We start from the raw sequence: 69,256 nt of genomic DNA on the forward strand, positions 1-69,256 counted from the left end.
GTTTCTTTTATAGAGAATATTATGCTGTACCTATCTCCTTTAAGAACAGTCTGGAGTACAGCTTGTAGGCATGTGCTGCAGAGCCAGCACAAGGGCATTCAGGAGATCAGCTGCTGATTGAGCAAGGAATCACGAGAAATCCAGACAAAATATGACTCCAACAGCAGGTGCACAACAGGTTTGTGTTTCCTAGACCACTTCAAATCCGTTTTCTTTCACACATGTGCCAAATGAATTATCACAGCACAACTATATGAATAGAGTCATCAGATAAACCTGTATAGTCAAGAAAAGGTACCAATTCCACATGCAATGGAATTATTGCTTAAAAGGATCATCAGGACTTCCGTGTTGATGGTGAAAACTGAACTTTTATACACATACCTGTGCAGGTGGCCATGTGAAGTATCTAACTCCAATAAATACTCACTTTCTATAGATGGGTATATTATATGAAAAGTATCCCTTGTGACAGGTAACTGTAAGCAAGCACTCATTAAGCCACAGAACAAAGTTTATTGGATCTCCTCAAATTCTGTATACAGTTGTGCTGCTAAATGGACACAAACACATTGGCATATTGCCTTTAATCTTTATTTCATTCATAAGTCCATCTTGAAAGAAGTGGTAACACATTTAATGGCATCTTTAATAAATAAAATAACAAAAAATCTAGTCCTTGCGAAGACACATTACAATCCACTCCAAATATTGCCAAAACGTTGTTGGGTGTTTTTCTAGAACTTGCTCCAGAGGTTTTTATTTTTTGTTTCAGCACTTAAATACACAGAAAAGTATATGATGAGAGAAAATGGATACTCTATTCTGAACAGAACTTGTAAAAAACAGTAACTTAAATCAAGAGTTAATTAAATCTCTCTAATTGGATTAAAGAATCCAGCTTGAAGTATTTTTTGAAAAGCCCTGATTCTAACCTTCATATTAAAACATGCAGTTTCGCTGGATCCTATCCATGTCAGCATACTTATACAGTAAGAATTAAATTCCAAGTTTTCTTTTCTTTTTAAAGGGGAAATTCATAAAGTGAGAGCATCAGCCTCCCACACTCACAAAAGCAGTCATGGTCCATATGTTCTGCAGTAGTAAACAGCTGTTTGTGGCCAGTCCATTGCCTGAACTCCTACCAGACTGGAAAAGCTACTGCAGTTTACACTTGTTTCTGTACTCATCTCTTCCCCAGGCCAGCAGCCTCAACAACCTCAGAGAGATGAGAATTCCTGAAAATACAAATCTGACTGCAGAATGAGGACCAACACATCTGATTCTAATGAAAAGCTATGCTTAATTTAAACCTTTTCCTAAATAAAGTCACAACTAAAGAAAAGCTGAACGTCAAGATTTCCAAATTGCAATTCTGCGTAATTAGCATGTCACAAACCAATTATAGCATCAGTTAATGTAGGAACAACCACTCTATTACTAAAATTAATTTAAACTCTCATCTTCAGGTCTTCAGTGGAAGCTTAGGGCATGCCAGGAATGCATGGTTGGGCCCCCCCAGACCTACGCATAGTATATAGGGGACAAAAAAGCTTAAACAAAAGACAAAATTGCACCACATCTGTGCAAACATTTCAACCAGTTTGTTTCAACCAGTTCCCTGCTCACCCCAGCTATTGCTGCTGACTGCACTTGGCTAATTCAAGAGAACATGGTGAAGCAGGACTCTGTTTAAGGGAATGGAACTTTTTTCTGCAGTTCTCTTCCCCTCAGCTCACCACATCATAACAAAAGTGCAATAACTTACAAACTTCTCAAACAAACAGCTATTAAAATTACACATTTTTAGGGAAACAAATTCACTAGTTTAACCATAAAAATATTTCCCCAGGTAACAAACCTTAAAGCATTTGGTAACACAGTATTTCAATAATAATAATAATAATAAAGAAAAATCCTTTCACTTGTTACAAAAGAACTGTTTGAAGATTTTCCTTACTGTACACTATTAAAGAGCTTTGCCATCTTGTGAAGACCATGCTGTAGTTAAGAACATAACTATCATTTAAGATAAATGAGTATTGAAATACTGAACTTTCTGAACCTTTTGCAAATGAAAACAAGGTGAAATCCAGGGCCGTGTCATCCAAGAACTTACAAGACAGTTTACATCCAGAGTCATAAGGAAGCACCACTTTCCATAAAGTACTTTGTTTGTCTATTCCTGAAAAGCATATTTAATAGTTTTTTGAGAACTGCTAAAACAGATTCTCATACTAACTGTAGCTTGACTTAGAGAACTCAGGTTTGGCGATATAAGGGAATTCTGGACAAAATTATGCTTTGGAAAAAAAAAAACAAACCAAAAACAACCTGCTAAATTTGGTCCAAGTATCCAAAAAACAAAGGGTACATGGGTCCTTCATTGCTTAATGCTGCTGTTTAGTTGATCCTTAAAAACAAAAAGTAGGTGTATGGCAATAAGAAAGAAGGACTGCCCATGACAGGCACAGAACTGTGGCAGAATAAACAGCTTCTTCAGAAAGATGTATTAACTGTGATTCTGCCATGTGAGTAACTGAACTTGCACTAATGGAGAACCCTGAAACTTGTATACTATAGCCACAAGAAATGATTTCCTATTTAAAAAACAGATCCATTTCTAATCAACTGCTTTTTCCAATCATCATTAGATATGTGAAAAAAAAATTTTAAAATCTTTTAAAATAATTACAAAGAGTGGACTGCAGTAGCAGCTATTCAAGCAAGATTCAAGCACAAGTTTAAATGAAGTTTCAAGTTGGGAATTAGCCTTCTTTGTCGAAAATTTGTACAACTTTTTCAAAAACCTAAAAAGATAAAGAAGAATTTTATGAAGCATTCAAACAGTTACTTTGAGTTAAACCAACATAAATACTATTTGAGAGTATTTTAAAAAATATATATGGGTGTTTTTAGAACATTCACAGTAATTCTTTAACAGTGAAATTGGCATCAATTCTGGGAAGCAGACAGAAGAGCAACACTACTTCAGAAGAGCAAAAGCTCATGAAAATGAAAAAGGCAAGACACTGTTAACACAGAAACACTGGAAATGTGTTTAGTTCAGCTCACACTCAAGCAGAACAAATCAATTTCCTAAAGTTATTCACATCTTACTCGGTCCTTCAAGAGTCAAATCAAGAGTTCCACAACGTCCCTCAGTTAACTAGCAGACTAACTACACAAACACACATCTCAGAAAAATGCCAAAAATATGACCCAGCCACTGTCATCCCCATGTCTTTTCAGCTCATGTACTTACTTCGTCAACAGATTTAGAGGCATCAACTTTTCTGACTTTTCCCATTCTCTCATACAAATCTATTATAGGCTTAGTAGATTGCAGATATGTATGAATTCTAAGAGAAAGCACAGGGAGAAAAAAAACACATTACACAGTAAAATATAAAGAGAAGGGAACTGAAAATTTTGAAGATAGTACCTCTTTTCCAGGCTCTCCCGATTATCATCACTCCTACCACTGCTCTTGCCTCTTTCAAGACAGCGACCAATACAGATCTACAAAAAAACATCAAACAGATGACTACAACCAGGAACACAAGCTGCCATCATCCTGAGAGCAGGAGCAAATAAAAATTCTGTACATCTAAATTGGCCTGGTATACAAAACACAGACCACATCTGGTGGATGTAAGCAGAACTCATACAGGAATTTAGATTCTTCCAGAGAAGAAGGATGATGATTTACTCTTCAGTTTATTAAAATGGGATTGGAGTCAGAGGAAGTAAAAGCAGCATCAAGCTCTGTGGTTTGACTGGATCTCCAACCTGAGACACTAAAAAAAAAAACCACCTGATTTTCAAGAATGTGTTCAAGCCTTCTGAAAAGCAGCATGTCAAATAAGACTATTAATATATGTCAACACTGAAAGAAAGTCACTGTATGTTCTCTCAAGTATTTTGTAAGGCAAACTGACAGTACTGAGTTATTGTCAGTTGAAATGTTCTTACCTAACATTGCTATAATGAAGACTTCAAAATCTAAGTAAAAAATTTAGAACTAACCATAGCTAGAAGTGTACCAATGAACTAACTTTTTTAAATCTCCAGTAAAATAAGCAAGTTGACACATGTACACTCCATGAATACATTTATCCTACTCATGCAAGAGGACAATGGTTACAAATTACTTCTTCCTACACAATACAAACATGGTATAGATCATTTAGGCATTGTTTATTTTTAGATCTAGTAAAAAATTTAAAATCCCAAAATTACCACCCCACCAAGTGAAAAAAATAATTTAGTCCTATTCAATGTTTTAACAGAAAAATAATAATCCCTCACGTGCTCTTTAAGATTACAAAATAATTGCAGATAATTTAAGAAGAAAAACAAAATCTCCAAAGTTGGGGAAAGGGGTAAAAGGAAATAAGTCAGCTTAAGTTGCTGGGGTACTCCTATGAGTTTTTATGCTCAAGGGCACTGACACATTAAAAAGACAGCACCTCATGGCACTTGCTAAATGAATGTAATGCATCACTGTCAAAATGCCCTTGTAATTTAATGACTTGCTAAATAAAATGTTGAATGCTGACTATCCCACAGCACAGCTTGTAACTTTGAAAATAAAGATTGCTGCTGCACTTTAGAATTAAAGCAGACATTATATCAAGTTCATTTTGGACTAAACAACAAATTACAAAGAGTAAATAGAGTAACAGTTTCTGAAAAGTAACCAAATAATTTTGTAAAATGTATTTAAAGTTTTGATAAGTTTTCTTTAAGAATTCAATTGCCTGGAGTACTTCCTCAATAGAATTTATTAACATATTATTTTACTAAGTGTCATTAGCTGTCTATTTTAATAAACATGCAGTTTTTCATTGGCTAAAACAAGTTGCCCAAAAATCCTTCAAACTCACAGGCCAAGTTTTCCTTCTACTCTTACAGGAGTCCATTCTACCTGTCAGAGTTTAATTGTTCTTCTTGAATGATTCCCACAATATTGCAAGAAAGGAAGTTACAGAATTACACATTTCATTACCTCATTGTCACAATCAAAAAAGAGAACAAAGGAAACATCCGCCTTTCCATCCATAGTCTTATTCCAGCCTTGAAGATTATCTTCATTCCTGGGAAATCCATCAATCAAAAACTTGTTCTTCTGGGAATTGGCAGCCATTGTTTGATCCATAGCCTGATAAAAGATAATTCAATTCACATTCTCCTGCACATACACTGATGTATCTACTTATTAATTTACCACCAAAATGTTGACATGGTAAGTTGAGAAGCACTTATCTTAGGATTATTGCAGATTTACAAAACGTGCTTTTGTTTCACTTTCAATGCATGCCGGTTAATTCACTGATGCACCAACATAGCTATTGTTCAAACTGAATTCATTATTTCAAAAAGCTCAAAATCTCATAACACAATTCCAGCTTAAAGCTGATTTTCTACAAGATACTGGGAAGTGTCTTTACACAGTAAGACATCAAAACATCCCTGATCTGGAGTTAATTCTAAGGGAAAAGCTCCAGATAAATTTAGTGCCATGAACTTTTTGTCTCAAAGGAGATACTCACTGTTTTCAAGGCCATCCAATAAGGATAAAGGCTGGAGCTTTTCCTTTCAGAAGAACATCAATAGGTGCTCTTCTCCTTCACCTGACTATCTATTTTAATAAAGCTTACAAATATTAGTGCATTTAAGGCCTCGACCCTCCAATCAAATATGACCAAGCGGACCAAGAGGTCCAAAAGCTAGTGCAGAGAAAGAAAAAACACAGTTTCATTGATTTTCCAAGAGCTACTAAAAAATCAAAGAAAATAAAAATAACCCATTCTCACAGATCCCCAGTATCAGAGACCATCAGCTCTCCAGCAGTCAGAAAGAAACACAAGTGATTGCTGAGAGAAGCACCTCAGTGTCTGCCCATTGCTACCTCTCCCACTGGAGGAAAGGCAGTTCTGTCAGAATACAGCCACTGCTTTGTTGCTTGGGCTGTAATAGTGACCCTGCAAGGAAATACCCCTTTCCTTACCCTCTTCAGCAAGCTGATTGTTATTTCAACTGGTACAATTTCCCCCTCCTTGATGTAGTTCTCAATGAGTTCTCCATACTGGGAGCCCGGCCTTTTCCGCTCATCCCGGAGGAGGTCACCAGCAGAAAGGTGTGTGTAGCCATACTTCTGCAACAGGCAAAACAAAAACAGGCTCCTTTCAATTACAGCACTTGTGCAAACTTCACATCAGTCAACAGTGTCAGCCCTATTTATCCTTGTATTGCAATAGAAAAGCACACTAGCATCTTGCTAGTGATGGATCTGTTCCATCCACAGTGTGCAATCTGACAATAGAGCACACCATTTACAGAGCACACACAGTAAGAATTACAGAGTCTTTAAGGATGGAAAAGACCTCCAAGATCACTGAGTCCAACACCTTTGGCCAAACACCATCATGACAACTAAACCAGAGCTCTAAGTGCCACATGCACTCGTTTCTTCAATGCTTCCAGGAATGGTGACTCCACCACCTCCCTGGGCAGCTTGTTCCAATGCCTGACAATCATTTCAGGGATGAAATTCTTCCTGATGTCCACCCTGAACCTCTACCTGCCCAACTTGAGGCCACTTCCTCTTATCCTGTTGCTGGTTGCCTGGGAGAGAAGGCTGACTGCTATCTTAGTACAAACTCCTGTCAGGGAGTTGCAGAGTGACAAGGTTTCCCCCATGCCTCCTTTTCTTCAGGCTAAACACCTCCAGCTCCCTCAGCTGCAGGACTTACAGGACTTACTCTCTAGACCCTTTCCCACCTCCATTACCCTTCTCTGGACACACTCCAGCATTATTCCAATGTCTTTTTGAAGTGAAGGGCCCAGAACTGGACATCCTTCTGAAAATGCTCAACAGGGCTTTTGTCAGGTATTTGTGTACAATTTTATTTGTGTACAGTTTTCAAAGGCATTTTTGTTACGTTTGGAAAGAAGACAAGACAAGAATTTTGTTTATTTACCTACTTAAAGAAAACACATTAGGTGATGGCAGGTCCTTTGGAGCTGGAGGAATGTCCCAAGCACAGGATAAGTCAGAAATCCCTCTGTTCATGTTGTGGTTCTGGCACCAACTTTCTCCCCTATCTTGGTGAATTGACCTATCACATGGCAGCTGCACAAACACTCCTCCTGTCCCTGCTATCTCCTTCCCTGGGATGACCATGACAAACTCAGAGCATCCCTTGGGAAAAACAGTGACTTCTCCTAAGGATGATGTGGCAGATGAAGGTAAATAGCTACACTGGTACCACCCTCTGTCACACCAAGTACAGCAGAGAGCAGAGAGATCTGATCTCAGAGAGATAGGTTCAGATCTATCAGTCTGATAGCAGCATGCAAGAAAACAGCACACACCATTGCTCTTCTCTATCATCTCAAACAGCCAAAACAGTCACTAGTAAAAAATACTGATGGGAAGTATTTATCGCATTTGAATTTCTCAGGCATTTATCATTGTAAATAGATACCTAATGCAAGCATACCAATACATACCTACCAAAGAGAAATGCGTTGTTACAAAGGAAATTTCACAGCACAAAATAATAATTTTCTCAGCTCATTTAACACCACAAGAAAACTAACAAAGTGTACCATGCTCCTCGACCAAATATAGTCCATAAAAACAGGCAATAAAGACATCTTCTTGGTGATTACCTAAACTAGCTATACACCCAAAACAGAGCACACATATATGTTCTCATCTGAGATTTTACACAAAACAAAAGTAGCAGCAAAAAACTTCAGGGTTATCAGTTTGGATGCAGCAACATCCAAAGCAAATTTCAAACAAGGTGTCTGAGAGGCATAATAAAGTGACTACACACTTTGTGAGGCTGTGAACTTAGGATTTAAAAACTTGGCTACTGAACTAAGTACAACAGAAATATTACACAACCCACTAAGTGACTTTAAAACATTTCAGTTGCTTTCCAATTTCACCCACAAAAGCATGGAAAGTTAGCTCTGCCATAGTCATAATTTAAGAAGGGATATAATTACCTAAATCTCCAAAACTGTACACAGTTGGCAAAAAACAGAAGCAAGATTTTGCTGCAAGTAACTGTGAAGGAAAAGCTCCACAGACATCCTCTGTAAGCTCAGAGCTTGTACCCTTGCTTTAATGTACATTGCATTTGGATATGCCTAACTAATTGCAAATCTAAATATTTATAACCTACGGTAGCCATAAACCAGAATAAATCGTTCCTTATATGCAAGAAACATTACTCTGCTGAATGCTAAATTAACACATCGTCCTTCTTGCTAAAGTTAAAGAATGATGATTTTTTTAACATCAGGTTTCTACAAAGGAGAAAACAGGAGGAAAATATAATCCCTTAGGTTTTAGAGGATTACCAAACCATTTAATTTTCCTTGGCATTTCCCTTTTCATGCATGAAAACAAAATTGAGTCAGACAATTTTTGGAATTCTCCATCTTTTGCAAGAGCAAACTAAAGTAGTTTTTAACGGCTGAACTGGAAAGTAAAAGACAGAAGTGTTTTAAAGTGCTGTTACACAAACAGACTTGTTTGAGATAATAATAAATTGTATTCAAGACTAACCCTCAGAATGGCTTAACCAGGCAATAAGAAAAACAAACCTCTCCTTCAGGGGCAAAACATCTATTTGTTAACTGTACTGAGCCAAGAGCCAAAGAAAACACGTCGGTTTAAACAATGCAAACAAGGGGGGAGAAGGGCTTGGCTGCTGTTCCACACACAGAAGGCTTCAGAGACGTGGTGCTCACGCTACCCTTGCCAGTTTTAATCAAGGCATTCAGGACACAAAGTTTTCTTTCATTTTAGGTGAGATGAACTCGCAGCAAGCACCCTGTGTTGGAGCAAATCATTGCAGGGCCAAGGGCTTGCAGAAGAGACTGTGATGTAACTGCACAAAACTGGGGTCAAAACACTCTCACGTCTTGACAAGGTCTGCCTTGTGCCAGCAGGACTTTCAGCAGTGCCAAGCACATCTTGATGCAATCCCCAGAATGTGACTCATTGCCACTCCTGCCTAATCCTTCTTCTCTGCAATCAAAAAGGGAGCAGGACTGTGATTGCCAAACTATGAAAAAGCGGTTCCCCCTGTTCTTGCTAGACACATAATGTCAGACTGAAAGGAAGAACTGAAATAGAAATTAGGTCAAAAAGAAATTTCCAAATACTTGGACGCCAGGCACCTAAAATCTGGAGAGGTTTTGAGATTTCAGAGAAGAAAAAAGAAAATACAGAATTAACTATTCTAAAATGTATTTCAGAGATAATGTTTTCTGCTATACTGTGAGACTGATGTGATCTAGAAGAAGAAAAAAAAAATTAAATCAGTAAGTTACTATTACACAAGTTCTCATTATTACACAAGGAGTGAAAGTTCTTGGCGCTGTGATGATTTGCTCCAATTCAGGACATTTGCTGAGGGTTTGTCTCACCTAAAGTGAAAGAAGATTCTGTGTCCTGATTGTCTTGATTAAAACTGCCAAGAGTAGTGTGAGCAGCACCACACCTACTTATTATACAAGCTCTCATTATCTTTAAAACTATTTTTTTGTATTATGGGTCTCCAAATAGCACTTATAAAAATCAATTGTGAATGAAAAATTGCTGTCTTCAGCACCACTCTAGACATCTTTCGCTTTAAAAAACCAAAAACATAAAAATAATTTAAAAATCCAAAACAAAACAAAACACAGTGAAATGGAAAGGCAAGCTCAAGTTTCCATCAACCCCAGGACAGCAGTAGTAGATAGAGCAGATCAGAACAGCACTTGCTGTTTGTCTCTCTCTGCCTGGTGGCTCAGTCCCCACGCAGCAGGACACACTGGGACACACAAGCTGTGTGCTCCACATCTCCAAATTCCAACCCGAGACTGCAGCCTCCCCGGGATGCCCTTCCCACCCCTGCCCTCCAGCCCTTCCAGCTTTCTTCTGTCAGCCAGGATTTGCAACTTTCACTCGGCAGACAGAACACGCTTTGTTTTCAGTAAATACAATAAACAGATGAATAGGACTGGAAATCCATGAGTCACATCTGTGTCACGCTCGAACCGGGCGGAGCTGCCCCAGCAATCTCGGGCAGTCAGGAGGGATCAGAAGTGTCAGCAAGGAGCAGTGGTGAGCAGCAGCTGCCGCTGGGACTCCTTCCACAGCCCCTTCCCAGGGGCACAGGGTTTATTTCTGATTCAGCCCTGGGTGGTCCAGCAACACATCTCCCCACTAAACACACAGCTTGAGACTTCCTTAAGGGAGCAGAAGCCAAGAAGCAGGAGAAACACAAATTACTGCTTTGACCTTGACTCCTATCTTGGCTTATCACTGTTAGTTTGAAAATGAAAGTCACAGGGCTTAAGATTTAAACAAATAAAATACAAACTTTTATTGCCCTAGTTCTGACCTGTCGTATCTTGGGCAACCTTAATAAACAACCAAAATTTGCTACATACACCATTCAAGAACTAGTTAAATAAAAATAGAACCATGTAAAGCCCTGCAGCCTTTGGGACTTTTTCAGCCTAGAAAGCTTTTGTTTGTCCCATTAGCACATGGAATTAAATCTTTGGGGTACAGACTATAATGCAGTAATAGACCTTCTGTCTGCTTATTCCAATTAAAAAAAAGGAAGAAATTTTCTTAGTTTGAAATATGTTTTTGTCTCTGGGAAAGAAAAACAAACAAAACCCCTGCATTAACAAACCAAAACACACAGTGGAGATCCCACTGACAGCGCCTTCAAGGGAGAGGGAGGCAAACAAAGCACCCGAGTGCTTCAGGAGCACTGACTCAATAATAGGCACCCTACAGTTCAGAAATATAAATTTGTATTCTGAAAATCAACTGTGAGAACTTAAGGCTAAGTAGAATACTTGACAAACGTTAAAAAGATTTCAGATTATGAGTCTAAAGCAAACAATTTAAACCCTGTTTTTATTTCAAGGAAGTTAATGCTGTCTCTCAGCAGACTTCTAGAAGACAATTAACACATGACAGCAAAACCTAAATCCTCTGCTGCTTCAGGAGGAGCATTTCTGATACAGTGAGTTCTTCTTTGCATTGTTTCCTTCACCCTAGGAAATCTCCTTATCATATATCCCAAAGCAACTTAACAGCTTCTTCCATTTGGATATTAACTTATGCTCTTATAAAAACAAGAAGGCTCAGCATCCCACCTTGTAGAAATAATTTTAGATTTAACCACAAACATACAGGACAGGGCTGTGGTGAAGGTGAATTATATTTTAGGTGTACAGAGAGTGATGTCTTCTATACCTCAAGTCTCTACAGATCACCTTGCCAAAACAAACAGACAAAAAAATACAACTCAAATCTTGCTTGGAATAGAGACAAATGATTTAGTTATTATTCTTCCCACCGACCAAAGAGCTTTGCATCTCAGGCAGAGGTTATAAGGATTTAAAATTTAAGCACAAAAAAAGCGTATTTTGTGCAGATTTGCCGAATGCCTTTTTTTCCTTGACTTTACTGTAATGATTTTACAAGCAAAGTTCAGAAGTCAGCACTAAAGCACATTTCATTATCTCACAGTCACAGAAGATACACTATGGAAAGCATGAAGGTTATTGCAAGAACCTGCATTCAAATGACATCATTCAACTATAGCTCAAATATTCTAACTCACATGACAGCTATGCAACAGTCCCAGATGATGGCAAGCTCCACCTAATAAAGCTGGGGAAGGTTTCAGGAGTTAATCTGCAGAGCTGGAAGGGAGAGGATAAGAACTTAAGAGGGAATTCTGCTTCATCCCTCTCTAAATAGGAGGAACTGCTCCAGAACAGCAGCAGTTCTGCTGTATTTGCATTTCCCTGGCAATTCTGTGTGTCTGTGGAACATACAGGAGTTGAGTCTTCCCTCCATATCGGAGAAAACCAGCCTGGTTCAGCTGTCTCATCCAACCTTATCTGTGGAGATAAAGAATCCTAATCATTTACCCACTGTTCCCTTTCTTACTGTGTCAATACCCATTTTCACTCATTAGGTCTTCTTCCCTCAAATCATTTCTCCATTTGTGTCCCAAATTTGGCTTGAATATATGCCTTCTCCACATTCAGGGACTTCAGCACACACTGAGCAGTTATAATTTAGACTAGTACTTAAATACATGTTTCACCTGCAACATGGGATACCCATCTCCCTTTTTTGGGAATGTAAAGCATAATCAGCAAAAAAATTACAACACTCCTTTGTGAAATCGCTCCTAGGTAGTAAGTACATAATATCCCTTTTACTCTACAAAACACAGACACACTTGGTTTTTAATAAAAATTGTTTGATGCTAAAATCATACAAGATCTCACCTCAGCCAAATGAGACTCCTTCCACATGTGATGTGCTCTGTCCCAAATCTCCAGTAGGAATAGCAACCAAGGCATATTTATAGCTCATACTGACTTTTTGTTCAGCATAACCTTCAGATTCACAGCAAGATACTGGGTCAGATTCATTCCAAATGCAAACTAATATTATTCAATCCTTTTACAACAAGGATGAATGAGGTTTATTATTACTCAGCTACAGCCCCCTTTTTTTCTGTGGCAAGCTGCCAACAGGGTTTAAAATACAAATAAAAATATACTTCCAACCTGAAGGCAGCATTGACTGCACACAGGCTGCTCACTTGCCTGCACCAGGGCTCTCTGGGGGCTGCCAGGGGCCAGGCCAAGGATTTGTGCTTAGAAAAGCTGCTGCTCTCCACTACCTCTGCTGTGTTTCACCCACACCTCTCTGTTCATGTGCCCTTTTTCTAAAGTTTTCCAGCACACTTGCATCAGTCCAACTGTTCTTTAAACTACTCCAGACCCTTTGCGCCCCTCAGTTCAGCCAGTGACTCTGGTGGAGGTGCCTGAGCCAGCAGGAAGGTTGTCCTTTGCAGTCAGCAGGTCTGAGTGCTCTACTGTCAGCCCACTGACTTCAATAAACTTCTTTCCATGTAGTCAACAGGATTAGCAGAATTAAAGCAAATTTGCATTTATTCGAAGTTGGATTTCCCTCTCCAGGCTTAGGGAAGAAAATAAATACAGCACAAGCAAGGTTTGTCTTCTTTTCTTTCTAGCTGGAAACACAATTTGAGTAGCAATGGCTCATTTGAACTCCTCCTAATAAAGTGGTCTTTATCCAATTATATCAGCCTATCCAGCCATGGGCATTTATCCTTCTAAACACAGGCCAGCAGCCACACAAGGTACTTCAGCCCTGAGGCTACACTAATGGTTTGGTGAAAGCCATTAATGACAGCCTACAAGGTTCCCCTATAGTTTAAGCTCATTTGTTTGTTACGTGCCAGGGGCTGAGTTTGACCTTACCAAAAAGGCTTTATGAGCACTGTGAACTTTCCATCCCACAATTTAATTTAATGAATATGCTGGTTTGAACGCAAGTCTGTAATTTGAGGTTTAAATCCTTCAGAACTAAAGTCATAACGGTATTTTTTAGTCTGGACCAAATTCACTTAACTAAGTTATACAACACTGAGGTCTGGGACATAACAGCAGCGTGGATAAACTGTAACAGCAGTCCCAGAGCAGCACAGAACAGAGGACACACACAGCGTGTCTGTTCCAGGAGTTTTGGGGTTCTTTCCCACCAATAGTTTCAGGAGCACGGGCATCACAATTCTTAGCCATTTCTTTTAGTGAGGGTATGGATAAACTTTGATGCTATATGGCTTTTAATAAGAAAAACACACACAATTGTTCAGGAAAAAAAAAAAGGAAAAAAAAGATAAAAGAACTGTTTCAAATCCAACATACACACATGTTTGAGAGCACTCAGCCTTAACTACTTCCGTAATTATCCACCTGGATAATTGTAATTACCCTTGTGGTTTTTGGTTTTTAAAAGGACAGTACTACACCATGTATCACTCACAGTGCTTTCTTAGATATTTGTTGTCTCAAGATGTTGGGAAAAATGTATTTGGAAAACTGAAAATTTGATAATATAACTGAAAGTTTAGTCAAATTATACTGTCAGTCTTAGGCTGTTTAAAAAGAAGGAACAAGACAAACCATCCATGGGATCAGGATATCCTTTGACTGCTATCATATTTTGTCACAGAAAAAAATTCATTCTATTTTTAACATTTTACTTCCACAACTTACTGACATGGCACAGGGTCAAAAAGCCAACGCCCTGCAATGTCTGCTGTACCAGCTGTAACATTCATGGGACAGACCTCAGAAGATATGGACCTTGATCCATTTCAAGTCCACGTATTCCCAATCGCTGTGAGACAACTCACCTCCTCTCCCAGGCCACAACCCCGGCTGCCTGAGCATCCGGGTGGCAACCCTGCAGCCACCTACGTGGCCGTGCAGACGTGTAAGGAGCCACCCACCGGGATGGGCGGCTGGACTGGCCTGACAAGACAGCACCGCCCGGGCGGCCGGGAACTAACTTCTCCAGGGCCGCTGTCCTTCCTGACCCCCCGCCAAACACAGCGGGCAGCCGGTGCTCGCGGCCCACACTGGGGCAGCCTGCAGAGCCCAGAGTGGATGCAAAAACCCCAGCGGTGTCCCCAGGGTGGGTGCCAAAGCAGGCAGACCCACCAGTGGAGTGTGATCCCGCGGGGCTGAGGGAAAAGGAAGGAGAAGGGAACAGGCTGGGCGGCCTGACAGGGTGAAGCTGGAGTGAGGGCTGCCCCACCACTTCACCCACTAACGGGGAGATGTGGGTCAGTTATTTTTATTTATTTCCTCGAAGGGGCGACGAACGGATGGAAGCTCGACAAGAAACCAGAGCGAAAGGCAGATGAGGGTCAGGCCACCCAGCGGAGCAGGACAAGATCCCCAAGCGACCACCCCAAAGAGGGTCACGGACCCCAAAGGGGGATCCTACAACTCCCAGGGCCCCCCGCGGCCGGGTCCCGCAGCTCGCCAGGCCGCGCAGCCCGCACCCCCTCCGCCTCACCTCCACGATGCGAGCGCACTGCGTCCCCTTGCCCGCCCCGGGCCCGCCGAGGACGAAGACGACGACGGGCTTCATGAGGAGAAGGAGGCGGCGGCGTTGCAGCAGCAGGACAGCGGCGGCGGGGCGGCGGCCGTGGGGCGGCCGGGGAGAGGCGGGAGCCGAGGCCGGGGCTGTGACCGGGACTGTGACTGTGGCACTGCCGCCGCCGCGCTGTCCCCGCGGAGGGAAAGTGCTTCCGGGTCCCGGGCGGGGCGGGGCGGGCACGTGGGCGCGGGGCTGGCAGTGGCGGCTCTGCCGGAGCTCACGGCCCCGGAGCCCGGCTGGGGAAGGCCCGGGCCGGCGCGGCGCTCCAAGGGGACCGGGCGTGTCGGTTTACTGTTCCACCCGCCGCAGCCCTTCCCGGCATGGCCTGGCCCGGCCCAGCGGCAGCGGCGGCGGCGGCGCCCCCGTTGCCACGGCAACGCCGCCGCATCGCCGCACTGCGCCTGCGCACTCCCCGCCCGCTGGCATTTTTAAACCCCCTGCGCGCGCGCTGGCGGTTGGTTTCCCCGGGGCGCGCTCTGATTGGCCGAGCGGGCCGTTCCTCGCCGCGCGCTGATTGGGCCGGGGCGGGCGGAGGGGGAGGGCTCTGCGCTCTGATTGGCCGGCGCGGAGCGGGGGCCGCCAGGGGCCGCAGAAGGCGCCGGGGCGGGCGGGACGCGGCGGGAGCGGCGGTGCAGTTCGAGTCTGCCGTGCCGCCGGTGCCGCTCCGCTCCTCCCTCACGGCCCCTGCCCGGGGGCTGCAGCGGGCGGGCCCCGCGCCAGGGAGCGGGAGAAGAGGAGGGGGCAGCGCTGCGGCCCTGCTCGGACGCCGTTCGGCCCGGATCTGAGGTACCCGCTGGTTACCGGGAGGCCGCGCATCGCCGCCAGCCCCGCCGGGAGCACCGCGCCCGCTGCCCTCGGCGAGTGCGGCTGTGGGTGTACAGAGCTTCGGGAGGCGGGGTGGAAACAGTGGAGCTTTAAAACAGTGGAGCTTTAAAAAAATTCCTTTTACAATCTTGAGATTTGCTTGGCTTTTAATGGGAATTAATTAACTGCCGCTGGAAACACGGGAGGTGGCTGAGTTCCTTGGAGGACTGCCTTAAAAACAAAGTTCTTTCCTGGCAGCTTGAAACGCAGAGGAAACACCTTTGCTTGGCAAAGTTTCATGCTTGAGATAACTACAAAGAGACTTCTTGCCTATTTGTTAAGAGGTAGTGAGATATTTGCCAAATGATATGGGCTGTTGGTTGTTTTGTATGTTAATTTGTTTAGGCAACTCAAAAAAATCTAATCCTGCTCGTGTAAATAAATTAATGTGATTACATGCTAATTTCTTCAGGGCTCTTTGAAGTCTGATAGCAAGTTTTGCACTATATTATTTGAGTTAAACCAAGACTGTTTCAGAAGTTTTCAAAGCTTAAGTGGTTTGAATGCTCACTTGAAATACAGAGACTGAAACAGGGCTTTGGAAAGCTGATCTAGTGTTAAATTTGCTAGATAATTTTTTGTGTGCCATGGGAATTTCTTATTAGGGATAACTCTTCTGTAAACTATATCCATCACAGCTTTTTCTTGAGTTTTATCTGCAAACTTGTATTTTGGCCTATACATCTTCCAAGGTTGCCCAAAGAAACTGTCAGGTGGAAAATAAAAGTTTTCTGTTAACTTTGTAACTCTGACAACTTCATAGGACAAACAAAGCAAAACTTTCTGCTTTGTTGATCTGGACTTGAAACAAAAAAAGTACCTACAGTTTATGCACCCTGTTTCTTGTTTTTGTTATGGTGTCATGCCTTTGTTCCTTCTTTTAAACATCATGATGTTTATACATCATTTTATAAAAATTTATAAAAAACATTTTATACATAATGATGTACCTTAATCCCTTTTTTTTTATCTCTGTGTTCCTCTTCCCAGATTTGCTCCTGGAAGGATGGTCCCTTTCAGTTTCCCCCTGTCCAAGTGTGCACTTTGGGATCCAATCCCCATGGGCGATGTCATTGGCGCACACATCACCTATTACAGGTATCAACAACCTTTGGGGGGAAGCTAAGCATTAAAATAAATTATGAATTGTGTGGTGCAAAGCCTCATTTTATCATTTGGTTCTATTGTATATGATAAGGTAAAAAGGAATAGGAAGCATATAGGGATTTTCATTGGAAAGATTTGAGATTCCCTTTCCATGCTGTAACACAGTCCAGTGGCTTGGGGTGACAGGAGCTAAAATTCCATTGACATTTTATACACTGTTAATTCTCACTTTTATCTTGTTTATGCCTTTGGCTTTTCTATATATATATTTTTTTTTAAGGATGGAGGGGAAAAAAACCCCATGAAATCTATTGCAGTATAACAAATACTTTTTTAAAACAAGCATTAAAAAGAATTTGTTAATAAACTTGCTTACTGTCTCTTCTTAGAAACCCCAAGTTATCTCTGATGGAGAAAACCTTGCGGCTTGCCTATCGCCATGCCAAGCAGAATGAAAAGAAATCATTTTCCTGTTTTTTGCTCGGGACCCTGGCAGTAAATGAAGGTAATTTTAAACATAAGGTAGACAGGCAATATTGGTTGGTTGAGTAAGATGTCATAAGGAGCCTCTGTTGTTGCTCTTGGACTCTAACTTTATTTATTTTTTTGAAGATGGGGAAGGCATAACGCTAACAATAGACCGCTTTGATCCTGGTCGAGAAGTTGCTGCTGGATCAGGCAAAATTCCAACTGCATCCCTTCCTGGAGACTTTCTGATTTCATGTACAGTTAATGCCTGGGGACCTTGTTCAGATAATATTATAGTGCACAGTGCTGAAGATATCAGCTTGGCTTTCAAGGTAGGCAGCTCTTAGCAACTTTTGGGTCTCTTATTAAAGTGTCTGCTAGGCAAGAGGCTGGACTATCCCCATGGCTTGATTCCCAACACAGCAAGGCTATGGCTGAAGCAGGACTACATATAGTTAATTGCGTGAAATGAGCTGCTTGAGTGTTGTTGAAAAGTGTATTGGAAACTGTTAAAATCAGTTACTCTTCACAGGTGTTTAAGGCTCACACAGTCTTTAATCTTGGACTAAAAATCTTGTTGTCTGAGCAAAGTTCTTCAGTTGGTCTAATCACCAAAATCAGCAAAGCAAAAGTGATTGCAGTAGACTTAAAAGTCTAAAAAAATAAATAAAAAAAAAAGAAGTCTTAAAAAAACAGCTTGTTTTCTTCAAAATTGTCACTAATGAATTTCAGTATTTGGCAGTTGTTGCTGAAGTGTTGCTAGGCAGGTGACCCGCCCAAAACGTGTAAAGCCCTGAGCAGGTTAGAAGCCGTGGTTGAAATGTATGACTGTTGCTTCTGTGCTCTGCTGTAGACATATAATCTCCTAAATACACTTTCCATTCCTGTAGAATTTTCCCTGTAGTTGTTGTAGAATGTATTTTTAAATACAAATTAAGCGTGCTTCATATCGGAACTTTCTCATGATGATACATCCAGATGTTAAATTACAAATTTCTTGACTGCAAGTAAGAAAACTTTGAAAGATCAGCTTGAGCCTTTTAGTTGTCTATTATTATATTAATTTTTACATAATTGAAGTAACCCCAGGTTTTCTGATACATCATAAAACAATGCTAAGGTGTGTGTAGCTAATTTTCAAGTATTCTGCATTATTCATTATATTCAGTAGTGCAGTGAGCTTTGAAGACCTGGGTTAATGGCTTTTTGTGTAGTACCTATTGCAATAGTAGCTGTAGCAGATGAATGATTTGAGTTCCTAGTGTAATAACATCTTGAATTGTGGTAATCATATGAAAATAATTTCATATATTTAACTTTTTTTTTCTTACTTCTAGGGTCTGCAGCAGAGTCTATGCAGTAAAGAATCTCTGGATCTTTCTAAACTGCTCACTCTTAGAGCTCACATTGTTTTCACAGAAAACCTGGATAATCTACACTTTAATTTTCACTGGGCTTCTCTTACTGTGGCAAATATTTTGGAATACACCCCTGTGAAGTCTGTCCCAATCATTCCAACAGCCCTAGCAAGAAATTTGAACAGTCCCATGAATATTGCACAAGTTCAAGGAACTTACAAATGTGGGTGAGTAAAGGGTGGTGCCAAAGTTGCTTGGCAGTTTGTTGCCTTTCCTAAAGGAGCTAGGTAGGAGAGATCTCAGCTGTATCTTTTAGTAAAATAACTGGCATAAAAATAACATAACTTCTGGTCTTGGAAAAATATAAAAAGTTATGAACAAGAAACAGGAAATGGGGTGGAACAAAAACATTATCTGGTTCAATACGAGTCCTTGCTTTTGGCTTCAGTAAAAGGATCTTCCTACTGGGGCACACCTCCACTTCACATAATAAATATAAACAGCTTCCAGCTCTTTAAACAACATCAGTGCTTTCCCTACAATAAAAATCAGATTAATGCAAACCAAAGCTTTTTTTTTTGTTAATCATATTTCTGAGATACTACTGGGGAGTTATCAATCTGACTGGTAATTAATTTAGTAGGATGAACTAAGGATAGATCAGGGAAATAATTTCAAGCAACTGAGTCATTTTATTTGTAGAGAGACTTTATGAATGCCTCTCTGAAAGTTACTCTTCAAACTTAACATGACTTGTACTTCTGGATTTGTTATGAATACTCTTCTACTATGCACTAAAATACTAGAATTAGAGCTAATACTAAGTAAATTGTGTCCTTGATAATTGTTTGATACACAGGGAATTGATGAAAAGCTGAAGAGTTGCTGTAAGTGTGTGGAGTATGAGTAGTTTTGATTTTTTTAATTTTTTTTTTCTCCCAAAGTGAATTTTCTTACAGTATCTTCCAAGCTTGTATTTGACTCATCAGGATTTTTTTTCTGAAAAACCATCTTCCAAAATAGTAAACAATACCCCTAATTTGCTTTCTTTCAGCTACCTTACTATGGACCAAACACGGAAATTGCTTTTGCTGCTTGAGTCTGATCCCAAGGCTTATGCTCTGCCATTAGTTGGAGTGTAAGTGTTTGCCCAGATTAATACACTCATTGATTTGAGATGTATCTGAGAGATTACACAGTGGAAACTTGGTAACAGAACTATCTCTAATTAGATTTTTTTTTTCTTATTTCTAGTTGGCTGAGTGGAGTTACTCATATCTGTAGTCCTCAAGTCTGGGCCTGTTGCTTGAGATATTTATTCAGTTCTTCAATTCAAGAAAGGCAAGTCACTTTTGTAGGTAAAACATAGAAGCTATTGGCTGCCTAAAAAAATACTCAAAAAGTGTTCCACAGAAATGCATGACAACATGGGCTCTGCTCAAAGATATTTGAGGAAATTCTGTGATTTACATGTTATATAGAGGTAATGCTATCTGGTTTAAATGTTCTCTTTGGTTTTGGCTTCTGCACAAAAATTTCCTGTAACCAAAGTGTTGGAAAGCTGGGCTGATATCTCAAAGTTAGAAGAGGGTAAACATTAATATCATTAAGGTCACTGCATTTTAGTTTAAATAAGAAGCCACAAGCAGGAAACAGTAGTTTAAACAGTTGTGGGGTTTTGGTTTTGAACTTTTATTAGGGGTATTTGCTTTGAGACAAGTTTTCTTCCTGGTTGTGCCTGACCAACATATTGAAGCATATTGATTTGCAGCCTATGCTGTCCTAACTTCCAATTAAACATTCAGTTTTTTTAGTACTGTTTGCATTCTGAGGTATTTTTTCATTGTGATGTTAGTGGTTAATCATTCCTCATTGTCTATGTCTTTTCACCTTTAATATGGCCAAGTTCTATTTCTGTAAAAGCTGGGAGAGAATTTAAAACTGCACCTCAGGTAAATGAGACTTTAAAACATGCTGTGTGCATAAGCACTTCTGATTGACCACACTTGTTTTTAAATTATGAAATAAAACCACGTTTGGTGAACAGATGTGTCTGCAATTACAAAATAGACTTCTTTTCCCTTAACAACTTAAATATGTCCAAACACAGATAAGAGACCAATTAGATTATTAGATAAGCAAGTTAGATGCTTGACTCTCATTAACTTTCACTGATTCCATCATGGAAGTGGATTAGAGATTTGATGAACCATGCAAACAGCATTAACCTCTGCAGACTAACTGCTTAATCTATGCATCATGCATTTTTAACTCTTTAAGTTGTAGTATAATTTTGGAGATCTGTGAATGTGTTTTTCAAGCGTTTCTATTGCATATGTTATTTAATGAAAAGCAAACAAATAAAAAAATCCCCAATCAAGCATGTTACAACTGCTATGAAAAGAAAAACTGTTCAGAAACTTATTGCTACATTTTCCTGGAAACACATTATTGTTGTTATCCTTGAACCTGTGTTAAATGCTGCCTGTGGTTACTCACAATTCTCAACCTGTAGAAAAAGACTTCAATGTAATTTTTCTTTTAAAAATGTTTGCTAAGGAATGTTTTTTGAATGCTTAGGAATAAGCGAGTCACTAAGTGTCTTTACAATGCATCTTCAGCTGAAAGCTAAAAAGAAAAAAAAAACACGGTATCATTCTTACAGATGTTTTCTTCTGTGTTATGCTTGAAGTCTTCCAGGAATTCATTTGAAGTACTAAGTGATCATGAAGGTTTGAAATACAAAGGAGATTAATTATTCCCATTTCTCTACTTTTCTTTTCTTGCATGTGGCTTCAGTCGTAGATCCATCTGCACTATCTATAGCTCAGCACCACTCAAAATGCTATGATCCACCAGCTTACTAAATTGTGTGATAATTTGCTCACTATATTAATAATCTAAGGGCCTTCCTCCTGTGTAAGTTATTTAAAGACACGATTTTCTTCTATTTTAGGGTGTTTTCAGAATCTGGAAGTTTTCTTATTGTGCTGTATGCATTGACACACAAGGAACCAGAGTTTTATGAGTGTGTTCCATGCAGTGGACAGAGTGATCTGGGGTTTCAGATCCTAACTTGCCATGAAACAGTTCAGCTCTTCAAAGTAAGTGTCTTGCTTTCCTGCTGCATTGTGGTGCTTCAGAATTTGCCTTAAAGGAGTCATTATGATGTGACCCAAATGGACCTGCAGTGTTTGAAAATGAGATAGCTCTGTAAAGCTGCTTTTCCCAGTGATTACTGTAAATTCAGTTTGTCCCTCAAATTGAGAAATTACTTCCAAAGCCAGCATTGCTCACTCTTCTAATAACATTAAGCATCTGTCTTTTAAATCTACTGTGCTGTGTTGAACTTGGTTAGTGTTCCTTCCTACTAGTGACCTTCTGGCCTTAGGAACAGAGACTCAGACTTCCTGTAGCATTTGTTACTCTGGTGTGCTGTGTGCCCCTTGGCCACATCTAACAGCTGCTCTGGGTGATGCTTGCTGGAGAGCAAAGCTGAGTGTTGTGCTTTGCTTGAAGTTGAATGCAAAAAGGAATTCAGTGGTTATTAATTTTATCACAGTTTTATCAATTGCAGATTTTATCTTTGTGCAAAGTAACTCTTCAAAAGAATTTGATATTATGTCTCAGTGATGGCTAGTAAGGTTTGAGGAAATTCTAGGAACTCCTAGTTCCTCATTTGTTTTCCTATGCTTGTACAGAACCTGAAGTTGAACTCTTAATTTGCTCAGTAAATGCTGCTCTGCTCTTTCAGAGAAGCAGTGAGTGTAATGTGTGTTCTATGCTGTATACTCAGTTCTCTTCCCAACTGAATTTCCTTGTTCAGGGCTGCCTTCCACCTTTAGCCTAGGAGCAGCTTAGCCTTCTGAAGATGACAGCTCTCTCAGCAGAAGCTCACTCCTGTTGCCTCCAGGAGTTGCCCAGCTGTGGTGTGTGAAACAGTGCAGGAACGTTTGCTTGCTGTTTCCTGTAGTGGTGAAAGCCTGTGGAGGAGTATGTGAGCAGTTACAGTGAGGAAGCATCTGCTCATGGCTATAATTAGCCCAACTACTTCACAGAGTAGCAGGGGAGCAGTGTTAAACAGGAAGGGAAGTTGCCTGCTTCCTTGTAGTGGTGAAAAATTTGCAAGTAGAGGGCAAGCAGCAAATAATCATATAAATGTCCTTAAAGCTGTTTCTTTGCAAGTACTACCTCAGTGATTGAAAGTTGGAGGGTTTTGTGCTTCACAAATATGGAACATTTCATTCCAGAACGTTGAACCATCAGACAAGAGCCCTATCCAGTTTGAGTTGAGTGCAGAAAACCAAAATGCAGAAACTGAGTTCTTCAGCAGAATTTGCAAGAAACTTCCAATCAAAAGGTAAATCATTCAGATGCCAATTATACACAAAAATAAAATATTTATTGGATGACAGTTTTATCTGTAAGCTGTGCATACATATTCTTGCATTAAAATCTGTGTATGTGCTTTGTTTATTCCTAGTGTTAATATTTTTCAAGTAAGATGGTCAAGCTGACTGTATTAAAAAAAAACCTACTTGGTACTGGTGGTCATAATTTATACAGTGGATGTCTCTAAAAAGGCTTCCTCACTGATGAAGTTTAGTTCACTGTATTAAGCTTAAAGTGAGATGTGTCCTTTAAAGCAAATCTCTAATTGAAATCTACTTAAGTTGGTAAAATTTCCTTTTTATCTTTCCCACTTCTCAGAGCTTCAAGACCTGGATAGGTTGAAACTTACTGATTTTTAAAAACCTGGCTTATCCATCATATTTTTATCTGTGACTATGAGATGGCCTTTATTTTCCTTCAAACAATGTTACAATCTTTACTGTGGCACTTCTATCTTTCTAATATAAATCAGTGCTTTGCTGTTAGAATGTCACTTCAAAGGTGTGTATGTGTGAGGCTGTGGGGAGGGAAGGTTTGTATCTCTGCCCAAAAGCAGCATTTGTATTTTCATTGTTTGATCTTAGAACTGTTTGCTGGGTGAACTCCCTAGCTATCCAGGGAGAAGATGGATAGCAACTGCTTCTTGGAAAAATGGTACACTGTAGATGGCACATTGAAAAACATGAAGTTGCATGTTACTGCTGCCAAATCTGACAAGCAAACTTTTTTATTTTGATTTATTTTTGTTTTAGTCCTCCCCAAGGCTTGTCACCCAGCAAGTTGTCAGCAAGTGATCACGACTCTGGTGTGGAAGATGAGGATTTATCCCCCAGACCAATTCCAAGTCCTCACCCAGTGAGTCAACAGGTAACTAAAGAAATAGTTGTTCTGGGTATCTGAGATGTGACACCTAGAGCAGCAAAACTCTTTGTAAGGGGACTGAAGAGTTGAAGGCTTCTCTCTAAGTGCTTGCAGGGCAAAACAGAATTGAAGAAATGAACCCAAAGTCCCAACTCCTGCTCTAGTTAACCTGCCATTTTTCCAGGATTCATGACACTTTAATTCCTGTATATGCTATGATTTGGGAACAGAGAGAGTAGTTTCTGTTGCTGTTGTTGAATGGAAGAGCTGTAGTGTCTGAGACGGAGACAGGTTTTTTTATTTAATTTACCCAAAAAAAAAGTGCTGCTCTGTCCTTTTTTTCCTGAATTGTATACAAATACAATACCAGCCCTTGTTCAGTATAGGTCCAGAAGGATGTGACAGTTGTATATGAAATAGGTACAACAGAACATATCTCCTGGGTCTAAGCATATTAAGAGGGAACATATTAGTCCACTTCTGGAAGGGCAATATCCATATTCTGAAATGTGCTCCCAAATGACATGGAGCATTTGTTGGGCCGATATGGCTGTTATGCTGTATGAAAGCAATTTTGTCCTTTAAGAGTGATCCTAGATATTCTGCTGCTTTTTCTGTATCTGGATTCTCTAGTCTTTTAGGACTGTGTTTAACATGTAGTTGGTTTGAAGCTGATAATCAGCATATGTTGATTTTAAGTTAAAACATTTTATTGGAGGAAATTTTGCATACAAAGAGCAGACAATGTTTTTAAATTATCATACATATGTGTAATTGTCCCTTCAGGTTACCAGAATTTTTCCTTCGGTGCCAGAGCTGTCACTTGTTTTGGATGGGAGTTTCACAGAACCAGGACAATCCTCTAAGCCTGTGGGATCTTCAAACGCTAAAAGTCTGCCCTCAGTGCCAAATCAGCCTATCAAAAAGAAGTGGTGCATGAGATCTACACATCACCCCAGCCAGCACTCTGAAGACAGGCAGAACTTTTCTGCTAATATGGGAGATCCCTCTTTGAGGCAGTTACCAAATCCTATAAGCCAGAAAATTCCAGCATCAATGCCTTCTAGAGGAAATCAAGCTCTACTACAGCAACAGGTGCAGTGTAAGAAGCCTTGCCCTCAATCAAGAAAAAGTTCAGGATCATCTTCTCCTTCCACCACTTGTAGTGGGCCTTCCCCAGATACATCTGTGCACCACCCCAGAAAGTCATTGGACAAACTTGTGTTAAATCCTGAAAGTGTCACACCACAGGGAGAGCCTCCAGTTAGGAGAACATCAATATCTGGTTCCAAGCAGCTTCCTGCTGTTACACAGCCAGTCCTCCACAACTCTGCTTTGTCACCACAGAGCTGCAGACAGCCACCAGACCTGCAGGTGCCACTTCAAGTGCCACCTTGCTGTCCAGCATGCAGCTGTCAGTGTCCTGCTTCTCTCCAATACAATCCCATGAACTCGTGGCAAGGAATTGGTAAAATGAGCCCCAAACATGGCGTGGAAATCCAGTCAGAGATGGCTCAGCAAAGTCCTTGTGCGGTTTTCCATCAAAACATCGTTTGCCCAAATGTTTGCTGCAACCCAGGGTATGCCACAAGCAGCCCTATAAACATGAGATATCCTGGGAAAACAGGGAGCTGTTCTCTTGACAGTGGCTTATCACCTGGAATGAGGATGCCATCAAGTGCCAGCCCCTCGAGTCCCCAGTGCTGTGCAGCCCACTCCCCATGCCTGCATACACCTGCTCCTGCAGCAGCATCAGATAATGGAATGATGGGATTATCTCCAGATGCATACCGGCTTCTTACTGAGCAAGACAGACAACTCAAATTACTTCAAGCCCAGGTTTGTGGAAATGTCAGCTTTCTTCTCTGCCCTCTTAGTGATTATGCTTTGATAGTTCCCCTGCCAAAGGAATTAAATTAACTGTTTTATGTCCATGTTGGAGCAAGGGAACCTGTCACACTAGCTGCAGTCTGGGCATGGAGAGGGAACTCAATTAGCTCTACCAATTGGTATCTCTTAAATAAGAATTATTTGACTCATATCTAATACAAATTTTGCATTTATTTTTGTTATATGTTCATAACATGAAGGTTTCTTTTTAGTAGACTGTTCATAATGCAAACTGATACACTTTCTGTATAAATGCTTTCCTATAGACATGCTTGTCTGTTTAAAAAAAAAAACTGCATAGGCTACAGGCTTTGGAATTATTGTAAACATACAGATGAAGCACAGAATGTTCTCATATGTTGCTTTTCCCATCTTCAAGCCTGCAGCTCCCTGAGCTGTTGCTTTGAAAACTTCAGTTGTCAGCATCAATTCCTGACTCATCAAGGCTTCGTTGCTGTGCTAAAAAACTGGGTGTCTTGCTGAGTTCTGTTACCTCACCAGGTTAAGTTTCTTCAAAATACCAGCCCCTTGATTAACCTGCTGGCCCTGTGTTTTGCAGGGTATGATTTGGGGCTGAAAAGCCAGAGTTTACATTTTGCTGCTGGTAGTGAACAACACAAATAGGAAAGTTTGCAGTACTTAAATTAGAAAATTACAGCTGGAATATGTTTTTGGTATAGTTCTTGTATGTAAGTCAAAGTGTGGGTTGTGCATCAGGGAAACCTCTCCTTACTGTTACTATATTTCTCTGTGGAGCTGCAAACTAATCGGTGAACAGGGTTGATGAAAATCCTAGAGTGAAGATTGCCTGGCAACCTTAATTTTATCATTTAATTGCTTAGCTTTGTAATTAATACAAACTTGGTGTAGAGACAGTTGGCATATAAAATGCTTGGCTGGTAAGTCGGTTAATAGGCTTTGTATGTGAATGAAAGGGAAGGAATACTTCCAGCATGTGTGGTGCAAATAGGCTTTACCCAAGTTGTCTTGGTGCTGGCTCTGCCAATGTGCTTAAAAATCTTCTTTGCTAGCTCTGCCAGCATCAAAATTAGTGTTTTGATTTATGCTGTGTGCACTGCTGAGAACTGGAAGGTGATCAGACTGCTGTGGCGCTGCAGCCTGGATTTGAATCCAGATCTTAGCAGAACCCAATTTAGTAATTCACTTTTGCCTGTTACAGTTTATATTTTCTTGTGCAGATCATAACTTTGTGCTGGCTCTTACAGATCCAACGCTTGCTGGAAGCACAGGCTCGCCAGGCTGGTTCCTCAGAGCCACCAGCAGCCAGCCAGGCTCAGCAGCAGGAGAAGCCAGGGGACCTCGTTTCCATGGAAACACAGACATCACCGCCTTCCCACAAGAGGAAAAGTGTGAGCGTTGCTGTGAGCACAGGTAACGCTTCATTCTTTTAGAAGAGACTGGCACCACTCTTTCTGGACGTTTCTGTGGTTTGTTTGGACATGGGGGAAATGTTTTGCAGAAATGCTGAAGCTGTGCAAACATTCACCTCGATCCAAAAACCACCTAAGTTGTCTAGGTGTTATTTGCAAGTTGAGGTTGGAGTTACTTTTGGTTTTGATTGCCATCACTGAAAGAATTATTTTTCCAATAGCTTTAGAAAGGTGTTCTATTTTTAATTGTGTCTTATTGAAACAAAACTCTGCATCTTTTTTGAATTAAAACACTGTTTTGAAAAGTAATAGTTTCTATGCCATATAGTGTTCTGATAAATATATTATTGATGATGTTTGTAAATCATGCATGAAGAGGAGATTTTATTTGATTTAATTTAGGCAAGTAATTAACATATTGGTTCCTGTTAAATCCATGGAAATGTTGTAGTTAGTCTGGAGGAAACATTGAAACAGGCTCAAGAACAATGCATTAAAATTATTTATTGCAACCATTTCTTTTCATCAAGTATGCTATGGAAGAAACTAGGACTTGAATGATGTTTTGGCAACTTTTAGCTGATTTAAACTATTAATCATTTTTAAAATGGTGAAAAATACATGAACAGAAGGAAATTATTCCTCTAGCTTTACAAAGCCAAAGGGTCTCAGGAGAAAGTAATGACTTTTCCTAAACAGTTACATCTCTAATTTTGTCCTAGGTGCTAGTTTATTTTGGAATACAGCCTCAGAAAAACAAGGCAACTCCATACCACGAGGGAAAAAAGAAGATGGAGAGATTTCTAAGGAGGACATAAATATTTCAATTAATGCTGAGCAAGATGCAAGTAATACAAGTATTGCTTCTTCCTTAAGGGTGGTTGACATGCCCAGCTTTGTAGAGAGTGTTCACCTTGTGGAAGAAGGAACTGATCAGAACACTCCCCAGTAAGTAAGCAGGAACACCCTGTTCTGGAAAGGGTGGAAAGCTCACATAAGGGGCTGAACTACCTTACATAAGTTATTAATTCTGTAATTTTTTTTTTCTTCAGGAGTTATAAATAGTCTGCCTTCAGTTGTTGTGTTCTCTCCCTTCTTTATTTTTTAATTATGCTTCGAATTGTGCAGCTCACCAAAACAGTTTTGCCTTTAGAGTCTGCATTTATCAGTCCTGCAGGTTTAGCTTGCCTACCTATCAGCAGAAGCTGATGGCAAAAACCTTTAACTTGGAAAAGCATGTACTGTGCTGGCAGCATTCCTTTTCTTACCTTAAATCCTGACTGGAAAAGGGGATGCAGCTATAGTCAGTTGTTTTCCTACAGTGGCATTTCCTTGTTAGCATTCAGAACCCTTCCAGTTCTGAGGGGCTTGGGATGAGGCGTTTATGATTATGGGGCTGTTCTCTGAATTTATCTTTATTTTGTGCCTAATTACTTTGTGTGTAGTGCATGCAGGTACTGACTTCACTGTTGTTAATTAAATTATTTTGAAGCTCAGATTCTGCATAGTGCAGTGACTAATCTCAGACTAATTTGGGAAGTGATTTTAAAAATATTTTTAATTATCTATATGGATGCTATTTCTACATAGGGAATAGCTCAACAATTTAGTACTTTTGTGATCTAATATTTTCTACGTATAGAAAGCCAAAGGAGGGGGAATAACCTTCCAGTTAAATTACATTTCTAAAATATTCATATTGGGAAAGATTATGGTAATTAAACTATAACTTAACTATTCATAGTCCTTGATTAAAGTACTGTCTGCAAACATATACTGCTACCACAAATGTTATGGATTCAGATCAATCTTATGAACATTGTATTTTAGGACAATGCCATCTTAAGTTTCTCTTCAGCTTGGACTCATAAACCCGTAAAATAGCTGTAAAGTATCTTATAGTAAGAATGTAGAGCATCACCCAGATTTCTCTGAGGAGGAGGGGAATGTTTTTGGGAATGATGAATAATTGCTGGTGTAACAGTAGCTGATAACCTACATTGACTATCTGGTATGTCACGTGCTTTAAATCTTATCGCTTTCAACACAGGCAATTGATCAGTTGAGTTCTGAAATTCCCTTATCTTACACTTGTCTCCTCAGGAGGAACAGGAAGGGGGAGGAGGGTTGCTTAAGGATCTTCCTGGGATGATAGTAGTATTGATATGTCTGGTCTCCAAAGGCTTATGCAATGCACACAGCAGCTGAGGGGGTGCAGGGCATTGTGTTGTAATTCATTCAGAGAATTTCCCCTTTTTACCCTCTATGGCTCCTATTTCACATCTGTTATTAAAAAATATTTCAACTAGGTGTTTGCTCTCAGTTCATGATATTCAGTGTGCGTGTGTGTACTTGTAATTGTCTTTGAGAAGTTTTTAAACTGCCACAGGAATCCCACAACAAGTTATTTACCTTGGTAAAAGTAGCTTTTTGAGTAAGTCATATGTCAGAGCATATGAAAGATATTTGTTCCTAAAGGCTTATAACTTTCCTTTCATCTGGTTTAAGGTTAAGTCATAGAGTGTCACTGAGTTTTTGGCTATCCAGAGATGCCATTGCCACTTTCAAATCATCTTTTGAAAAACTAGTTGGGCTGTTGTAGTTGCACACTGGGAAGTGTATTTCCTCAGTCCTCAAATGCCTTTTGAAAGAAAGCAGCTGCAGAAAGGAGCAAAGCCTCAAGCAGCAGGCAAACTAAAAACTTTTAGGATCTGTTTCCAGTATTCTATTGTTCTCCTCTGATGTTCATGAAAAAATAAAGTATATGTAGTGATAATGATGCTCTTTCTGTTTCAAGGAAGTCTCGAGCTATCTTGGTGTTCTCTTCCAGAAATGGAAACGTTTCCCAAGCACTTGTTCGGGGCTCATCCTTGGAAGAAAGTGTCGGTGTGTCTTTACAGAAAGAGCCATCGGAGGGAGCCAGGAGCCAGGTGGTGGTAACAAGTGAGCAGAGCTCTGAGCCTCCTGCCTCGCTGCTGCCTCGGCAGCCCTCAGAGGAGCAGAAGCTTTACCAGGACTTACTGGTAATTCATGCACATTTTATATTCTGCACAGAAGGCAACAATCAGAATAGCACCCTGCTAAAGTTATGATGTGGTATTGGCACGAATGAAGACTGTGTGTGGTTTTCAAATTCAGGTTGTGCTCTACAGAAAGCTCCAAGTTTGTGGTCCTTCAATTTTTTTTACATGGTTAAGTGGTTATTTTGTACTTCTCTTTCATGCATACATGAGCACTGTCTATTATCTAAGAAATAATAATTCTTTAATTCAAAGACATCGCCTGATAACTTCCCAAAATAGTGGCCTTTAAAATAACACAGCATTTTACCTTCAAGTCCCTTAAAGGGCAGATACTTTAATCTTGAAGAATAGGAGTATATGATGTGTTTAAATTCAGAACAGGCTCTTATAGAAAGCTTGAAGTGTAAGATGTTCCCATGTTTGACTACGCTGCTGTGAGTTTAAGTGATTGCATGTGAACTGAATCTGAGTTGTATTTGAAGTTGTGTAAGAATAAACCAGGATTTTGGTGTTTGACAGCTCCTGCCTGTCATAATGTTTTTGCCATGTGGTCTCTTCCCTGCTCCCTTTTTCTGTAGGGCCAAGTAAACCACCTCTTAAAGTCCTCAGAAGAGCAAGATCACTTGCCTGTAAAATCAGGATTTGTTAATGATGATGGTCCTAAGTCTCAGGATGTTGATACAGCAGCAGTGGCTTCAGAGACTGACACAAGAGTGGTGGACAAAGAGAGTGTCATTAGTGCCACACTCAGACAGCTGAAGAGTCTTGGAGTGACAATGGACTCACCTGGCAATATGAAGAAAAATACGCACAAAGTGGATAATGCCAGGTAAAATACTAGTGGTTTTGAGTGTGTAGATCCAACTGAAAACGAAGATTTGGCTCAGTGAGTCAAGAGAAGAGACTGTGTTCACTGCCACTGGGGATTTGGGTGCAACTTGATCTACATTTCCTGCAAAATTGAAACAGTGGCTCAGTCTGTGGGCATTTCAGAGAGGTTTAAGAGCTCTACTAGCAAAACTCAGATTATTTAAATATAACACAAGTAGCTCTAGCTGTTAGACCATCTGATGAATCTTAAACTATTGTGCATGCAGTAGCATGCAATTCCCCAGAACAACAAGGAAGCTTTGGGCAATTCTTTGACCAAAGTATTCCAGAGAAACTCTGGACTTGGGAGGCTGAACATTTAGCAGCTGTGTATTTTTTCATTGCTTCTTAACCTTTATCTTGCACTTTATCAGTATATGGGAAATTGTTATCATGGCTTTGGTATCTAATCAAAACTAGTTCTGTCCTAATTGTTTGTTACTGTGGGTGCTGTGCCTTGAGCAGAGAAAGTGCTGGGGAGGGAAACAGCCTTGTTGAAACAGAGGAAGGAACAGAAGTAACTTCTGAAGGAGGATTTTTAGGCACAGGAATTTACTTGTGTAGCTGCTTAGGCATAGGCTGACTGCCTGGTACAGCTTCACTTTCATCCTTATTGTCTTCTTGATCCTAGTTTGTAGCTATTATGTAAACAAAAAATCTAACCACCTCCTAATTAATCTTCTCTTCTGCCATGTATCAAAAGCTGTTTCCAGTCATACAGTTTCTAACCTCTTTTCTCTCCTTTTGAGTGGTATTTTATTGGGTGTTTTTGTGGAATTTCTGAGCTATCTTCCTGGCTGGAGAGTCTGTCCGTGTTCTTTTAATGTCAATAACGTGCTAATACGTGAACCCATAAGGCAAAACTGGAACTCTTGGGGTTTTTTCCTTCAAACTTGGGGAGAGGGGTGGAGTTCTTCCTTCTGCCACTTTCAAGACTGATAAACAATTCTGAGAAAAGGTTTACAGCTCAGTAGAGAAGGAAACAACAGTGTAGCTCCATAGCATATGTGGTTGTTGTTCTGAGCCAGTTTCTTCTCCCTGAGCAAACTTCAGAATTTGTGCTTGGTGAAATAGGAAGCCTCTTAATTCTTAATATGAGGAGCTTGGGTTTGTGAACTAGTATATGATGTGTGAACTAACTGCAGTGGTTTACAGCCACTACTGGTGTACCAGAGCTTGTTCTTTCAGTCATTAAATGCTTGATATGTATACAAGAAATTGCTGTACCAGGCAACAGAACAAATGAACATTTCCCATTTGAAGATACTTCAAAAACTAGAACCTTGCAGGCTTCCAGAAACACATATTATGTCAGACTTTCTATAAAAAAAAAAAATCCTGGAATTTCCACGCACTGGGGAAGATGTTCTTGGTGCCAGTCATTTGGCTTGTATTTCTAGCTATAAAATTTGGGTTGGATAGTAGAATTTAGAATTGTAGGATCAGACACACATAATGTCACATTCATTGGTGAGAAAAGACCAGGAGCTCAAATCTATTTTAAAACCAAAACCAGCTCTGTAACCTGCTAGGGATGGGCTCTTCATATGAGGGTATTGTGTACTGAAGGAGAAGGGAATATCATCCATCCTCTCACACAGTCTCTGGATGCTGTGGGGTTGAGTAGCTGCTTTTCAGTATGTGCAGATAATATAATCTCAGTCCTGATGGGGCTGTGGTGTTCAGAAGAAAGGAAAAATCAGTACAGTGAGCAAAATTGTGAAATTCATACTTTTCCTCTACTGCTAAGCTAACTTCTTGATGCTTTATTTCAGCATCTTGGCGTGCATAAGTCCTGAAGCGGTGGTGCCTGGATTAAATTCTATGTCACTTGCCAATGCCAGCATGTGTCCCAACGTTGTTGATCTGAGCATGGAAGCAAATGCCATAGCACTGAAATATCTCAGTGAAAATCAGTTATCCCGGCTGTCTCTCAGTCGCTCAGGCCAAAATCCTCCTGCAGATTTCTTCTTCCAGGACATCTTGCAAACAAACACGGACAAGAGCATGGTGGGTCTGAGTTTAATTTCACCCAACAATATGTCCTTTGCAACCAAGAAGTACATGAAGCGATATGGGCTGATACAGGGCAGTGATAGCAGTGAGGATGAGGAGGAACTGCAGGCTCAAGATGGCAATTTTGGCGCTGTCAAAAGCGAAAGGATGCCAGACAAAAACTGTACCTCCGTGTTGGACAGCTTCAGCCACTGGACTGAATTATCCAAAAGAATTGATGGAAGACTTCCCATTCACCTAAAAGGTCACAGAAAAGAGTTGACTACTAATGCTTCTCCACCAGAATCAAACAGCCCAGTGTTAAGAAATATTACAAATGAAATTTTTCCTCCCAGAACAGATAAAACAGATGAAAACTCGCTTCAGTTTCTAAAGGATTTTAAATCAAAACCCAGATTGTTACCTGGGAGGGTTGAATTCACAGAACAACCTGTCAGGAAGGATGAAGGAGATAGTCAGGCCTTCCGTGGAAATGTGCACACTCCAACTCTTGAAATGTTAAACCAGTCAAACAGCATAAATTCTGTTGGCACCATTCTCGATGTGAAACAACTCAGGCAATTACCAAAGCTCTTCTGAACATCCCCTGAGATGGCTGCAACCACTGCTTCAAATCAGAGAGACCTCTCTGTGAAAGACTACAGGAAACCACAGATTGAGCTGTCTTTGAAGAGGTCACTCTGTTGTAGCAATGTAAAACTTGCAGAACTCAGTTCTCAACCCAGCTCAGGGACAGCCACCTCCAAGTGCCTGGCTGAGGCAGTGCTGATCAGCACTGACATATGTGTGCACTTTTATTTAGTTAGGTGTGATTTTAAAGCATGTTGAAGGTGAATCAACCTGAGCCCAAGATGCACTCTTAATATATATTAATTTTAACAATGGTAATTACTGAAGTGTTCTTCTGTCGACTTTTTAAAAACACAGATTTTTATATATTTGTGCCAACTGTGAGCCACTGATACTGTGTGTGGCAGAGCAGGGGTAACAGAGCTAAAGCACTTATTTCTAGAAATCTGTTGAAATGATTGGATTAGTGTGTGGGGGTTGTGTCTGTGGGGGAAGGGAAGTATAACTTTGGCTTTACTTTGCATAAAATTATTCTGAATTCAGCCAAAATGGCACATGTAACTCTCTGTATCATGAAATCTTTGAAGGAAATAGGGGAAAGTGTTGGCACTTTTAAAACTTTACTGGTATTTTTCCCTCAATGTTTTCTATTTATTTAAAATTACATACTGTTCATAAAGGTCAAAGGTTCCATTAAAAAAAATTAATCTTCAGTTGCCTGATGCTGCCTTTATTTAAGACACATATGGCTTCCCAGTCACTGTTAGAATTGTTAACTTGAAGTTCACTGGTTCACCTGCTACTGAACTCCTCAAGAATCTAATACTGGCTGGAGGGGTAAGCAAAAAGAATAGATTTACTCTGTTCTGAATTAACACATAAACATTCTGTCACCAACCACTACAGTCTGTTATTGAAACAGCTCATCTCCATAACCTTGTGATGATAATATTGCACACGGTGAAGAATTTGGCTGGAAGTGGTGATGCATTCCCATTCCCACCATTCCTGGTGGAAGGACAGTGGAATGATGGTCAAGCCATGTGTTTTCTCACTGCCCTAAGTGCATCAGCATTCTCCAACAAGCTCCAACTTTGTTTTAGCGATGGCATTGTCTCAACAGCAGCTCAGCCTGTGGTGCTGACCTTGCCTTTCCTGTTCTGAGTGTTGAACTAGAGATTAAAACACCTCCCACTGAAACCCTGGGCCTTTCCCAGTCAAATCCAAAGGACTGCAGTGTTAGTTCATGGTATGTTTGAGTGGGCACTATTTGCTAATTAATTTATTACAGAATTGGGCTGAGATAAGCCATGTGCCATTTTGAAGCCAGTACAGAGAAAGGAAGGCAGCAGCTCCCTTTAAGCCGTGTCAGAATTTCTCCTCTCACGCAGCCTCTTCCATCAACAGGGATATTTGCTTCCTTTCAGGAAAGGTGCTACTTTGCTGTGCTGAAAAATAAAACCTTTCTGAGTCCCTGAATCTCCCCTGGATCAGGCATAAGCTTATTATCTGCCAGCACATTTTCTGCTGAATCAGTCAAAAAATAGTTAATGTTTTTGAACATTCCAGTGAGATGAATGAGGCAATTCATACCTCTGAGCTATTGTTGCAGGGTTTTGTTCTTTGTTTCCTATTGTAAAATGTCTGGAAACACAGGAAGATGACAGTTGTATTGGTTAATATTTTAAAGACTTTCTTCAAATGCTTAAGGGCTAGAAACAATTTGAAAACAAAAGCCAAACTACTTGCACACAGCTCAGGACAAGGGTGTGGTGTTATATTAAGTTACACAAATCATATAATCCTGGGCAGAAACGTCAGAGTGAGCAAAATGTTAATTTACTGCACCAAAGCAACAAAAAACACCCCTTCCTTACACAGCATTTTCCTTTTGTTGTCTGGTGCTGAGTAATTTCAAGATGTCTAGATATTTTTTTTTCCCCTGAAGCATCTATTGCAATTTAAGGTAAAAATCACACAGAAAGCCAGGTCTGGCTTTGTTCACTGAGCAGTGGGGCCCAAGCTCAAGCGCCGGCTCGTCAGGTAATGACATGGGTAATGGAGCAACATTAAGGCTTTATTGATTTCGTTTTTAGGGTTTTTTTCTATTATTGTTTCTAGCTATTTTTTATTATGATTAAAGGAAGATATTTATAGTGCTAGCTGAAAAGGTGCTGGGCCTGCTCGGAGCACCACTGGCCTCACTCTGGATCATTTTGGTGCTCCCCACCCTGACTGAAGGGGTTGATCCCTCTTCTCTTTTACCTTTTACAGAGGTAAAAGTGCGGGCAGAGGTGGGTTGAGCACGGCCGCGGCTCCCACCGCAGCGGGCACAGGCAGGGCCGGGAATGGCCCCGCAGCGGCCCTGAGTGCTCAGAAGATGCTCGGCTTCCTAATCTCCCCCGCCCAGCCCCGGCTGTTCTATCTTTAACGCTTCCTGTCGGTGAGAGGAGCCGGCTCGAAAATGGTCGTGTTTCCTGGCGGGAGGCACGGCGGGCTCTCCGGCGCGTCGTGACCGTCCCTGCCACGCACGCCGCCGGCATCGTGCGGGCTCCTGCCGGCCGGGACACGGCGGGGGGAGCGCCCGGAGCTTGTGGAAACCTCTCCCACGGCCGCGTCCAGAGCGGGAGGCTGAGGGGAAGGAGTGAAAGGAAGAATAACAGCTCCGGCATTTCCCGCTGCGGGAGGGCGCGCAGGTGGCGGGGGGACAATAGCGACCCCCGCACCCCGACCCCGCCGCCGCCCCCGGTACGCTCGGCAGGTGCGGCCGGTGCTCGCCGCCGCTTCTCCCCCGAGCCCCGCGCACGGCCGGGGGCCGCTGACTGGCCCAAGCCCCGCAGAAGGGAGCGGGGGGCGTCCCGGGAGGGGCTCATCCCGGGCCTCATCCTCCCCGCCACGCGCCGGGGGTGATTTCGTTGATTTTCGGGTTCCCGTGCGGGCAGATCCCCGAGCTGTCCAAATCCGCTCCCCGCCGCTGCCTTCAGGGCCGCTTTACCTGTGGGTGCCCAGAGGAGCGGCTCTGGGACCCTCCAGCGACCCCCGCCTTCCCCCTTTCCATGCGGGGAGCCCCTGGCATTTCGGGGAGGTTTTCACGCGTCCCGTCTCGTTGCGAGCTCCGCACCGGGCACGGCGACCCCCGCACCGCCCGCCTCCCGTCCCCACGAGCCGCTCCGGGGGCACGGCGGCTTTGGCCAGGCCCGGGGGTCCCTGTCCGCCCGGGCCCGGAGCTCGCCATCGCCTGGCTGAGCCCCTTCCCCTCTCTCTTCCCCGACGGGGCGAGCAGGCGATCCCGAGCTCCAGCCCTGACGGGTCCCGCAGCCCCTCTGACTGCCCTACACTGCCACGGCGCGATCCAGGGCCCTTTTTCCCCTTCCGCCAGCCCCTCTCCTCCAGGCTCCCCCGCTCACATCCCAAATTTCTCGAAGGCAAGAGGTGCCCGCTCGGTACCCGCTCTGCTCACAGTCCCCAGCATCCCCCAGCTCGTCAAGGATGCTCGGCCTCCTCCCACCCCAGAACGGGAGACGAGACACGGAGCTCGCCCCAATTCAGCCCTTCAGCAAAAATACACAGTGTGGGGGGAGAAAGGCTGGGGACAGGGCCACTTTTCTCCAAAACATCTCATTCGATGTGTTTTATTTACCTCCTCTTGTCCCAAAGCAGCCCACACCCCTTCCCCCTCTCTCAACATCTCCAACAATTTATTTTGGCTCATTAAATTTAATTAAGAACGGAGTAGGTGTTCCATATTTAATAATAATAAAAAAAAAAACCCAGGGAAAAAAAACAAACCAGGGGCATAATAACCTCCAAGAGGACTAAAATAAAGAATTGCTATTCAGATGCGGGCAGCCACAGTGCAATTTTTTATTACTTTTTTTTTAGCTTTTTTTTTTTTTTTTTTTTTTTTTTCTCTTGCAGTGTCTTTTTAAGAGCATCTAAGCACACACACATAAAAAGCTAGAAGGCATGCATTCCGGAGTTATTCCTATGCATATCCCTGCAATAATTTTCCGCTTTCCTTCGATAAAATTGCCAAATAATAATGAATCATTTCATAAATAATGGGTTTAGAAGCTTATCAGGGCAGGCGGGCCACTGCTGGGGTTTTATCTCTCTCGGCCACATTGCAGTAGTGTTCCGCTCTCCATACTAAATAGGAAACTGGACGTGATGTGGAATTAGAGCCTACCCAGCTGAAGCCACCCAACACTTACTACAAATATAGCCGCGATGCGTAGGCCACAAAATGGCTCCACTCACTTTTCCCAATGAAAAGCAAATGGTGAGTAAAGAGGAATCGGCTCTGCAGAGCGCTGGGCGCTGGGGGCAGCGGGATGTGGTTTTGGGGGGCTCCGAAGGGCAGCGGGTGGGCTTTGGGGGGCTTCTGCCCCACGGGAGAGACAGGCGAGTGGGGAAAAAAGACACAAAATCTTCTCCGCGGTTGGATTTTAATCTTTTTTATTCTTTGATGCGGGGTGGGTGAGGAGGAGAGTCTTCTCCTTTGAAATTGTGGGGTGCGGCACCCCCATCGCCCCGGGACCCCCGGGCTGCGGCAGCGGCTGGAACCGGCCGAGGGGGAGCAGGGAGCGAAGAGCCCACCGGGCCCGGGACCCCCAGCCTCTCCCCAGGGAAAAACACCAGGACACGGCCCGGCCGACTGCCAGAACCCGAGCGCTTCTCCCCGAGAGGGGGTCCCCCATATCCCTCCCGCCCCTTCCATTTGGGGCGATTTCCCTACAAAGGGCCGGCAGGAGAGGTGCGCTTTCGGGTTGGAAATTTCCTGCCGATCGGCTGCTGGAAAACAAAAGGATTTTGCGGAGCAGAAACCAGCGGGCGGGGATTTAATGCCCCCCCCTCCATTTTTTCCAAACGAAACCACCCCAATTTAAGGCAAAATACGGCCGATATCTTCGCGGTTTTTTGTATTTCGTTTTTTAACGAAAGCGGGAGCAGACGCCATCGGGATTATTTCTTTTTTTACGACGGGGAAAACCTAATTTTTCGTGATTTCGTTGGCGGGGTGAACCGGCCTCGCCTTCCTGTCTCTCGGCGGCGGGGAGCGGGCTCACTCCGCCGCCCGCCCGGTGTCTGCTGTCGCGATTCCTCGGCCGGGAGCGCGGCCGGTAAACGGCCCCTTGAGGAATTTAATTTGCCCCTTTAGGAATTAAATTTTCCAGCCGGACGCGGGACAAACACCGCCGCGGTCGCCGCTTCGTGCGAGCCCAAAGGGAGAAAAACAACCCCGCGTCCGGCCCCGTCTGTGATTTCCTCCCGGGAAGACCGGGCTTGCAATGTGTCCAAAAAGCCGCCCAATTCACCCCAAATATAGGGCGCTTTTTTTTTCACGCCTTTTTTTCTCTGTGTTTATTTGTTTTTGCACGCCAGGCCATGGCCGTGGCTGGTTGTGGCCCCGTGCTCGCGGCGGTGGCTCCCGGCGGCGGCGGGGGGGACCCGGGGGTGGCCGCTGTCCCCTGTCACAGGGGCCTCCCCGGGGTGCTGTCCCCTCCTTCCCTCTCCCCTGCACCTTTCTCCCTCCACTGATGTCTGGCAATCCGGACCCACGAGATCCACCCTCTCCTTTATTTTTTTTCCTCCCCCTCTTCTCTTCCTCCCAGGATTTAGCAGTTTTATCCCGATGCGGGTGTCCTTCCTCTCTGTAAAGTCGTAAGTACCTTGAGGTGGGAGGAGTAAATTCAGCCTGACACTGAGAGCGCTTTTGTTGAAACAGGAGAGACTTGCGGTGTCCCTACTTAAATATGACACATGTGAGTAATCTCTTCCTATACAATATCGGAATAGGCAATTAGATTTTTCTTTCTAGAGGGCTGGCGGGAAGGGGGCTGGAAGGAAGGCAGAGAACTTGTGCTTCAGGGTGGGTAGTTGTATTTTTTTTTTTAATTTTATTTTCCAGCGCGATAGTGAGATATGGCCAAAAAATTGGTTTGGTCTTTTTTCCTCGCGACTCAGCCTATCAGAAACGAAATAAAAAATTACCTGAGGCGAAGGAGCGAGAAGGATGGGTGGCAGCTCTCTGCTCCGTAAAGCTCCTTACTTATATAGAAAAGAATAACCAACCAAACAAACAAAAAAAATCCAAAAACGAACGAGGGGATACGTGGGAGATAAAGCATAGAAATAGTCACGACATCGCTGCCTGCCCTCGGCGAGAGGTGCCCTGTCGCGACAGCATTTGTTCCATGGCAGAAGGGGGACAATGCTGTGCTCGGCCGCGGCCGGGCCCCTTCCTCCTTCCTGCGGTAGTGAATGCGCGGGGGGATTGGCTCCGTTAGGCGCTGCTTTAACCCCCTCTCCCCCAAAAAGTGATTTCAGGTGTATTTCGATAGTTTATAAATAACAATAAAAATAATCATGGGAGTAGAAGGGGCCGCCCGTGAGGCTAAGGCCGCTGCAGGCAGGCCGGGCCGCGGCTGGACTGGCTTCGCAGGGCAGCAAACACCGCCGGGGAGCTCAAAACGGGGAGAAATAGCCCCAAAATAAGAGCGTGTGTGCTGAGCCTCCTCCGTAATTTGGCCGCATAATTTAACCCGCACCCTCGGCGGCGCTCCGGGCGCTGGCCGAGCCGCCCTGGCTGCAGCAGCCGCCCCGATGGGGCCAGTGTGGCCGGTGTGATCCCCGCGGGGCGCCGGGAGCAGGGAAAGGGAAGGTGGGTCCTGCCTGTCCCTGTCGTGCGGGACAGGAGCGCTGCGAGACGTCAAAGCGCCGCTCCGCCAGGCTCCGTGACGTCACGGCAGGGCCGGGGCGCCCCGTGACGTCACGGCACCGCACGGCTCGGCGGGGTGGGCCAGCAGAACCCCCCCGGTCCCGCCGGCAAACTCCGAATGGTTTGGGGTGACCGGTGACTCCCCCGTTTCTCACGGACGAGGTCTAAGCCCCGAAGCGTTCCCCCCGTCGGGGCGGTGCCCGCGGAAGGGCAAAGCCCCCCCGGTGCCCGGCCGGGGCCGCCCCTGACCGCTGCCTCTCTCCGCAGGACGATGGACAGGCCGCCCGCCCCGCCGCCCCCCAGTGACCCCCGCGATGCCCGCCCCGCCCGGCGGCACGACTCGGAAGCGGAGACCACGAGCGAGCCGGAGAGCAGCCGCGGGGGCATGGAGGCGCCGGCGGACCCCCAGCTGCTGCTCAACGGGGCGGCCAAGGAGGCGGGCCGGCCCTCCCCCGGGCCCCCCGCCGCCCCTGTGCCCGTCATCGAGCTGGTGCGCCGGGGGGGCTCCCTGGACATAAAAAGCCGTGAGGCGGCGGGGGAGGCGATGCAGAGAGCGCCGGGAGCCGAGCCGTGCCGCGCCGCCGAGGCCGCCTGCGAGGCCCGCATGGTGCAGCTGAGCCCCCCCGCGCTCCCGCTGCAGCCCCCCGGCAGGGCCATGCTCTACAACCTGGGCCAGCCGCTGGCCACCATCAACAGGTCCGTGTCTCCCCTATCCCATCCCATCCCGGCGCGGCTTCCCGAGGGCTGCTCGGTGGCGGGGCGGCGGGAGGCGCGGGGCGGAGATGCGGAGCCAGCAGCAGCAGCAGCATCCCTTCCTCCGAGCGCGGGGCTCGTCGCTTAGTCATCGCCGGTTTGCACGCAACTTTGCAAAGAAAGGGAAAAGGAGGAAACATAAAAAGAAAAAAAAAAAAAGCAAAACTCGTTTCTCGAATGAAAAATATTTACAGTGGAAAGGTCCTGGGCAGAGAGAAGGGGTCCGTCAGTAAATGGACGAGAACTGGTTTAGCTCTTCGGAGCTCCCCGGGCTCTCTCTGTCCTCTGACGAGTCCCGCAGATAAGAGCAAGGGACAGCAGAGGCTCTGACAGGGCTGAGCCATCCCGGGGGGTGTGCGGGGACGGATTCCCGCTTCCCGTCCTAGGGAAAGCTGCGGTGCGGTTCCGGCCCGGGTGGACGTGCGTGCCCGCCTGCGGGGGAGCACCAAGCCGCGGGAATGGGGTGGATTTTGCCCTAAAACGCCGGTCTGGAAGCCCCACGCCGCTCACATCCCACACCGGGCAGGCGTCCCCGGCTGCGTGTCCCCGGGCGGCAGCGTGTGGTGTCGCCGCACGACCCCGGGCTGGGATTCGTGAGCCGTGAGCTCTGTCCGAGGTCACGGAGCAGCTCCGCTTCCCGCCGGCTCCGGACGCAGCCCTTCTGGCAGGGGCCGGGCCGGGGGGTGTCGGTGTGTCCTCACGGCCTCTCTGCCTTTCTTTGCAGCGGGTTTTTCGGCGAACCGGACTCCTTCTCCATGTACGGCAGCAACCGGGTGAAGCGGAGACCCTCTCCTTACGAGATGGAGATCACCGACGGTGAGAGCATTTCGCCCCTGCGCCGCCTCTTGGGGGGTCTCCATCTCTGAGGGGGGAAAGTTCCTGCACGATGCCACACTCGGGGATTAAACCCCCAAATAACAAAAGGGCTAAAGCCCCAAACCGTAAAACACGAATGGGATGCCCAAAGAGTCAGGGTGGCTCTCCGGTGAGCAGAGCCCACAGAGGTCCCCAGCAGCGTGCTCGGTGGGTTTGCCTTCCCCCAGCAAAGCAGTTCAGCCCGTGGCTAATTACATCCCTGCTCTGCAAATCGCTTAGAGATTAAACCCGAAAGAAGACACTAAATTTAAGTCTTTGTTGAAGTGCAGATCAGGGCCACTGCAGTGAGATGCTGCGTCTGTAAACCCTTTCAGACAGGAGACGTTCGCACTGCAGACCACAGCCTTGGGCAGAAAGGACAACCTGCTTGTAAAGCGCCTGGGGGCACAGAGCTAGCCCTGTGCTGAGGTCTGCAGCAGCACGATGGGATCGTGGCCGGTCCCTTAATTCAGTGTAAATCCACACGCTGTTCCCGTCTGCCATGGAGAAATATCCCGCGGCAGAGCCTGGGAGGAGATGTGGAAGGTGACATTCTGGTGTTTCAGCAGAGATCCCAAGCGCGGGCATCCCTGTTGGAGCAGCAGGACAATTTCAGAGAACGGAAGGCAGGGAGAGGGCAGGGCAGGATCTGCTGCCTGCTCCCGGCAGCAGGCATGGGGTGTGGGATGCTGTGTGCAAGGGGATATTTGCCCACAGGGTGCTGCCCAGGCAAAGGGACATTTGCAAGCACAATTTGCACGTTGAAAGCTGCCCTGTTTATCTGCGGAGCTAATAGCCCATGCACATGAGATTCGTTGAAATGTGTTTTCTCTTTAGCAACTCTAAACACTGTACGCCAATTGCTGGACAATTAATTTCCCTCCTTTCCAGCTAGCTGTCCCTTTCCTTCTACCCAGCTAATCTAAGATCAAATCATAATCTGCATCACTCTGAAATAATACATCCCGAAATGACAGGCTCAGGGTGTTATCTGCATCCATCAGTCCTCCTCTCCCCACTCTCTGCCCTCCTGCTCCTTTCAGACTGCAGCCCCGTGGGACAGGGGATGTCACAGCCCCAGCACAAGAAGGGCTTTTTGTCTGGGTTTTCATCCTGAGGCTTAGCAGTTACGGAGAAAAGTCCATCAAATCTCAGTGTCTGACTAAAGCTTTAGACTTGCTATTAAATTAGGTATTAAGGATTACAGAAATACTTGGTTGTAACCACGTTTTTGAACATGTGGTTTGATGCAGGTGTACAGATTGGGCCCAAGCCTGCAGGTTCTGGTTCGTGTGAATTTCCAAGACTGGACTCAACATTTTTTTGGGGAAAAATAGGTATCAGATTTTGTTGTCTAAACAGGAGCAATTGAGGTATCTGTGTGGTCTGAGGGGCTTTGCTTGTTGCTCTGATGGTCACCTGCTGTGTGACATCCACAGCACACAGCAGCATCACTCTTAAGGGTCCTCAGCCCTTGGGAGATGCAGAAGGGCAGGAAAGTCGTGCCAGACACTTTGTGTTTTTTTTCTGTAAGAAAACGAGTGGTGGGGTTTTTGCAAGTATTTCTTTATCTGTTTTATGGAAATTTTGTTCCATTTAATACCTTCTTTAAAAATAGCTAGAAGTGGACATAAAAATGTAAAAAGTATCTATAAAAAAGTATATCCTGGAACTTTGGTGGCTCATTTTTTTATTGCTTTTCCTCATATTTCTAATTACAATTTAAAAAGCACCAGTCAATATATAAGGAAAAAATGCAGGCAAGAATTCTCATCCAATTGCTTGAATTAATTATGAGGCAAGTTTCTTTATGAGAAATAGATTTTCCATTATAACACAGCTATGGGGCATTTTAATTTTCTCCATGGCATGACACATTTTGGCCAAAACCTGATCTCTTTCTAAAAGATATGTTTAATTCACTTGGTGCAGAAATCAAAAATTTGAGTGGTGTCAGAATTTGTGCTATATCCTGAAGCTTGATTTGTGTGCCCCTGGATGAAAATGAGCAGGTCTTTTTTTCCCTAATTCCTGACCTATTTATGAATAGATGTCTTTTAGTCATCAACTTTCAGTGAACAGAGACACATGTTTGCAGCCTGTGAAGACTGGAAGTCTATTGAGATTTTATTTTTGTTCTGTGTGGACTCAGCTTCCCTTGAAGGGAGGAAAGTGTGATGGTATCTAATCAGTTAGGACAAGGGATTCCTCTTCTGCTGTGCAAGGTGGGACCTGGAGGTGTAGCTTCTCTAGGATGATTATAAAAAGTCACAGTCAAGGCAGCTGAGAGTTTTGCTAGATAAGAATAAAGGTGTTTAATTGTGCCCTGAGGTGCTGTTTTCACTGGGTGCTGTCAGAGCTGTGCCTTAAATTGCTCACCAGGGCCAGGGACTTGTTCCCAGCAGGAGGGAGAAGTTAGGCAGGTGTTTCACAGTGGGGAATACAGGGGAGAGATTGTGGGAATGGGGATTCCACAGTCCTTTGGAGTGAGACTCACTGATGTGCTACCTGCAAGTCTTTACTTCCCACTCTGTGATGATTTTCATTGTCTGTGATGCTTCCTGTCCTGTGGGAGTTTCTGCCATGGTCATTCTTCCAGATTTTCATGAGATTGTTGTAACCTTCCATTGTTGATGTCTCCTAGAGGAGATGATGGAAAGAATGTAATAACAAAAGCACCTTATAGTAGTGTTCCTTCACATGAGCTGCTTTCCATGGACTCAAGGACCTGCAATCCTGATTTACAGCACAGTACTTTTGGATAGATGTGCTTTTGGGCTTCTTCTAGCACAGAGACAAAACTTTCCTCATGCTAACTGGAGCTACCCTAATGTGCTGAAAGGAGAATTGGTGTGTTTTGTGCATTCATCCTTTGTAGCATCCTCTGTCAGAAACATGGCTGTACAATTTCTCAGGTTTAATTGGAGGTTACATATAATTAGGCCAAATGGACACCTCTAGCAATTGACAGCCCTTTCTCCAATTAGTATCTGAGGGAGTTTTTGCCCTGTGGCAGAGATACATAGAGAGAGCAGGCAGCCCTCAGGTCAGCTGTGAAACTGTTTCATCCTCCCCTGTGATCACCCTTCCAGCAGGACACTGCCTTCACTCTGTGGGTCACATTCCTGCCTGTCCTCATTACTACAGGGTGAATCCCACCACCCTGTCTCATTCAGAGGGCTGGTGGCAATCCTGTGGTCTCTCTCAGCAGGGAAGACCTCTGGATCTCATTTGTCATAGCCTCTGCTCAAGCTAATTTCCTCCTGTCCCAATGGTGTGTCCTTTAGATAACTTTGGGATACAAAATAAAGCCATCTGGTGAGATAAACTTTTAATAGGACCTTTGTTGCTGAGCTACCCTTGTTGATGAGTTGAGATACCCTAAAATTATAGTAGCTTTCTGCATGCATATCATGGCCTAAGCCTTCTTCCTTGGAGAGGCAAATTTAGATATCTGAGCATCTTTGGATGTTATTTGGATATCATCCAAAGAGATGCAGCTCCATTTTTCCCTTCCACTGGATTGAACAGAAGTTACGACTTTCTCAGCTCAACGAGTCAGCTTCCAGTTAGCCAGAAACCCTTTTTTCACTACCTTGCTGATTAAACCTCACTAAAATTAGTCAGTTAGCTGATTTGGGAAACAGTGACCTATTCAGCAAAGTAACACCTGACCTGTTAAGCCCAGCTCCTAATTCTGCATGGTTGGAATTGCAGGTCCCCACACGAAAGTGGTTCGCCGCATTTTTACCAACAGCAGGGAGAGATGGAGGCAGCAGAACGTCAACGGGGCCTTCGCAGAGCTGCGCAAGCTCATCCCCACCCACCCGCCCGACAAAAAACTGAGCAAGAACGAGATTTTGCGCCTGGCCATGAAATACATCAACTTCCTGGCCAAGCTGCTCAACGACCAGGAGGAAGAAGGAAACCAAAGGGGCAAAGTGAACAAAGACTCGGGGATAGTCCAGGAAGACCTCCTGCAGGACATGTTGTCCCCCAACTCTAGCTGTGGAAGTTCTCTGGACGGAGCGGCGAGCCCGGACAGCTTCACGGAAGAGCACGAGGCGCTGGACTCGAAGCACACGCGGAACCTGCACCACGCCATCCTCCCCGTAGAAGGCAACGCGCAGCGGTGATGATCCTCACTCTGCTCCCGAAGCACCACGGAGGAGAGGCCAGGCCTGGCTGTGCAGTTGCTGGAACTTGTGCTTGTGGGATTTGTGACTCTGCCTTTCCCTGGGAGCTTGGGCTGCCTGCTCTCCCCAGCCCGGGGTGGAGCGGCCGGCGCGTTGGCTGAGGACAAGAGCAACCCAGATGGACGTTGGGGGTTTAGGTACGCGACCGTACAAAGAAGAAAAGCGTTGAAGTCATCTTCGTTGTACAGAACTGCTCGGGATGGGACTCTGAGGAGGGCAAGGAGACGTGGCTGGTGCCTCTCCAGCATTTAGAGGGTTCTCAGACCGCTTGATGACGTCTCTTTTCAAACAGTCATCTGGGTGAGACATGGAACTCCTCTATCCCTGCCGGAGGAGGTCACCGGTGCTTTCCAGCTCCACGTGGTGCTGGAAACTGCTGCATCACACCAGCTTTGCAGCACTTCTCCAGCCTGTGGCACATCCAGCTGGTCTGAGCAGGAGCTTGGCCACATGCTCCTGCTGTCCGAGAGCTTCTGACTGTATCTTTTTAAAGAGGTGAAAAAACACCCTCAGCATAAGAACTATTAAAAGGATTTAGACTATTTCTTTTTCTCTCCTTTTTTCTTTTTTCTTTTTTTTCTTCCTCCCTTTCTTCCTTTCCCTTCTATCTAATTTTGGATTGTTTGGGGTTGTTGTATTTATGGCGTAGGATTACTTCTGTTTAACACTGTCATGCAGTATCCACTGAATGAAAAGGTACATAGGTGTTTTCTGCCACCCTCCCAGTCCCTGATTTTTCTGCTGGTAACACTCAGCAGCTGTGTTTCAAGCCTGCTGTGCTCTCCTAGACTTTTCCCTGTGGTTTCTGTAGGGCCAGAGCTTCTCTCAAGAAAGACGAATCTCAGAGTTGGTAAGGGAAAACAATATTTGCTAGTGAAGTATCTCCTTGGACTGGGGATTTTTAAATTAAAAAAAAAAGAAAAAAAAAAGGGAAAAGGAGTCAATGATGTATCAACAGTGTGTACATAGGGTTATAAAAGGGTTTTAATGACATGCTTTGATTTTTTTGGTTTTATTGTGTGAAAATGGTGGTTCAGCTGTGCTGATGCCCACAGTGTGGACAATAGTGCTGAATTTATGCTGGCATTAGGAAGGTCCTCACCTGTCGAGGCTGATGGGAATCCACAGCCTCTCTGAATCTTGTAGGGAAGCAGTAAAAACAGTGGTGGGATTAGCCTCCATTCCTGAGTGCTCAAACTGCTGCAAAACTGAGCTCTGTGGCTGAGCTGATCCCTCTGATCCTGCTGCCCCCCAGGAGGGTGTTTGGGAAACAGGAGCACAGGGGAGCAGGAGGCTGCTGCTGTGGTGGCTGGGAGCTGAGAACCACACTGTGCCATCACCTGCATCCCTCACCAGCACCCCTCCTGGTGCCTGATGGAGCAATTGCCCCAAGCCCATCCTCTCCCTCTGCAGAGATGCCAAGGCACAGAAATTTCTACTATGATACGTTAAAAAAACAAAACAAAACACCCACACACAAACATCCTTTGGAAGGGAATAAATCTTTTCGAGCAGGGGTATTTTCCACTGCACTCATGCCTTCCCAAGGATGCTGAGGTACAAGGGAACACAGAGAATTTGAGTGGGTGTCTGCAAGGCTTAATTCAGAGCCCTGTCATTTCCATCCCTGCTTGGTTTTGATGCCTCTTTGTAAATAATAGGTAAGAGTCTGGCGTGTGGCTTGGCATGTTAGGCAGAATTAGTTGCCTGGGAAGGGATCCTGGCCCATGAAAGGATTTCTAGCACAGTCCCGTAATTCTTGGAAAGCACCAATCTCTCCCATCTTAAAATGAGGGGAAGGAGGAAAATTCTTGGGTCTGGATTGCCTGTGCATGGGGGTTTTCACTCGAGGGAGTTACCTGCAGAGCTGGGCCAGGGAAGGTGCTGGCAGGTGAGGAAGCAGTGCTGAGGAAGAGGTTTGGACTGGTACTGGTGCCAGGGGTAGGAGAGACAAGCAGGGAGGGCTGCCAGGGGGGAGGGAGGTGCTGTCACACAGGTAAAGCCGTTCCTGGTTCCAAAATACCCCTGGGTGATGAGGTATGTAGGGTTTTGTTATTAAAGCATCACTAGAAAAAAGAATTCACCCATCCTCAGAAACTCCTCATTCCACACAAACTCATTACTCCTCGGTAGCTGAACAGTTGGGAAAATGGTACAACCGTGGCAGCATCCCCAAACGCCCCTGCAGGGAGTGCCGCGGGCCTCCCGGGGTATGTACAGTTGTACTTTAATTGTGATTTGAATGGTACATTTCCTCTGCCCACCTCTCCTCCTGCCTGCTTCATCTCTCGCTGTGTGGACCATCATCCCCCATCCCCGTTGGAAGCAGCGCCCTGGGGCAATGTCGTACCGTGTGAGTGAATTTCCTGCCTTACGAATTTTGGTTTTTTCAGCCCCGTCCCTTTCTCTGCCGCCCTCCCCTTGGATTTCTGCATTTTTTCTGCAGAAATGAAGTAACCAGACCTGGTACCCTGAGTCTCAACCCACTGTGGATGTGCTATTTAGACAACACATTTGTTGTAATGTGTGTGTATATATAAATATATATATATAATGAATATATCAAGAATATTTCTAAATAAAGTTTTACAAAGCAGCCTCCACTCGCTGTCTGCCTCTGTCCCACCTCACCATCTGAATCCATCATTACTTTGGTATTTCATCCCTGAAACATGGGATGAAGATGCCAGGGTCGCCCATCCCCAAGCCAGCCAAAGACACAAACAGGCAGCAAAAAACGTTGCAAAAGGATCTGCTAATCTTTTTTTCTTGCTTGACTCACACCGTCCAGCCTGGGCTGGGCTTGTGCAGAGGGAGCAGGCGGGAGGAAGAGCGCGGGGCCGGCAGGAAGGAAGGCGGGCGATGAAGCAATGCCCAGCCGCAGGCGAGCGTTACCAGCCACCCCCACCTTACCCCCAGAGTGTTTTTTGCAGGTCCCCCAAAGGCTCCAGTGGCCTTTTCCCTTCTTTTGGCAAGGCTGACTGTGCAAGGAAGGGGCTGCTGGGGGCCATGCTGCTTCCCTTTGCACCCTGGCAAGCATTCGGCCATGATTTAACAGGCAACGAGAGTAATTCCTCTTTTTTTTAGAAGGAAATTATCACAGCCATGTGCATAAGTGCTTTTTAAAAAATACAGCATTAATTAGGGAGTGTTTACAGGCTAAGTGGTCCATTAAACATGCGTGTGTTTACATATATCTATATCTACATTTCTTTTATATATATTTTTTATCTATGTACCTACAGCACCATGCTGCTGATGGCTGACACCATACTGAGCACGGAGCAGATGAGCAGGAATTGCACCACAAGTATTTTCTTGTCTTTAATTTCTATGAATTTCAGAGTCATTATCTGTTTAAACAGAGCTCTTTAGAGCATCTCGTGCTTTTTTTAAAGCATCCCCCCCAAAAGCTTAGCTGCTAACCCCTCCTCCCCAGCAGCCTGGCAGCCAATACTTGCTTTTAAAATTTCTGGGTGAGATTTCCCCCCAAGGTGAAAGAGGGAACCCCTTCAGCCTGGGGTGCAGGGAGCCCTGTCCAGACACAGATGAAGGGCATGGGGGTTCCCTCCACAGCCAGGTTGAGCAAAGCCCCTGCAGCCAGGACAGGGCTGGTTTCATCCCAGGCACTGGGACAAGGCGTGGGGCAGGTGTGGGGCAGTGTGTGGCTGCTGGGTGTTTATCTGGACTTGGGAGATCACGGCTGCACATCTGGTTTAACGCCTGTCTCCCATCCTACTGCCAGCCCAGCAAGAGCTGATAGCTCACCCTCCAGTTATCTCTGCCTCCCACCTCTGGCTCTCTCCCTCCCTCCTTCCATTGCCAGGACAATTCTCCTTTCCCCTCCTCCTTCTGCTTGTTTGTTTTCTTCAAGTAAAATGTCCTTGATGGCCACAAGTCTTTTGCAACCAGCAAAGGGAAAAACACCCTCAGGCTGAAGGCTTCAAACCACTCTGTGCACATTTATAGGTTCTATAACCTGTGGAAAGAGCTGAAAGGCTTCCAATGCCACCTGCTCCATGGTGGGATGGTCAATGTGCATCTCTCCTGGTTGCCCCTGGTTGTGGGGTGACCCTGGGTGCTGCTCTGCTGGGACAGGCTCCAGGGCTGTGTCCCCAGGGTTGGTGGCTTCATGTTGGCCATGCTGGAAAGAGCATCCTTCTTCCAGCATCCTCTTCCTCAGGGTATCTGGACCTTCCTGCTGCTTGGCCACCAAGATGCAAATGTCACAGAAGGCAGCAGACATCACCTGCCTTTGTGTTCCTTTTAAAAAATAATTTTTTGAAAGCCCTTCCCATTCTTGTCTTCCAATGGAAAATTTAATTAATTTCTCATAAAATGGGAATTTCCTTTTACAATCACGTTGCATTGCAAATGGTGATGTGCACTGCTCTGTGGATTCAAATACATGGTGAAAAACCCCAAACCAACCTGGTTTTCTCTCTGTTTATGCAAAACAGAAAAGAAAGTTGGGAAAAACACCCTAAGGTCCTGGTTTTCACAGCACAGGAGGAATCAGTGCAGCAGGGCAATAGCCTGGTTGTCATGGATGGCATTGCCCCCAGCTGGGGCAGTGCTGGGGTTCACCTCTCACTGGTGGCACCACAAGGGGATGGGGGTTCTGGTCTGGAGTGCAGGAAATTTTTGGGCAAAGAGTGGTACCTTCACAACCTTGAAACAGATGCATTTAGTAGTATTTTGTTCATGCAGTTTTCTAATATGTCCCAGGAACTCGGTGACATTCAGGCTTCCAGTGGCAGAAAATTTCCCTTACCAGTGCATGGATGACTCTGGGGAGTGAGAACAGAGGGGACTTGACATTGAGACAGAATCGAATTAAAAACCAGAGAGAAGGTGGGAGGATTGCATATGTCCAAGACAAAGAAACAAGAAACACAAAACCCCAAAATCACCCCTAAATTTGGGCAGCTTCTATTTTCAGTTTTTAATTACAGCCTTTCTGGCAAAGCCACGTTGAGGGCAGCCTGCACTGGCAGCCCTGCCTGGGAACACCGCCGAAGCCAGGAGCAAGGACCTGCTTCATTAAGGGCATTCCCACATAATTGAATCAAATATGCTCACGGAAACGACAGGACCCAAACATTCCCACCCCGGCAGCCGATGAGAAAGCTTCTCCTCTTCGCTGCGACGGACCAGTGACAACAGGAGGGAGTAATTTATGGCTCTCTGGGACTGCTCGATCTGCTCTTCATCCCGGGGCTCATCCCTGACATTCCCACCGCCACACAAAGGCTGCAGCCGGCCGGAGGTGCCCAGGGGACACCGCGCTGTCACACGCAGAAAGGAGATGAGAAGCGAGCAGGATTCTCTCTCTCTCTCTCTCCTCCCAGCCTTATTCTTTCTCTCTGGTCCTCCAGTCTCTCCTTTCGCCTTATTTCTCACTCCTCGTTTTCTTTTAGTTTCCATCCCAAAATCGGGATGGGAGAGCAGAGCTAGGGATGGATGGGAAAGACTGAGGATGCTCTGAAACCGCAGGGGCTCAGGAGTGGGGGACCTGCAGCGCTGATGGGGATGCAGGAAACCTCCTGAGCGGGGCGGGGTGTCCAACAGGCAATTTCAAACTTGTCCCCCCGGTAGACGTTCCTTTTCCCCTGCTCTCGGAGCTATTCTCAGCCGCCCCAGTGACCTTTCCGGGGAACAATTTACTATTGTGTTTTGGTGAAGCCCGGCCTCTATTTTTACACTCTGTTTTGCTGATGCGGGCGCAGGGAGCGAGACGGGAATCCAGCAGGAAATGGGAGGGAGCGTCTGGAGCAAGGCTAGAACTGCCCCGGCGCTTTGATGTGCTGTGGCCGAATCCGTCCGGCAGCACGTGGTGGGGCCTTGGGGCTTCTCTGTCTGCCCATCCCTCTGGTAAATCCTGCTCGGCACCAGCTTAACCTGGCCGTGCCAAGGCGGGAATGGCTCCTGCAGCAAAGGGATTTTGGTAAAGAGGCTGGCAAAGCCGCTGTGGTGCTGCACTCCCCAGTGCAGGCACCGCACAATGAAAGGCAGCGTTCTGTGGGCATTGCGCTGCTCGAGGAGTGCTGGAAAGAAGGGAAGGAGGTGACTTGCGGACTGGGCTAGGAGAGGTTTAAGGACTTGCCCAAGGCAGTCCGGGAAAGCAGAGCATCCTGGGTTGCATCACGCGAAATGAGCAGGCTGGAGGTGGCAGGTCTTCGTGTGAGGTGGTGTCAAACCTCGGTCCTTCCTGATGTGAGACCTGGAGCTGGGCTGGCCGGGAGTGAATGGCTCAAAAAATGCCAAGCATCACAGCCTAGAGCAGCTGGGGAAGCGCGGCTGCCTGCATGCTCTGTGCACCTTGTGTTTGTGGCAGGGAACAGCAGAGTCCCGCTCCAGATGTAAGTCTGGGAAGATGGCCAAAGGCCAGGGAAGGGAAGGGAGTGTGTCCAGTCCTGCAGCTGTTCTGCTTCCACCACTGTCCCACCTGCAGCACAGGCCCTAGGATACCAACAGCCCTGCTGCCCAGGGTTTGCCCAGAGCTCACAGAAACCAGAGGCAAGGTCCTTCTGCACGTCTGAAGGGTCCAGCCATGGTTTCACCTGCTGCCCTTTTTAGGCTGCCCAGAAGGGCATGTAAGCAAGGGAATGCTTTACAGCAGCTGTCCCATCTCCAGAGCACTTCACCTGCTGTGATATCCCTTCACACACTGCTGAGGCTGAAAAAAGACATCAACACCATCTCAGTCATGTGTCCTGCAACCACCCAGCATGGCAGCGCTGCTGCTCTGAGCATCCAATTGCTCCATCCCCGGGAATGGAGCCCATGACATGCTCATACGTGTGTCCCCTGCCCCCTGCACGCTGCCCTGCTGGTTGTCCCCACCAGAGAAAACACCAGGATGCTTTTGCCTTTGCCTGACCTGAGCAGAAATCACTCACAAGCTGCTCCCTGCCTCATCCTAGCAAACCCTGAGCTGCTTTTTCCCCTCAAGTGGCCCCAAACGAACAAGAGTAGGTGCTGGATGTTTTTCCCAGGGTGTTTCCAGGGCGGCAGGAAGGCTGAGCTGAGCTGAGCCGTTGCTCCTATCTCGGCTCTCTGCCCGTCCCTGGGACCACCACCCTCCAGCTGCCTCCACCCCGCTCCGAGCTGCTCCCCTCTATCGCAGCGTGCAGGTGCGGCGGGATGGGGATAAAGCCCTACAGCCACACACCCTAAGGGGCAGGCAGAAGGGTGGTGTGAGCCGGAGCGTCTGTTCCCTCCAGCGGGACACTCTCCCTTCGCTGGCAATGCCAACGCCACAGCCCTGCCCGCTGCTCGGCTCTCCAGCAGGAGCTCGCAGGCTGCGCCTTCCCAGTGCCATGTCCCGCGGGTCGCATCGGGTCTGTCCCACGCGGGGTCCCACCCGAGCCCCTCGCCGAGCCCGGGCGGCCGCTGCTCTCCCCGGGCCGCCGCCGCCGGGCTGGAGCCTCCTTTGAACAGGTCTGGGGGAAGCCCTGCTGGCAGATAAATGGCACATCAAACCCACCGCAGCACCAGCGCTTCCTGCCCGCGGGGCGAGGCCGAGCCGGGGCGGAACGGGGGCAGAGCCAAAGCGGTGCCGGAGCAGACTCGGAGCAGCTCTAAAGCAGAGCCGGGGCGGAACCGGGGCAGAGCGAAAGTGGAGCCGGACCCGGAGTAGAGCCGGAGTAGAGCCGGAGCAGAGCCGGAGTAGAGCTGGAGCCGGAGCGGACCCACCCACCACTCCCCGCCGCTGCCGCCAGAGGGCGCCGCCCCCGCCCCGAGCAGCCCCGCGGGAGCGCAGCGTCCGCATCGAGTTTTAATAGCAGAGTTTAATGTTTTCTTGGAGTTTTGCAAATAAAGTGTGTTCGAGACTGTCCTTTCCTTTCTTCCTTTTTCTTTTTCCTTCTCCTTTCTTCTCTACTTTCTCCCATCCCCTTTCTCCCTTTCTCCCGTCCTCCCGTTCTCCATTCCTCCCTCTCCATGCGCTTTCTCTCCTCTCTTCCATCCCCTTTCTCCCTTTCTCCCGTTCTCCATTCCTCCCTCTACTTTTCCCGACTTCCACCCTGTACAGGTCTTCCTGCGGTTACCACACACCGACAATCGTGTTAAACCCAATCTATTTGAACACTGAAGCTATTTTCCAGCAGAATTTTCTATTGTGGGGTAGAAAGATAGAGAGACAGGTTGGGGCTCTGGAGGTCTCAGTGCTGTCTGCAGGTCCCCACACCCTGGAATGTGAGGGCAGAGGGTTCTGTGTCTGTGGTCACCAGTTCCCTGTTGGTTCTGCCAGAGGAGCACAGGCAGCTGAGTCTCCGGGGATTTCAGCAGAGGTGAGGTGACCCTGTGAAGACTCACACTTCCCAGAGGGAGCACTGGTGGCTGTGCCAATGCCCTGTTATTTACTGAGCTCTAATTAATGTCCTGCCCAGTCCTGGAAACAGCCTCTCCTCCTCAGTCCCAGGCAAAGGCATCTCTCAGGGGTCTTCACCTTCTGTCCTCAAAACCTGTTCAGGGCTGGATGAGAGCGCAGCCTGTTCTGAGCTGTTCAGCACAGTTTGGCACTGTTCAGCCCTTTCCCATCAAACCTGTCCCTCCTGCAGCAGCCCAGGATCTCTGTCCCCATCTCATGGTACCCAGCTTGGCTGCAGCAGCATCCTGGGGCAGCTGGCAGCCTTTAACTTTCAAGTCTTCAGGAATGGCTTAAGGTTCCCAAAAAGCTTCCCTAAGTTCAATATTCTCTGAGAAATGCCTCTTTCGGCCCTTGGACTCCCGTGAAATCCCTCTGGCCTTTCCATGTCCCTCCCACTCCCTGCTCCAGCAACAGAAGCCACTGCTCAGAGGAGATGATGACATGACATTTCCCATCTCCTCCGTTACCTGCATCTGTTTGCTTGCATGGCAGCCAGAAATGTGACTTCATGCACTCGATCCTTTTCCCCTGCCCTTTATTTTTCATTTCTTTTTCTACCAGCCCAAGGCTCCCGCCTGTTGCAGGATCGAGGGGGAAGCATCCCGGCCAAATCGTGCCCCTGTGTTATGGTAATCGCGGCTGCCACCCAGCAGATGCGGCTGGCTGAAATAAAAAGGCTGTTTGACAGGCACGGAGAAGGAGAGGGGAGCTTTTGTTTGGCACTCGCCGGGGCTGGAGTACACTTGTAAAGCAACAACTGGAGCTCGTTGAAAAGAAGTGGAGGTTATTAGATTCATTTCACTTGCTGCCGATGGCTCTATGATTTTCTTCCCTTCATAGTCCAGGCAAAACCCCTGGTGCTGAGGAGGGAGAGGAGAGAAATGCCACATGAAAATCTACTGCCTCTGCTGCTGACCATGGGAATACATAGGGCTGGTGCCTGCTGGCAGAGTTCTGGTTGATTGGACCCCAGAGATCCAGGATGCTCAGGCTGACGTCCTGTTCTGGGGATGATCCTCACTCTGCCCAGGGCCTTTCCTTTTTCTCAGTAAGGTTGTGGGGCTGGAGGAAGGAAATCACCATCCTAGATGGTGCTGAGCAGGGATGTCCTACTGAAATCAGGCTCTTCTCTGCCCATTGGGGACCTAGACAGTCATGCAGGGGTGTCCTCCTCATGGGACATGACCTTCCCCAAAGCTCCCCTACCTTCCACGAGGCTTGGTCCTGCCTGTTGTGAGACAGCAAAGTTAAGAAGACTCAAGGGCACACTTAATTGTGCTTGTAGCTATCAAAACACGGGGTTTGCCACCAGCAAAGGAGCCCCAGAATTCGTCAGAGCTTGGACAGCAACGGGTTGCTGATGGGGAGGAAAGAAATTCAAGTGACTACAGGAGTTGGGATGACATAAATCCTCATCCTTGGGGGTTATAATCTCATTTTGAAGTGTTGCAGTTTTGGGTGGGAGAATGACAGAAGGTAGTACCATGGGGGTTTTGTCTTCCCCCAGGTAAGTGGGGACAAGGAAATTATTAGATGGGTTGGAATTCTGTCCATGCTTCCCTCCACCTCCCTATCTATCCCTCTGTCTCGATGCATCTCTCACCAGCACTCTTTGCTCTGAAAAACAGCAGCAATCCCCTTCAGAAGCCAGGAATAAAATCAATACATTCCCTCTCCAATTCAGGTAGCTGCCCATAAATCTTCCCAGCTTCAGGCTGGTCTCCTAGGACTCCCACATCAGTTGGGAACCTATTTAATCAGCTGAGATGATCAGTGCTGCTTGTTGCCGAAAGGCCCTTTGAACTCTTTGTCTCCTCGTTGAATGATGCTTGAATCCCGGGAGGGTTTAGCCAGACTGGCCCATTCTGTGTGACAAGTGTCAGGTTCACGATGCCAGGAGCTGGCAGAGCCCACCAAAGCCTGTCTGCGAGCCCAGGGTGCTGAGAAGAGTCACAGCCTCTCTCAAAGCTTTTATCACCACATCTTCCTGTGGCCCCTCACTTGGCTCTCTGCAAAGCTCCATAAACCCACACCAGCATGAAGAGCCTGGTGCCAGGGGAGGAGAATTATAGCTCTTTTTGGGAAGGTTTGGCAAGGGGTATGAAATCACACTCCCCCCTCCTGGGGCTGCAGGCTTGATTTTCAGCATATTTTAGTGCATTTTATGTTTTAGCTGGTTGGGAATCAATCCCATGCAGTAGCTTTGCTGAGAGACTTCTGGAAGATGTTTTCCATGCTGGTCCAGCCCTTGGAAACATGGGATTCAGCATCACTCAGGGTTTCACCTCCACAAAACTAATCTAGAGCTGCCCCAAAGCAGCAGGACTCTTGGATCAGTTGTCAACCAGAGAAAGGCTGAAGTGCCACCTTCAACAGCCAGGATTGTCCTCTAGGATGTGCTGAAGTTGTGCTGGATGTGGCTGCTCCTGCCTCCCCAAGAGCCTCCAAGCAGCCCAGCCTGGTGAGATGTCCTCACTGTCAGGTCCTCACTCCAGCTCCATCCAGCTCTGGCCCAAGGGGTCAGTGCTGCCAAAATCTTCTGCGCTCCATAAATCACAACTTAGCATGGACCACCATCCAGACAGGCAAAGTAACCTAATCTGCCCACACATTAGGGTGTTGGAAAACAATAATCCAAGAAGGAAACACATTATCTGGCCTTGTTACTTTACGAAGTAATTTAAATTAATTTTTCCCTAGAGTGGTTAGGGAGCACTGCAACTTGCCCTTGTCTATTCTCTCCAGCTAATGAAGCTTTACCAGAGACTGCTCGTGAATTCCTATTAAGACCTCATCTTGGAGGTTACAGGGCAAAGCAATTTCTGCTCCTGGGAAAAATGCCTATGAATTTGTAATTGTAAGTCCATGTTTGATAGGGATTAGCATCTGAAAGGGGTAGAGTGGTGGGTAGCAGAGAAAACATTATTTCAATTAGCTGAAGAAAAGCAACTTAACATCTGATTATAGTTTACACTTTTAATTTTCTCCCATTCTGGCATCTGAAATAATTGTTTCTTGAAACTTTCCATCCCCACCAAGCCAGCCACCTTTTCCTTTTCGTCCTCTGGCCATCTTGGTTGAGATTCACAAGGAAATGGTCGATAAGTTGGGTTTTTTCCTTTCCCTTCTTCTCTCCATATTCACTCAATCTGGGGCCAGAGAAGAGGATACCATATCAAACCACACTGAAACAGAACATGATATTTCTCTTCATGCCAAGGAGGTGAAAGATGAGGAGGATGAGGCTTTACTCCACAGCCAGGCTCATGGTCAGGCTTGTGCCCAGTAGCCTGACATGGTGCCAGTGGCACTGACATCTCTCCCAGATGCCTAAAGATTCTCTCTGTGTTCAGAATTTTTTTCCAATTCCCTCTCTTCCTCCCATCCCTTGGCCTTAGCCTTGTGCTCAGCTGGGCTCCATCTATTTTTTCATGGCTTCTTGGTCTCCTATTTCCTAATGATGATGCAATCAGTTTTCGGGTGGGAGATTCCTCGTGAGAAGGCTTGTTGTTATTTAAGGAAGATCATGAAATCCATCCTTAATGAAAGGACAGGAGAAAACCCTTCCACCAAGTTACACTGAAGCCTGAGATTATCATTTTTATGGGCTTCCAATCTTTCCTGCCTCATGTCTTATCAGCAAATGCAGCTGGAGGCTTCAAAAACCCTCCCAGCTTGCTGCTGATTTTATGGGATGAAGATTAGAGATGATCGGATAGCAAATTATTCATTCCATTCGATATCTCTGGGCAGGAGGGAATATCCAGAGCAAAGTCAGCTCCTTTCTCCCTTTCTGAGCATCACACATTGGGATCCTTCCTATCTGCCACTCCAGGAAAGCAGCAGTGCTTTCCCTGACACTCAGAGGTGATTAGGGGGGCAATATTCCCTCTGAGCAGATGGAAAAGCCAGGGGGAATCACAGATGCAGCCTTGTCTCCCAACAGTAAGGCAGAGCAGAGGCAGGTGGGTTTGCTTCTTGTTTCAGGGATTTTTAGTTCGATTCCTCCCAGCCCAGGGCAGATCAGGTAGGTGTTTTCTCAGCCTAATTTTCCAAGGTTATCGGACCTGAATGTGATGTCAGAGCCCTGGCAGCTCTTGGTGTACAGAGGAGTAGGGAGCTCAGAGGGAACAGTGGACAGGGGAGAGAGCTCAGTGCTGCTCTTAGAGAGCAGCAGCTTCAGGCCCCAGCACAGAGAGTGGAGGTGGGAATGCTGCCCAGAGATCCACCCCAAAATCAACTGGTGTGAAAAATATCCTCCAGAGGGTCCCATGAAATACTCCTGGGCCACAGTGGTGCTGCTGAGCAGATCTCAAGAGCAAGTGAAGGCCATGCCAGGCTGAGGCCAGTGTGGGACAATGCCCTTTTCCCACACCATTGGTACTGGTGTTTTCACCAGCACATATATTAGAGATATATTTCAGTTTAAAGGCATTTTTAAAGAGGTTAAGTGGGGTACAGAGCTGTAGATGAAAACCTGGAGCAGGAGCTGTCTTTTTCTGCTGCCTTATATCCACATTGGGCCAAGAAAATGCCCTTTTCACAGTGGTTGTAGCTCCTGGTTCTCTCCTGGCAGCATCCATAGCAGGCAGGATTTGAAAGACAAGTGTCAACGGGAAATGAGAGAATTCTGGCACAAGCAATATTTGGTTTGGATGGCAACTTTTAAAAGAAACAAGCAGTTAAAATTGGGTTCGTGGGGTTTTTTTAATTTGTGGGGGGTTTTTTGGTTTTTGGGGGGTTTTTTGTTAGGATTTTTAATGTTTTGTAGCAGCTATTGAAATGTGACAAATTTAATTAGAATTACTTTTCTTTTTTAGAAAAAATACAATCTCTTCTTAAGGGTATGCTCAGGTTTGCTCTTTCTTTTTTTTTTTTGGTTTTATGGCCCTGATACATGGGGAGGAAATGGAGACGATGAAAGAGGGAAGGAAAGAGAGAGGAAGGAAGGAAGTGAACGAGAAAGAAAAACAATTTCCATTAAAACACAAAGTCCCACAATGTTTTTCAAAGAGGAACTGGCATCTGTGCTCTGAGATGTATCATCCAGGAATGCTGCTTTGAGCAAACATTAATTTTTTCTCAAAGCTGCATATTTTTTTAAGGGGAAATAATAAAATTTTGGAATATATCAATGTAAAGCCTGAAATTCCAATCCCTGCAAGATCTGTTTTACAGGCAACTTCTCACATGGGTCCTTGAGAGAGCATTGAGCTGCCTCTGGCTCCACTTGGCTTTGACTAAATGCTGCCAGGGTGCTTTGTCCTTCTGTGCCTCGGTTTCCCTCACCTCAAAAATGGACCTGTAGGGCTTTGACTCACCGTGGCAGGGTGATGCTGAAGGCTTAAATGAGAGGGACAGCAAGATTTCCATCCCATTGAAGCAGAAATACACAGATGCTTGTCATTGCAGGTCTCAAGCCACGGCCAGGATGACAAAATGAAAACCTGGCTGGCAAATAATTTGTTGAAATTTCAGACTTTGCCCCTGCAGTGAGGCTGCTACAGTGACTTGCTGCTTCTCTTCCCTCCAGGCCAGACCTGGGGATATGCAGCCCAGGAGGTGCCATGGGAGTTTTGTCACAAAGGCACATACCTTCCTAATAGCTGCAGGGGCTAAACATGCTTTGGAGCACAGGGGAGCTTTGAGATAAGCCCTGAGTGATTCCCTGGCCTTGTCAGGGAGCCCAGAACGATTGAATCATTGAATTGTCTTAAATCTCATGTAAGTGTGAGAACACGCGATGGGTAAAGTGTTATTTGCTTCTCAGGATGGAGCTGACAGCAAAACCCCTGTGTGGAAGGCACAGAGCCCTGCCTTCATCCCAGGGCCTGGTCTGTCTGTCCTATCACCCCAACACACCACAGCCTGTGGGTGAATCCTTGAGACATCCCTGGCTTTGGGAAATCAGCCCAGAGTCCCTGGAGCTGGGCTGGGCAGAGCCCTGGGGTGATAAAACAGCCCAGGGTGCATGGGGAGGAGAAGGAACCTCACGACCCTGCCCCAGGCATGACAAGGGAGTGGAGGACATCAGCAGAATGTCCCAGACCTTGAATTTCCCGGGGGCAGCAGCAGGACCGGCTTCTCTGGGACTTCTGATCTGCTGATAAAGCCTTCTGCTCCCAACACCCAGGCTGTTTCTGCTGGGCTTTTGCAAAGGGATGAGCAGCAGGCAGGCAGCAGAGGTGGCAAGCTCTGTATGCTCTCCAGGATAATGTGGAAGCAAATCATGGGGAACCCAAAGTTCACTCTCGTTTTTACTTATTCACAAGCCATTCCTCTTCCTCTGTAATGTGGTTAGATTGTTTTACAGGGCCTTGTTATGGGCCAGCCCCTGTTGTGACACTTCCTTGCCGGGTGCAGCAGGAAAGTCCCTGTCCCACTGAGTCTGCAAGCAAAAATTAGCAGGGCTGAGAATGGGATTATCCCACATTGCAGCTGGGGACCTGGCCATGGAAAGGAATTTGGGAAAGAGCTGGGAATGGCCTTCGATCTTGTACAGCTCGAGTCAGATCTGGTTCGTTTTCAGGATAAATTATATTATTGTAAATACAGGGTAGAGAGTTGAGATGAAGGAGGGCAATCCTTCTGTCACGGGTGTGTATTCCTGAGGGTGCTGCCCATTCCTGAACACGGGTCCCATGTGGATGAAGTGTTATTTTCTGCTCAGGATGGAGAACCCAGGCAGGGTCCCTGGAGGGGGAATCACCAGACCCAGAGGCTGGGAGCTCAGATGCTGCTGAGGGGTCACAGAGATGCTGTGACACACCACAAGAAGAGCCACTGTGAAACCTTTGGCTCACAATTTTATAGTTTCCTTCAGGAGCAACTGAAGTTTCTCAGCTGTGAAGGCAAATATCTCCTATTCTTCCTATGGGGTGGCTTTGCCAGCCATCCAAACCTGACATGGGCTGGAAAACAGCTTATTTTTGGACCTGCAACATTGTCTGTGCTGCAGCATCTGTGCAGCTTTCTTGAAGGGCAAACCTTGCTGTCTGCTGCAGCTCTTCAGGTGTTTCTACCTCTTTTGGTGTTGAAGAAATTTTGGAGACAGCCCTGAAGACTCAATGAAATGAAGGCTGGGTTTGCTCTGTTTAACAGAGTCATCATTAAATAAGGCGTGGGAGAGGACAGGCAGTGAGTCTGGTTTAATAATTGGATGTTTTCAAGTCAAATGTGTTTTGCTGGGTTGTCAGTGACACTTGCTAAGAAGAAAAGAGCAAGGGAGTGAGGGTCCCACAGGGTGGGAAGGGATATCAGGGCTGGGGCATTGCTGCATGAACAGATCCCCTGTTCTCCTCCTGTGTGAGAGGACTTGGGGGACACCACACTCCCCAAGCACCACAGCTTCACTGGGGAAGAGTTTTACTCATCTGGGTGTCTTTTTTCCTCCTGGGCCGACGTAAATATTTTGTGCCTGACTTCCCTTCCACACCCTACCTCAGGGAACTGTCAGGTTCAAGTCACCGTGCCCCGAATTCCCCTCCAGCTTCCGCGGGAGAAAGCAGAGAAGCACCTCCTTCCCGCAGCAGGATTTGAATAACCAGGTGAGAGCATCGGCCTCCCTCGTTAAGGTGTTTGATAATTGACCAGGCGCTCATTCCTGCGGCAGGGCGCCGTGCCCGAGCGCAGCCCGGCTCTTCTCCGCAGCCCCAGCCCTGCTGCCACCATGCCTGCCCGCTGCCTGCTCCTCCTGGGGCTGCTCCTCCAGCTGCAGCCTGCCTTCTGCCAGGAAGGTAAGAGCTGACATCCCGGGAAACAGGCAAGGGAAAGGCAGGAAGGTGCGCTGAGCCCGGGAGGGTGGGGGCTGCTTGGTGGGGACAAGGGACAACTGTGGAAGAGCCCCTTGGGAAGGGAAAATACATCCTCTGCTTCACATCAGGATGGGTGGGTGTCCAGCGGGTTGAGGGGTTTTGCTGGAGCTGGGACATTGAGATTTTCTACCTGATTTGCTGAAGGCTGAAGCTGCCACCTGATGTTTGTCTTAGCTGCTTGCACGGAGATAAACTGCTCTGATTTACCTCTGGCAGGACTGTGCTCTGGGATGAGTAATCTGTTTTCTTAAGGCTTTTTTTTTCTTTCTTTCTTTTTTCTCACTCTTATCCTTGGGCAAGTGTTGTTCTGGGTCGCTCCCTGAGCTCTCGGATCCTCCTGTTAATCTGTAATTTTGATCATTGCTGAGGAGAGGGAGCAAATATTTTCCTCTGCAAATTGCCCCCTTCTCTTCCCAAAGATTTAGCAGAGAAACTTCCTATGGCTAGGGTATTATTTTTAGGAAACTCACTGAAGGGCTCCTCTAATGCTGGAAATAATGAGGAGTAATAAAAACTCATCTGGTGCTGCCAAAGTCCCGGAAAATTCCCTCCCCCTTTCTCCTCCTGATGCCCCAGCCCTGACCGCTCTTCCTGTGTTTGTTTACCAGCTTGCTGAGGATTTAACAGTCTGGGGTGTCCATTGTCAGCAGGGTTGAAAGTTTTGCTGTTGCTTGGAAAGAGTAAAAAAAAATAAAAGAAACCCTTTAAAGAGGATTCAGAGCCTGGCATAGCTTCCTCAGAGGGTGAAGATGGGCCAGCCAAAGCTTTCCAAGCACTCAGGGAAGATGTACTAAAAAGCAGGTCTGTGTCTTCAAATTAGCTGTTGATTATGGAAATGGAGTTGCAACAAGTGCATGGGCTTATTTTGGCACTGGCACTTCCCTTGCTGTGGTTTGCAGCTGCAGATGTGTGCAGACACATCTGCCAGGGCTGCAGATTCCACGCTGTTTAGTTTGGCTGAGGAGGTTTGTTTGTGAGGGAAAACCCCATCATTACCGTGGGGCGAAACCGAGAGGAGGTGGCAGAGCCTGAGGGACAGGCTGTCCCAGGAGGGGCATCCCCAGCAAAGCATTTTTCCAGGAACACAGCCCTGTTTCCACAGGTGAGACTCATCCTTTCAGCAATCCATTCTGCCAGGCCAGCAAGGTGTGCTTGGTGGGGCTCCAGCCAGGCAGTGCCCCCAAGGGCTGGGACCCAAATATTTTTGCCCTGAATAGATCTTATCAAGCTCTTGCTTCTGCCTGATTCTCATTCCTCCTTTCTTCTGCCCATGCAAGTTTCCCAGCATGGGCATTTTCGGTATTTCAGCCCAAGGCAGAAGCATTTGCAGTTCCCCTACCACCCTTATCTCCCCTTGCAGCCTGGCCCTACATGGTCTCTCAAAGCCAGAACCCCTTGATTTTGGTTTGGTGTTTTCCCTTTCGGCTTTGGATGCTCCGGAATCTGGTGGAAACCTCTGAGTGAGATTTCACTTGCAAAAACATCCTACTGAGCATGGTTGCTCTAAGGAGGTTTCCTATCACTTTTCTTCTCCCCTCCTTCGCTGGAAGATCACGAGATGCAAATTTGGCAATTTAAGGCATTGCTGACTCCATTCCTTGGTTGACCTTGAACTCCCTTAACCCCAGCAGAAACCTCACCAAGGGCTGGACCTGACCACCCCCTCCTGGGCTTGGGCTGGAAACCCTTGTTCTGGCAGGCAAAATAAACTACAGCTAATAAATAAATAAATGTGGCCAACAGCCAAGGGCAGAGCGAGGGAGGATGCAGAGTGAGCCAAAATTCTGCCAGGAGGCAGTAGGTATGCTCAGGGCTGCACTCACAGGGGTGTGGGCAGCAGAGCAAGAGCATCTTTGCCCACCAGGTAGGGCAGGAGGGGACCAAGCCCTGCTCTTCCCCCCTGCCACCACCCCTGGGTGCCATCAGCCCCTGCTACCACCAGCAGTTGCCTGATGATACAGTGGTATTTCAGTCGAAACACGCTGATACAAGAGGGACTTTCCATCTGAAATCCTCCTCCCTGAGTTCCTGCCCCTGACCTTGCAGTAAACACCAAATGTCTCTGTGGGGAGAGAGGGCTGAGAGATGCAACTCAGGGCTGTTCTCACAGCCCCTTGCCCGGGAGTGCCACTGCTTTCCAGACTGGCACTGCTGGGGAGTCAGCTGGCCAGGCTGATTTCACTTCCAGGAGGAAAAAAGGAGCTCTGTTTTGGGGTTTGAGGTTTTGTCATTGTTTTTTTATTTATTATTTTTTTAAATAAAATTCTCTTGTGGTAAAGACTCAAGGAGCTGGGGGTCTTACCAGAGGACAGTCCCCCTCCCCAAAATCAGAGGGAGGAGAGGAGAGCTGTTAGCAGCAGACCAAGTGTGAAGCTGGCTGTGGCTGAGAAGTTTGCACATGTGGAGCACACAGCCTGCTCTTATTACTGCTAGTAAAGATTATTTTCTGTTTATAGCAGAGGTTTGTCTCCTGTGAGACAGAGGAAGTGTTCAGCTCGTGGAAAGTTCCTGAGTGAGATTGAAGTACCAATTGCTCATCCTGGGGCAGGTCAGCCTTGCAGTTGTCCCTGGCCAGGTCTGGTTTGAGCGTCCCAAGGCTGACTCTGGGGCTGGCAGGTATCACCCTCCACCTGCCCATGCAGAAGGACCATGACATGTGCAAGGGTTGGTGTTTTGATCAGCAGATGAGGAAAAGCCAGATCTGAGTAAATAGTAATTAAATCTCAAAGGGATGTGGCTGTATGGACAAGGTGTCCTTTGGTGCTGATGTGACAACACTTCAGGATGGGTTTGACTACATCTGAATGCTCCACTGTCCAAAAGCCAGTGAGAGGCAAGGAGCAGCCATCCCAGCAAGGGCTAGGACAAGGTTTCCTCTTCTTATCACCCTGCCCTTGCATTCTTCCCACATCCAGGAATGCATCTCACAGCCTTCCCACCCATGGCTGGATTCCTGCCTAGGTCTGGATAGAGAAAAATGAACTTGTGAGTCTATTCCATCCCTGGGGGAAATGGGGATGTTCCAGTCAGCTCTCAGTGCCCCACCACCACCCCAGTGCTGCTTGGGCCACCACCAGCCCTGCCTGGCCTTTGTGCTGAGGTTATTCCTCTGAATGCATTGACCTTTAATTTCTGTCACAAATTGTTATCTGCTCTGCAAATTTGTTGAATGATGCATTTTCCCAAAATCCACAATGACAACTTTTTGCTGTGAGACAACTGAATTTTACACTCTCCATGTTATAGGGTCCTTATTTTACCAGTCGGTATTTGGAAAATAGCCCGGGAATGATGTCTGTGGCATCTGGGGATGGAGAATAAGCAGTTTGCTGAAACCCCTCTGCCTTCTTCCCTTTGGCAAACATTCTCCCTCCCTCCCTCATGTCCCCCAGCCCTTTTTTCCCCAATCACAGAATCATCAGCCTCCCACAGAGCATATGTATGTATGTATGTGTCAGTGTATATGGGGCCCCAATGCTGCAAGGCACCACATTCCACATGCAAACACCACCAAAACCACTGTTATTTGCACTTTATTTCATTGCTATCACCCAGGAAAACCTGCCTGAATTGACAGCAACGTGTTTTGCTCAGCTTTGCAGGGTCAAGCTCTCAGCTGGGCCTTGCTGGAGCTGGATGGGAGAAGCTCAGCAGATAAAGCCTGAGGATGAATTTCTAACCCATGTGCTCTTGTTTCCCTGCAGCCCGGGGCAGCCTCCAGCCGTGGTCACAGGGTGTCATCGCAGTGGTTGTGTTTCTAGTCCTGGTGGCCATCGCCTTCGTGGTCAACAGGTTCTGGTGTAAGGATAAAGTGTAAGTGTGGGGGCTTGCTTTGGGTTGGCCTTAGCCTTGGCATGTGTCACTTCTTGCAACCTCTGTGCTTGTGCCAGGGCTGGGAACACCATGCTTGCTGTGCTGGGAGGTGGGCGGGGAGAGCAAAGACTCCCTGTCCTCATCTCCCTGTCCTCATCTCCCTGTCCTGCTCTCTGATCCCTGTTACTGATTGCCAGGTGTGAGCTTGCACCATACAAATGCTGCCATGAGAACCCCGTGCTGGGAACAGGAGGGCCACAGCATGATGGCTGGATTACACTGGCACATGGTCAGGGGACTGGCCCAGGCCTGGTTTTCTGTGGCTTTGGGGGAGCTGTGTGCCTTATATCCCTGGGATAATTATCCCAAACCAGCTCTGTTTGCAAAGCAGACAGAGACAAGTGGTGGGAACTCTCTGAGAGGAGCTGGGAGAAGAGGGAGGCAGCCAAGCTGGGGCAGTGCTCTCTACCTGGAGCCCACAGTGCAGGCAAACGAGGTGTCTTTATTCATCTAAAAAAGGCCCTGTGGGATGGGCTACCTCTTGTCTGCTGCTGGACAAGCAAAGCCACCATCTGCTGCTCCTGCTCAGCTCAGCAAGGCCAATTGGCTAAGTTGCAGTGACCTGATCTTGAATCTGAGCCCAAAGGCAACAGGGGATGAAGACCAAAAGCACCCCACACCTGTTTTCTGGCTCCTCTGCACTGGTGGGGTCACTTTAGGCTTTGCACCCAAAGGTGCTGGAGTCTTGTTGTACCTGTGCATTCCTGCAGCCTCTCCAGGCTGAGGAATTGGGGAATTGAGACGTACTCTGATGCTCAGCAGTTCAGCTTTAGCCCCACATGCATTTAAAGTGGGTCCCTTTGGGGTGCATTCCACACCAATGCATAATACAATGTGTGTGTATATATATATATTTTTTTTTTTTTAAATATGGTCTGATTTGCCGCTGCAGTCTTTGTTTCCCAAAGAGGATCCTTTGTCCTCAAACTGAAGGAGCCTCCAGCCCACAGGATGGTGTTTCCCACTGCTGCCCGTGCCTGGCTGCCTTTTCCCAGCCTGGAGGCAGAGGATGCTGAGGAGGGCCTGAGGAGGGATGGTGCCTTGTTTTAATTAATCTGGCCTTTCTTCAGAAGAGCAGGAGCAGCCTGGAGCCCTGCCAGCTCTGCGCTGTCACCGTGACAGCAGCTATCAGCTCCAGCCGCTGCCTGTTTATGCCAGGCTGTTCTTTGGAGAAGCCTCTGGAATCGCCCTTGGGCGAGCTCTGGAGGAGGCAGGGATGCACACACAGGGTGGACCTGCACTCACCCTCTGCAGCTAAACCCCCTGTCGCTGCTCAGGCTACAGGCTTGCTCTGGAGCTGAGCTTTTGGAGTCTGGCTGAGGCTGAACATCCCATCTCTGTCCAGTGGTTCCTTCTGCAAGCGATCCAGACTCATTTTTGAGAGAGAGCAGCTCGGTTTTGCTCACACAGACGTGCCCAAGGACAGCTCTCCTGCACCAGGGCTGCAGCACCAGCAGAGCCTTGACTGCTCTCTTCATGTCCATTGGGATACACAGGGGACTCTTTTGCAACAGACTGGAAAAACCAGTTAGTGGGAGAAAACAATCCCACGTATTGACAATGAGTCCTGCTGACTGCCAGCACGGCACTGGGAGTCACAACTGCAGAGAGAGGGGTTGGCACTTGGCACAGCCTCTACAAACCTGCAGTGAGGGTGTTTCTCCTTTCCTTGTCCTGCTGGGAGGGAGGCTGAGCAGGGTGTCCTGGGAGAGAATCACATCCAGGTCCTTTATTGTCTCTCTAGTGCCATCACCACTAAGAGGCTGCTCTCCAGCACTGCTCCTTTGTTGCTCTGTCTCAGCTCCTCTCTTCTCTCCCGCAGGGAAAATCCTGAGAACGTGGTGAGTGTGGAGGACAAGCCGGATGCTGTCACGTCCAATGGCCACGAAGGGAGATACCTATCAGCTGCAGCTGACTTCAGGTGAAGAACCTGCTGAGAACTCCTCCCAGGGCTCCCAGGCTCTGTTCTGTCCCCTTGGGGACAGCTCAGACATGCAGAGCTGTGGTCTCACCCACTCAGGGTCTTATATGTCCCATGCACCTGCTTTTGGGGCTTTTATCCTTTCCAGGGGCTAAGCAGAAGGCAGTGAGGGAGTATCCTCTTCTCCCTCATCTCTCCCCGTCCCTGCAGTCGAACCCCATGATCCATCCACCACCTCACAGCCCGCTGCACCACATTTCTCTTATGCTGCATCACACCTTTCCAACAGAGGAAACCACCAAAACTGACCACAAGTCACCATGTGGGTGGTGACAGTCAAAACAGCCCCCACTAAAAATTAGAGCAATTCCCATCGTGTGCTTGGCTCTCCTCCTGGCAGAGCAACCCCCCCTGTTCTGCCCACCTCACCCCTCACTCAGTGCACAGCTGGTACCAGCAAGGTCAGGACCCCAGTGGAGGCTTTGGGAGGCTGATCTTGCTGGGAGAGAGCTCAGCACTGTGCTTCTCCCTCTTGCTGCAGGTCCAAAGAGAACCAGCATGCCTACGAGAACACCGTGGAGCCTGAGGAGAAGGTGATCACCACAGCCATGTAGCAGCACCCACCAGCCACCCTCCTCTTCCTCTCAATTTGCTTCCCGCTGTTGCAATGGGCATTTCCACAGAGACCCTCTGCACTGGCACCCCCGTGTGTGATGGGGCCCTGACCTCTCCACGGCACCACCACCTCCTGATCTTTCCCTTTCCCACCCGTGGGATATGCTCCTCTGCCTCTGGGGCTGTGTGCACATGGAGAGGTCTGGAGGTGCCACCTCTCCTGCCTGGTGGTCACCCCACCTGGCTGGTGAGGTTGATGCCCCAAGTCCCAGGAGGGTGTTGACCTGCTC

General features: G+C 46.2%; 4 protein-coding genes across 7 annotated transcripts in view; 3 read left to right on the plus strand and 1 right to left on the minus strand.

Annotated features, from left to right (window-relative positions):
• Nucleotides 1–496: 496 nt before the first annotated feature.
• Nucleotides 497–15,363, minus strand: CMPK1 (cytidine/uridine monophosphate kinase 1). The gene is made up of 6 exons (XM_085067658.1): nucleotides 14,951–15,363; nucleotides 6,014–6,160; nucleotides 5,012–5,164; nucleotides 3,446–3,522; nucleotides 3,266–3,362; nucleotides 497–2,810 (listed from the first exon to the last, which is right to left on the minus strand). Exons 1-6 carry the CDS (start codon nucleotides 15,023–15,025, stop codon nucleotides 2,769–2,771), a joined length of 591 nt encoding a protein of 196 aa, XP_084923784.1. The 5' UTR covers nucleotides 15,026–15,363; the 3' UTR covers nucleotides 497–2,768.
• Nucleotides 15,364–15,599: 236 nt separating this feature from the next.
• STIL (STIL centriolar assembly protein) lies at nucleotides 15,600–34,557 on the plus strand. 2 transcript variants are annotated; one of them, XM_085067657.1, is made up of 16 exons: nucleotides 15,600–15,820; nucleotides 16,889–16,996; nucleotides 17,395–17,510; nucleotides 17,618–17,805; nucleotides 18,811–19,058; nucleotides 19,886–19,969; nucleotides 20,086–20,172; nucleotides 21,788–21,935; nucleotides 23,082–23,191; nucleotides 23,976–24,090; nucleotides 24,871–25,923; nucleotides 27,201–27,366; nucleotides 28,088–28,313; nucleotides 30,196–30,388; nucleotides 30,967–31,217; nucleotides 33,034–34,557. In XM_085067657.1, the coding sequence occupies exons 2-16, from the start codon at nucleotides 16,905–16,907 to the stop codon at nucleotides 33,851–33,853; spliced, it is 3,897 nt and encodes a 1,298-aa protein (XP_084923783.1). In that variant the 5' UTR covers nucleotides 15,600–15,820; nucleotides 16,889–16,904; the 3' UTR covers nucleotides 33,854–34,557. The 2 variants fall into 2 exon arrangements, with proteins under 2 accessions (XP_084923783.1, XP_084923782.1); XM_085067656.1 differs by lacking the exon at nucleotides 15,600–15,820 and adding an exon at nucleotides 16,159–16,182.
• A 3,396-nt stretch (nucleotides 34,558–37,953) lies between these two features.
• On the plus strand, nucleotides 37,954–48,965 carry TAL1 (TAL bHLH transcription factor 1, erythroid differentiation factor). 3 transcript variants are annotated; one of them, XM_085067660.1, is made up of 6 exons: nucleotides 37,959–38,126; nucleotides 39,460–39,609; nucleotides 40,833–41,261; nucleotides 42,043–42,134; nucleotides 43,427–43,510; nucleotides 45,891–48,965. In XM_085067660.1, coding segments are annotated over exons 2-6 (1,026 nt in total). In that variant the 5' UTR covers nucleotides 37,959–38,126; nucleotides 39,460–39,607; the 3' UTR covers nucleotides 46,310–48,965. The 3 variants fall into 3 exon arrangements, with proteins under 3 accessions (XP_084923785.1, XP_084923786.1, XP_084923787.1); XM_085067659.1 differs by lacking the exon at nucleotides 39,460–39,609 and having other exon boundaries at nucleotides 37,954–38,126; XM_085067661.1 differs by lacking the exons at nucleotides 39,460–39,609; nucleotides 43,427–43,510 and having other exon boundaries at nucleotides 37,964–38,126.
• Nucleotides 48,966–62,183: 13,218 nt separating this feature from the next.
• Nucleotides 62,184–69,256, plus strand: part of PDZK1IP1 (PDZK1 interacting protein 1) — a 7,284-nt gene continuing 211 nt past the window's right edge. Inside the window, exons 1-4 of the mRNA XM_085067662.1 lie at nucleotides 62,184–62,479; nucleotides 66,262–66,370; nucleotides 68,253–68,351; nucleotides 68,893–69,256. The exon at nucleotides 68,893–69,256 is cut by the window's right edge and continues 211 nt beyond it. Of these exons, the coding sequence (XP_084923788.1) occupies nucleotides 62,413–62,479; nucleotides 66,262–66,370; nucleotides 68,253–68,351; nucleotides 68,893–68,965 (348 nt within the window). The 5' untranslated portion in view covers nucleotides 62,184–62,412 and the 3' untranslated portion in view covers nucleotides 68,966–69,256. The remainder of the gene's footprint in view (nucleotides 62,480–66,261; nucleotides 66,371–68,252; nucleotides 68,352–68,892) is intronic.

This window comes from Lichenostomus cassidix, chromosome 8, assembly GCF_008360975.1.
Source record: "Lichenostomus cassidix isolate B80296 chromosome 8, HeHo_3.0, whole genome shotgun sequence".
NCBI classification, from domain to species: Eukaryota; Metazoa; Chordata; class Aves; order Passeriformes; family Meliphagidae; genus Lichenostomus; species Lichenostomus cassidix.

Excerpts from the sequence above, each read along its gene's own strand:
- STIL (XM_085067657.1), top strand. The coding sequence starts at position 16,905 with ATGGTCCCTTTCAGTTTCCCCCTGTCCAAGTGTGCACTTTGGGATCCA. Across the intron at positions 16,997-17,394 it reads GCACACATCACCTATTACAG|AAACCCCAAGTTATCTCTGA; the intron begins GTATCAACAACC and ends GTCTCTTCTTAG. Across the intron at positions 23,192-23,975 it reads AAGAAACTTCCAATCAAAAG|TCCTCCCCAAGGCTTGTCAC; the intron begins GTAAATCATTCA and ends TTTTTGTTTTAG.
- TAL1 (XM_085067659.1), top strand. Across the intron at positions 41,262-42,042 it reads CCGCTGGCCACCATCAACAG|CGGGTTTTTCGGCGAACCGG; the intron begins GTCCGTGTCTCC and ends CTTTCTTTGCAG. Across the intron at positions 42,135-43,426 it reads CGAGATGGAGATCACCGACG|GTGTACAGATTGGGCCCAAG; the intron begins GTGAGAGCATTT and ends GGTTTGATGCAG.
- CMPK1 (XM_085067658.1), bottom strand. The coding sequence starts at position 15,025 with ATGAAGCCCGTCGTCGTCTTCGTCCTCGGCGGGCCCGGGGCGGGCAAG. Across the intron at positions 5,165-6,013 it reads CAATCAGCTTGCTGAAGAGG|GCTATGGATCAAACAATGGC; the intron begins GTAAGGAAAGGG and ends ATCTTTTATCAG. Across the intron at positions 3,523-5,011 it reads TTTTTGATTGTGACAATGAG|ATCTGTATTGGTCGCTGTCT; the intron begins GTAATGAAATGT and ends GTTTTTTTGTAG.